The sequence below is a fragment of the Saimiri boliviensis genome, chromosome 11 (genome assembly GCF_048565385.1).
Source record: "Saimiri boliviensis isolate mSaiBol1 chromosome 11, mSaiBol1.pri, whole genome shotgun sequence".
In the NCBI taxonomy this organism is placed as follows: domain Eukaryota; kingdom Metazoa; phylum Chordata; class Mammalia; order Primates; family Cebidae; genus Saimiri; species Saimiri boliviensis.
The window spans coordinates 76389296-76461384 of record NC_133459.1 but is presented as its reverse complement, the minus strand read 5'-3'; the positions used below and the strand labels follow the sequence as shown (position 1 = coordinate 76461384).

The window sequence follows — 72089 nt, the reverse complement described above, 5'->3', positions numbered from 1 at the left end:
GACTAATAGAAAGATTCTTTTCTCTATGGTTTCCTTTACTTCAAAATCCTGCTCATGATGTCATGAGTTAGCTCCTGGATGGCTCTGAATTTTTTATAGTTTTTATATCACTAGCCAAGTAAGACTAGAGCAAGCTTTTAGTCTCTGCGTTTGTTTAGCTTTTGACTTTGAAAACTGTTAATCAGCAAATGCCTCAAGGAGTAAAAGTTGCAGAGAAAAAGGAGCTCAACTTGGTGTATTTTTAATTTTTTGTTTTTCTTTCTTTCTTTCTTTCTTTCTTTCTTTTTTATATGGAGTCTTGCTCTACCATCAGGCTGGAGTGCAGTGGTGTGCAATCTCAGCTCACTGCAAACTCCACCGCCTGGGTTCAAGGGATTCTCATGCCTCAGCCTCCTGTGTAGCTGGGATTATAGGCACGTGCCACAACACCTAGCTAATTTTTGTATTTTTAGTAGAGATGGGGTTTCACCATATTGGCCAAGATGGTCTCCATTTCCTGACCTCATGATCTGCATGCCTCCACCTCCCAAAGTGCAGGGATTACAGGCGTGAACCATGGCACCAGGCCAACTTGATATATTTTTTCTTATTTCTGGTTGCCTCGGTTCTTCTCTAGTGCTGTGAAAGAGCTGTTTCGTTTTATTTGTTCTTTTAAAAAATTATATACAGTTTTTATTGTTTAACCCAAGACAGGAAATTTGTTCAGATGTAAACCTACTCCCTTAAGTGGAAAATGTTTTCTCTCTTTCAAAATGTACATGGTCTCCAGTATTTTTTCTACTAGAATCACCAAATAATAACTCTACTTAATTCCAACAAAAAGCCACCTTAGCCTGGAAATCCTGGGAAAGGTCTCTATGGTATAAAGAATATTTTCACTGAATGTCAAAAGGATGCATTTTACAGTTCTGAAGATAATAAAATTGTGTGACACCGAAGAATCCAAAGTATGACCTACATAGAAACAGAATTGTGTTCCAAAGAGATCTTTAGAAGATGAAATGTCTTTGAGAGACTATGTGAATGTGCAATGACTACTTAGGTCTGAATTGCCATTGGATACCCCCGGTGTCCTTTCTATCATGGTTCCTTTGCAGATACAGTTTGGCTCCAGACAAAGTACTCAAAACCAAATAACCGCCATCTTTCACGTTTTATCGTTGTCCTCTGCTATCCATAGAATGCTCGTTTTCCCACATTGGAAAAGTGGCAAACCCCAGCGTGAGATTTGTTGATTTCTTAAAAGCAGGACTTGCTATAAGCGACACATAGGCAGTGCAGTATTCCGACTCATGAATAAAGCAAAAACTGTAAAAACTCTTTAATTATATATAGAGATTATTAACTTGAAATAGATTCTGCAACACATAATAGCTTCATAGATTGAATACAGCTGATAATATTCTAATAGAGCAATAGGCCTGTACATGATGAAGTTTTTTTTTTTTTTTTTCAAAGAAATCACAAGGCTGAACATTCATTAGACTGTAAAAAGAAGAAAATCAACCAACAAAGAATGGCTAATGAAACACAAAGGACAATTTGGCAAGATTTTGGTGTTTCAGGGAGAAAAACAATCCACAAACAAAATCTTGCAGAATGTAATTAACAAGATGGGTTTGTGGAACATTGGCAAGATTCAAAGCATAAGCAGAGAAAATTCCCCTGATGCTGAGAATCTAATCGCTATGGTTCTTCATTTACTTTTCAGGCTTTTGCTTTCAGTGTGTCCTTAAAACTCACTTATTTTACTTTCCTCTCTCTAGATGTTCTTTAATTTCAATCATTTAAATGAATTCAATAATCACTGTTAAGTATGATACTATGTTCCACAGTATCAAGTAAACTTATAGGCAGACATTATACCATGGATAAGATACCATAAAAATGAATGAAGTCTCTATTTTGAAGAGCTTCGGTGAAAATAAAGAGACAATGGACAGAGTAATTAGACTAAATTTAAATAAATATTGTGTAATGTTACATGCATTTATAATACACATAAATTAAAATACTGTTTAGTGAAAAAAGCCAAACACAGAAGAGTGCAAACATGTTTCTATCCATATAAAGTGTAAAAACTTTAATTAATCTATATAGAAATCATAATACTGGGGGGACAGGTTATGACTGGGAGGAGACACAACAGAGGTATCTCAGGGGTGATAATTATATGGGTTTGTCTGACTTTGAAAAAAATGACTGCTCTGTACAATTGTGATTTGTGAACAACTCTTTAAGTACACTATATTTAATTAGTATTCTATACTTGGAATAGTGAATTTTTAAGTTTTCTTAGTATCAATAGCAAATAATAGGAAAATGTCATACAAATGATTATCATTGTTCTGCAGGAAAAAAACAATCTCATCTGCTCTGGAAATGTAAATATCTATAGACCATGATCTTTTGACAATTTTAATTTATGCCTTATGTGAATGCCATCAAGGACCAGATCTTATTTACCTTGATGTCTCCATTTCCCAGCACAATATCAGGCTGAGCATTGGTCAGACATGGATGAGTCTCATGCTTTGCCTTTTTCTAGAGATGTCAAATTTTTTCAGCCTTCATTTTCCATTTCTTTCAAGGGGACGGGTAGAATGCATTGATCAGGTCCCAGACTTGTCATCCCAGCTGTCTGGTACAATTCTGATGCACACCATATGTGAGTCTCTAAAACGCCCTATTCCAAAGGCCGTGGACAAACTAATTAGGCCAAATGAGGTTCGCATAAATAAAGTGTCAGGGCTCTAGCCACCTGTGACACTGCTCATGTCCTGGGCCCGGCTCAGCAGAACTCAGAGTGATATGCATCATGTGGATTAGAGGAAGCAAAGCCACTGTGCTCAAGAGTCCAGAAGGTAAAGGTGGCTTACGGCCTTGCTCTGTCATATGGGAATGCTGACTGGAGGGAGCTGGTCTTATTATCTGGCAGTGATGCTTTTTCTAGTTTCTTGGCTTACCTTCATCTCACACTAGAAGATGGGCTAGCTTGAAAAGCAGTGGAATTGGGGATATGATTTGAGGAGTCCTTGGAAAATTTCAGCCAAAACTATTTCTTCCAAACTGAACTATTTTTGGAGGTATATTTATCTGGGTTCTTAAGGGCATTTCCTTAGTAAAAAATACTCTATTCAAAACAAGCCCTTGGTGAAAAAAAAAAAAAAAAAAAAAAAAAAACAACTCTTATAACCTTGATCCAGAGGGAAAGACACTCTTCCTGCTTTTAAGCCTTCATTTGAAAAGTGGGAACAATAATAGTTCCTATCTCAAGAGCTCTTGGGAAGGATAATTAAGATAATATTTTTTATAGCATTTATCACACAAAAAGTGCTACTGTTGGTATTATTCTTTTCAAAGATCTAAAAGGAAATGATATGGCCTAAGTGCTAGGTGCTAAAAGATGAAGTGACCATAACAAGGCAGGAGGAAGAGAGAGATGAAGAAATATAAAATGAAAACATTTCAAATAAAAAGCCCTACTTTATGCTTTTCCTTTGACTGGGCTCTTTCTGAATCATTTTCACAACTCCAGCTAGGAAACAGCACAACAAGACACCAGGTCACCCCTTTGATACTTGATAAAACTCCTTAATGATTCATTTTTTGGAAAGATTCCAGTGATGGAGGCTGTTTTGTGCATCTACGATTCTGCCTAATTCTCTACCTGTTTGACTTGTACGTCTAAGATTCTGCCTAATTCTCTACCTGTTTGCATATCCAAGTACTTTTTGACAGGCACTTGGAAAGAATAAGTAAACAATGAATTTCTTTAGGTATTTTAAATTTCATTTCAGTATCCATTGATGGCTTTCCTTGTCTTTGATTTCGGTGAGGGAATTTGACTACCCTGAAGCATCGTATAAATTAATAAGTAATAATTAAAAAGAGAACATGGGATACAATTAGCCCTTGTGAGTCTTTGTCTTATAATCCTGTATATTATTCTAAATTTCTGCAATGTATTCATAGTAACCGGCATTGAGGGAAAACAACAATAATAAACGTTGTGCAGGGAAAATAACATTGTTAATGTATTGTTGTTTTATGACTTATACTGGCTCTTAATGCAACTGATTCATTTTGTAACTAATAGCAAAAAAGAGAAAAGATAAAACTGGCAGCTGAACAGAGCCACCCAGCCATAATCCAGATCAACAACCACTGATGAGGCTTCCCACGCCTGCACTAAGATGCTACCCTACGATGATTCTTTCTCTGCAGTCATGTTACCAGCCTATCCAGCCCTTCTCTCACCTACAGCTCCCCCATCTTTCTTACTATCTGCTAGGTCTGTCGTTCTCCTTTCCTCCCAACTGCACAGGTCTCATTGCCAATGGCAAGCTTGTCTCTTCTTGGTCACGGAGACACAGCCTGGTGGAAGTAATGAAATGGTATTCTCACTTCTCTGGACATACAATCTTGTCATTTGAGCTCACAAATGATAAACTGGGACCCATTACAGATACTTGGTACATTTGGTCATTTTAAATTATGTATGAAAACAAAATAAATATGATTGATTTTATATCCTACTTTGACTCTACTTAGCTGCAAATTGCGATAAAACTTGTTTTGAGTAGAAAACCAGAGGAAGGTGAGATAAAAGTCACAGAAAGGGATCCGACTTTCAAGATGGCCGCCTAAGAACAGCTCAGGACTTCAGCTCCCAGTGAAAGTGCAGAGGGTGAGTGGACGCCGCATTTCCAGACGAACTCTTATTGCCCACAGACCAGGAGATACCCAGGCAGAGGGGTCGCCAGTGTCGCAGTCCCAGCCGGTGCGGCTGTTTTGGCCCCCGCGGGGCTGATTCCACCCGCGCGGCTGCTGTGACCACTCCCTGTTGCTGCCGTTCTCCGTAAAAAAGCCACTGGTCTGGGAGCCCTCTTAGCTGGCGAGCAGAGCCTTGAGACGGCAGAATAGCCCATTCATCTGAAATAGCGAGTCAGGCCAGGAGATTCCTAGGCAAAAAATCCGCCAGGAGCCGGCGCTGCGGTTCGAGCCGACTCCGTGAGTCACAGCACGGGAGATCCCGGCGCCTTTTCAACAAGCGACCAGAACGCGGGGTCGTTCAACTTAAAAGAAAAGACTCTGAGTCAGGGAGCCAGGTGATCAGGCTCGGTTGGTCCCACCCCTCCACCCCCAACAACAACGAAAACAAAAACAGTAATTGGAAACCCTCTGGGTTGAGCCCTTCAAACCAAGCACAGCTGAACCGGGACGGTCCGGCTCCGTGGAGGAGGGGCTTCCGCCATTACTGAGACTCTCCACCGCTAGGGAGGCAGGCTGCCGTTGCCGAGGCAACCCGCCGTTGCCGAGGCAACCTGCCACAACAGAGAGAGTCCGCCATAACAGAGGCGGGGCCACCATTGCCCAGACAGTTCTAACTACGCCCATATAAAAAGGACTACAGGGAAGAGCTCAGGGCAGCTGGGCGGAGCCCACAGCAGCTCAGCAAAGCCCCTGCGGGCAGGCAGAGGCTAGGCGTGCTGCTAGCTGGGCGGGTCCGACCTGAAAAAAAAAAAAATCAAAAAAGGCAGTAGTGCAACGGAAACTCATAAAGCTCCAACTCCCTGGGACAGAGACAGACAACAGGTGGATAAACCCACAAAACTGGGTAGAAACCAGCGTAAAAAGGATGAAAACTCCCGAAACCAGAACACCTCTCCTCCTAAAAGTGATCACAACTCCTCACCAGCAAGGGAACCAGACCGGATGGAGAAGGAGGGTGATGAAATGACAGAATCAGACTTCAGAAGATGGGTAGTAAGAAACTACAATGAGCTAAAAGAACATGTTCTAACCCATCGCAAAGAAAATAGGAACCTTGAAAAAAGATTGGACGAACTGCTGACGAGAATGGACAGCATAGAGAGGAGAATAAGTGAATTGATGGAGCTGAAAAACGCAACACGAGAACTTCGTGAAGCATGCACAAGCTTCAACAGCCGAATTGACCAAGCAGAAGAAAGGATATCAGAGGTCGAAGACCAACTCAATGAAATAAAAAGAGAAGGCAAGAACAGAGAAAAAAGCGCAAAAAGGAATGAACAAAATCTTCAAGAAATGTGGGACTATGTGAAAAGACCTAATCTACGTCTGATAGGTGTACCTGAATGTGATGAAGAGAATGAATCCAAGCTGGAAAATACTCTTCAGGATATTATCCAGGAAAACTTCCCCAACCTAGCAAGGCAGACCAATATTCAAATCCAGGAAATACAGAGAACACCACAGAGATATTCCTCAAGAAGAGCAACCCCAAGGCACATAATCGTCAGATTCACCAGGGTTGAAATGAAAGAGAAAATGCTAAGGGCAGCCAGAGAGAAAGGTCGGGTTACCCACAAAGGGAAGCCCATTAGACTCACAGCAGATCTCTCAGCAGAAACCCTACAAGCCAGAAGAGACTGGGGGCCAATATTCAACATCCTTAAAGAAAAGAACTTTCAACCCAGAATCTCCTATCCAGCCAAACTCAGCTTCATAAGTGAAGGAAAAATAAAATCCTTTGTGAACAAGCAAGCACTCAGAGATTTCATCACCACCAAACCTGCTCTACAAGAACTCCTGAAAGAGGCTCTACACATATAAAGGAACAACCAGTACCAGCCACTCCAAAAACACACCAAATGGTAAAAAAGCAGCAACACAATCAAGAATCTGCATCAACTAACCAACAAAACAGCCAGGTAGCATCAAAATGACAGCATCAAATTCACACATAACAATACTATCCCTAAATGTCAATGGACTAAATGCCCCAATCAAAAGACACAGACTGGCAAATTGGATAAAAAGCCAAAACCCATCAGTGTGCTGTATCCAGGAAACCCATCTTACATGCGAGGATACACAAAGGCTCAAAATAAAGGGATGGAGGAATATCTACCAAGCAAATGGAGAGCAAAAAAAGGCAGGAGTTGCAATTCTCATCTCTGATAAAATAGACTTTAAAGCAACAAAGATCAAAAGAGACAAAGAAGGACATTACATAATGGTAAAAGGATCACTGCAACAAGAAGAGCTAACGATCCTAAATATATATGCACCCAATACAGGAGCACCCAGATACATAAGGCAAGTTCTTAATGACTTACAAAGAGACTTAGACTCCCACACAATAATAGTGGGAGACTTTAACACCCGATTGTCAATATTAGACAGATCAACCAGACAGAAAATCAACAAGGATATCCAGGACCTGAACACAGACCTGGAACGAGCAAACCTAATAGACATTTACAGAACTCTCCACCCCAAATCCACAGAATATACATTCTTCTCAGCACCACATCACACCTACTCTAAAATTGACCACATAATTGGCAATAAATCACTCCTGAGCAAATGCAAAAGAACAGAAATCATAACAAACAGTCTCTCAGACCACAGTGCAATCGAGTTAGAACTCAGAATGCAGAAACTAACTCAGAACCGCACAGCTTCATGGAAACTGAACAACTTGCTCTTGAATGTTGACTGGATAAACAATGAAATGAAGGCAGAAATAAAGATGTTCTTCGAAACCAATGAGAACGAAGACACAACATACCAGAATCTCTGGGACACATTTAAAGCAGTCTCTAGAGGAAAATATATAGCAGTGAGTGCCCACATGAGAAGAAAGGAGAGATCTAAAATTGACACCCTATCATCAAAATTGAAAGAGCTAGAGGAGCAAGATCAAAAAAACTCAAAACCTAGCAGAAGACAGGAAATAACTAAGATCAGAGCAGAACTGAAGGAAATAGAGACACAAAAACTCTTCAAAAAATCAATAAATCCAGGAGCTGGTTTTTTGAAAAGATCAACAAAATAGACAGACCACTAGCCAGATTAATAAAAAAGAAAAGAGAGAATAACCAAATTGATGCAATAAAAAACGATAAAGGGGATATCACCACAGATTCCACAGAAATCCAAACCATCATCAGAGATTATTACAAACAACTCTATGCACATAAACTAGTAAACCTGGAAGAAAGGGACAAATTCCTGGACACCTGCAACCTCCCAAGCCTAAACCTGGAAGAAGCCGAAACCCTGAATAGACCAATAACATGGTCTGAAGTCGAGGCAGCAATAAAGAGCCTACCACCCAAAAAAAGCCCAGGTCCAGATGGGTTCACAGCTGAATTCTACCAGACATACAAGGAGGAGCTGATACCATTCCTTCTGAAACTATTCCAGACAATCCAAAAAGAGGGAATCCTTCCCAAATCATTTTACGAGACAAACATCATCCTGATACCAAAACCCGGCAGAGACTCAACAAGAAAAGAAAATTTCAGGCCAATATCCATGATGAACATAGATGCAAAAATCTTCAATAAAATACTGGCAAACCGATTGCAACAGCATATCAAAAAGCTCATCCACCATGATCAAGTAGGATTCATCCCGGGGATGCAAGGCTGGTTCAACATACGCAAGTCCATAAACGTAATTCACCACATAAACAGAACCAAAGACAAAAACCACATGATTATCTCGATTGATGCAGAGAAGGCTTTTGACAAAATTCAACAACCCTTTATGCTAAAAACCCTCAATAAACTAGGTATTGACGGAACGTATCTCAAAACAATAAAAGCTATTTACGACAAACCAACAGCCAATATCATACTGAATGGGCAAAAACTGGAAGCATTCCCTTTGAAATCTGGCACTAGACAAGGATGCCCTCTCTCACCACTCCTATTCAATATAGTACTGGAAGTTCTAGCCAGAGCAATCAGGCAAGAAAAAGAAATAAAGGGTATCCAAATTGGAAAGGAGGAAATCAAATTGTCTCTATTTGCAGATGACATGATTGTATATCTGGAAGACCCCATCATCTCAGCCCAAAATCTCCTGAAACTGATAAACAACTTCAGCAAAGTCTCAGGATACAAAATCAACGTGCAAAAATCACAAGCATTCCTATACACCAGTAATAGACTTCAAGAGAGCCAAATCAAGAACGAACTGCCATTCACAATTGCTACAAAGAGAATAAAGTACCTAGGAATACAACTAACAAGGAACGTAAAGGACCTCTTCAAGGAGAACTACAAGCCATTGCTCAACGAAATAAGAGAGGATACAAACAGATGGAGAAACATTCCATGTTCATGGTTAGGAAGAATCAACATCGTGAAAATGGCCATACTGCCCAAAGTAATTTACAGATTCAACGCTATTCCCATCAAGCTACCAATGACCTTCTTCACAGAACTGGAAAAAAACACCTTAAACTTCATATGGAACCAAAAGAGAGCCCGCATAGCCAAGTCAATTCTAAGCAAAAAGAACAAAGCGGGAGGCATCACACTACTGGACTTCAAACTATACTACAAGGCTACAGTAATCAAAACAGCATGGTACTGGTACCAAAACAGAGATATAGACCAATGGAACAGAACAGAGGCCTCACAGGAAATACAACATACCCACAACCATCTGATCTTCGACAAACCTGACAAAAACAAGCAATGGGGAAAGGACTCCCTGTTTAATAAATGGTGTTGGGAAAACTGGCTAGCCATGTGCAGAAAGCAGAAACAGGACCCCTTCCTGACACCTTACACCACAATTAACTCCAGATGGATTAAAGACTTAAACATCAGACCTAATGCCATAAAAACCTTAGAAGAAAATCTAGGCAAAACCATCCAGGACATAGGTGTAGGCAAGGACTTCATGACCAAAACGCCAAAAGCAATGGCAACAAAAGCCAAAATAGACAAATGGGACCTAATCAAACTCCACAGCTTCTGCACGGCAAAAGAAACAGTCAGTAGAGTGAATCGGCAACCAACAGAATGGGAAAAAATTTTTGCAGTCTACCCATCTGACAAGGGGCTGATATCCAGAATTTACAAAGAACTAAAGCAGATCTACAAGAAAAAAACAAACAAGCCCATTCAAAAATGGGCAAAGGATATGAACAGATACTTTACAAAAGAAGACATACAGGAGGCCAACAAACATATGAAAAAATGCTCATCATCACTGGTCATCAGAGAAATGCAAATCAAAACCACATTGAGATACCATCTCACACCAGTTAGAATGGTGATCATTAAAAAATCTGGAAACAACAGATGCTGGAGAGGATGTGGAGAAATAGGAACACTTTTACACTGTTGGTGGGAATGTAAATTAATTCAACCATTGTGGAAGACAGTGTGGCGATTCCTCAAGGACCTAAAAATAGAAATCCCATTTGACCCAGCAATCCCATTACTGGGTATATATCCAAAGGATTACAAATCATTCTACTACAAGGACACGTGCACACGAATGTTCATTGCAGCACTGTTTACAATAGCAAAGACCTGGAACCAACCCAAATGCCCAACGATGATAGACTGGATAGGGAAAATGTGGTACATATACACCATGGAATATTATGCAGCCATCAAAAACGATGAGTTCACGTCCTTTATAGGGACATGGATGAACCTGGAAACCATCATTCTCAGCAAACTGACACAAGAGCAGAAAATCAAACACCGTATATTCTCGCTCATAGGCGGGTGTTGAACAATGAGAACACATGGACACAGGGAGGGGAGCACTACACACTGGGGTCTGTTGGGGGGAAATGGGGGAGGGGCGGGGGGTGGGGAGGTGGGAAGAGATAGCATGGGGAGAAATAACAGATACAGGTGAGGGGACGGAAGGCAGCAAAGCACACTGCCATGTGTGTACCTATGCAACAATCTTGCATGTTCATCACATGTACCCCAAAACCTAAAATGCAATAAAAAAAAAAAAAGAAAAGAAAAAAAAAAAAAAGTCACAGAAAGATGATTTGCAACTTACAGGTTGCCAGTCTTTTTTCCAGTACTTTTTTCATCTCCAGCTCATCAATGATACTTTCCAAATCGAGTTATATTGCTTAGAACCTCGTGTGTTACAGGTTTATACTTTACAGAGTTTTAACTACTTATCCTATATTTGCAAATATTTACATCAGGATTTTTACAGCTGTAATATCATAGAATTTCAGACCTAGAAAGGAGCCTATAATTAATCCTGTGAAGTTCAACCCCTTTATTTCACAAATAAAAAGCCCAAATACTATAGAAGTAAGAAAATTAGCCTCAAATCACAGGGCTACTTACCAATAGAGAACAATGTTGAATCTAGACTTCCAAAGTCACATTTGAATGCTATCCTCTTCAGACACTAGAATCTGGAACAATGCCCTGTACAGTGGAGAATCTCATGAATCATAATCACAAAGATTGGAAGGAATCAATTTTCTTGACTATGAATAGTTGTTCATCCTTGTAACTTACCACTTACACAATTTTAGGGTAAGTGTATTTTCATTGCATATGGGGTAAATAGAAAATGTAGTTTAGATGAGAGCTAAATGTTTTAAAAACAAAATATGCCTGGAAATGTAGCAAAATAGGAACAGTAAACGAGTGAGCCTCCAAAACCCAGAGCCTGAGACTCTGAAAGAGTATCTCAAGTTTGTGGAGACTACAGAGTAATTGCAAGTTTCTAGATATTGTGATATTGGAATGACTGATAGAGATCTGAATGCTGAAGTACATGTCCTTGCATTCCTATGATGCTATCAGGTTATATCATTTTAATCCAAGCTGGGCACTCAATAGCTCTGACTGACATCTCTAAAGGTATAGCCTCACCATCCCGGTGATCATTATGATCAAACTTTGTACAGAACTGAACGTCCTAAGGCACAGGCCATGGAACATGGATTTTCAATAAAGAATGTTGTTGAATAGATGAATTATCTCTTCCAAGAGTAAGGAAAATTTTTGTTTGACATACTGGGAAATATGTACTTTGAAGCTACTTCTGCAGATACCAACCAACCCTAACATTTGTGCTAATGAATCAGCTTCCATTATTATTAAAGAAAACTGCACTAGCTACACTTTTCTGATCCTCTGTGTCCTTGTCTTGAAGATGAGATAAAATTGTCTCTGTATTTAGAAGAAAAGAATTTTCCAAAAAAATTTAATGCACTTACTTTTGTAAACAACTTTGAGTTGCAACAGTAATGATAGATTCTCCCAAAAGAGTGAAGACAAAATCTTGACATCTATTGCAGCTTTAACTTCTCCATGCCTAGGGGAGAAATTCTTTTTCACACCATCTATGATCTGAAGGAAGTTCTCTGTGGTGCCCAGGAAGATATAATACACGCCATGGTCTCTGGACTGGGAGTGGGGGCATACCACATCGGGTAATGTCTCATGGGAGTGGCTTATAGCCTTAGATCGAGGTGCGCACCTGCTCTCTGCGGTGACTCTTCAGGGTGCAGTGCTGTCAGGGGAGCAGAGTATCATCGGGGACGATAACTAAAGAGAGGCTTTCCTGAGAATGGGACTGTTTGAGGTATGGCACTTTGGGACTAAATTTGGCAACTGCCACCCTCAGCATTATCAGAATTTGTGAGACAGAAGGAGCCACTTACTGGGTACTGGAGTTAGGAAGCAGCTCTGTCTACATATGTGAAGAGGAACCCAATGGTCACCAGCTTCAGCAAGTCACATTCTGAGGCACCCAGAGAATCTATCTCGAACTCATACTCTTAAAGGAAAAGTTGACTCTGTTGTACATAAGTTCAGACAAAGATGAGCATGCGTATGTGTGTGCACATGTGTTTGCGTGTGTTTGTATTTGTGTGTGTGTGTGTGTGTGTGTGTGTGTGTGTGTGTGTGTGTGTTAGCATTGTTAATTCAACCTGTATTATTTGCTTCTTTATCCACTCAGGCTAGCAGGGCCTGGGGAAATACCTATAATACCTAGATTAATTGAAAATATCCAGTAATCTAATTATCCAGCCTTTTAATAATAGATGTTTGAATACTTAATTTCCACATAGGTAGTATGTGTTTTCTATAAGCAAAATATCTCTGGTGGGAAAAAACGGCTTTTATTTTTTTACTATACAGTTAGATCTACTTCTCCCACAATTTTTAAGCCCCCATTGTTTTTAACAGAATCTTAACAGACATCTCACATTTTATTTTCAAATTGAAAATTAAATAGCAAGATTTTTTTAAAATGCAGCCTGAATGATTTAAAACTCTTGGAAAGAAACTTTAGAGCCTTAAATTTATTGTAAGTAATAAACTACTGAAAGGAAGAAAATTATACTGTATACTTCAAATATTTTCAATACTTCAAAATGCAATAATTTGATGGGATGACTTTATATATGTATTTTAAAAACACATTGGTTCAAGAAGCATTGAGGAAAACCATTCTCTAACTCTTGTCTTTTTAGTGATCTTTATTTCTTTTCAGAACTCCACTTTTTGTTATAACAACACAAGAACTTACACATTTGACACTAATGAAAGTGTTGAATCTTTGGGGATTTTTAGTCAAAGCAATAGCTTAAAATGTTTTCTAATATTAGCAGAGAAAGACATATACATAAATCACCATATTGTAAAGCAAAAATTATTGCTACAAGAGTAGTATCATCAAAGTACTAAATACGAGGAGTGCCAATGGAATACTTTTAGTAGTATGAGAAAATGTTATTTCGTGAGGTGGCATTCAAATTGGGTTCTGAACAATTTGTTGAATTCTAATAGGAAAGAACAGAGATTGCATTTTAGAATACAGGAGTAGTATAGGGAATGGTTCAGAGGCATGGACTTTTTTTTAATAAATTCTTTTATTATTTATTATTTGGAGATTAGTGTCTCACTATGTTTCCGAGGTTGGTCTCAAACTCCTGAGCTCAAGCGGTTCACCCACCTCGGCCTCCCAAAGTGCTGGGATTACAGGCGTGATCCACTGTGCCCAGCCAGCATTAACAATAATTCTGTGCTTAGGAATGGAGCAAAGACTAGAGAGGTTGGAATGTAAGGTGTGGGGAAAACAAGGGGTAATGGAACAGTAGCATTTTTGCTTCTAGATCTGTTCCTCAGGCTTGAATCCAATTCTGGTCTATTTCACAGGAATGCCCATCGCTGCAGACTGCGTTTTCCAGACTCCCGCTTCACTGGTTTACGCCTTGGTCTGGCCAATGGGAAATACTAGCTAAAGATTGCAGGGCTACAGCGCAGACATCCAAGAGTATATCTGCTCCTCCTCCTCTCTTGCTCTCTTGGCCTTGACTTCCAGAAATAACTATGCCTCAGTGGCTACAGTTTCCATCTGGCAGCCCCCCCGGACAGTTTCATTTCTCACCAGGCTGTCCCACTGCGGTTTCCTCCAAACAGCTTCCACTTCTCGGTTCCTGTAACACCTCCTCGTCACACTGTGCCTCCTCCCTTTACAAGGGTAGAGGCTTCCAGTTTTGGCTAACCTGTGACTCGATTCTCTATGTTGATTTGCCTTCTCAGCTTTCTCAACACTTTTGTAGACAACTTTCTCCCTTAAATGGCCTTTGTTACAAGACCTGGATTTGCTTTCACTTTCTGCCTGAGGTCTGATGAACACAGATGTTCGTTAAGATTGGCTAACAAAAACGGTAATGGCTTCAGTTCCATCTCTCTTTGCCTTTTCCTGCTTTAGTCCTTTATATTTAAAAATAGTTGCTTTGTTGTTGTTCTCAATTGACTTTTAACAAATTAGGTTCACATCCTATAAGCCTTTATGCTTTCTAAATCACTTCATTTGCTCTTCCAAAGTAATGTTGAATATCTATGATGTGCATAAATTATGCTAATTGAACCCATGACCACAAAAAGCAGTGTCCAAGTACAGAGACATATTGTGAAATAATTAACACGTAGTGTCATAATGCTTAACTCCACGGAGCTAAGTAATTAACATATCATTTAATAATGCTTATAGTATGTTAAACTGGTATCTACAAAGAATCAGCAGAATACAGATGACAGAGAAATTAATTCCAGTTTAGAAAAGCCATCTGTGATGGTTAACTTTAGATTTCACTTTCACTGGATTACAAGACACGTACAGAGCAGGTATAGCATTTTTTCTAGGTGTGTTTCTGAGAGTGTTTCAGCAGGAGATTGGCATGTGAGTTGGTTGACTGAGTGAGGAAGATCCACCCTTAATGTGGGTGGGCCCCCTGCCACTGGCTGGAGCCCAGATAGAACAAAAAGGCAGAAAAAAGGCAAATTATCTTTCTCTCTTGGAGCTGGCTTGCCTTTTGTCTCCTGTCCTTGAACATCAGAACGCCAGGCTCTTGAGCCTTTGGATGCCAGGATTTGCACAAGCACCCACTGCTCCCACTTCTTACCCCAGCCCAAGTTTTCAGGTCTTTGGCCTTGGACTGAGAGTAACACCATCAGCTTCCCTGGTTCTGAGATCTTCAGACTTGAACTGAGGCACGTCACCAGATTCCTATAGTCTTCAGGTTGCAGTTGGCCTGTCGTGTGGCTTCTAAACCTTCATAATCACATGAGCCAGTTCCCCTAAAACATTTCCTCACATGGACATAGATATCCCATTGGTTACTTAACTCTGGAGTACCCTAACTAATACACCATTCTAAAAACTCTGGAGTTACTACCATGTAACTGAAAGAAATTGATTGTAAATCTCTGTAAATGAAGAATTGGCATATTGTCATGTTTTCATAGCAATTTGCTATAGTAACCAATTTGTAAACACTTGGTTCTTATAGACTAATCCTAAATCCACTGTAAATTAAAATTGAAGGAAAGTGGCACTTGAAGTATGTTTGTCCTGCTTGAAAATGTCTGTACAGATCACATGCATATATAAATCACTTCAAAACTTTATTATTCAAAGTTATGTAACGAGGGATCACAGTTACAAAAAGCAAAAGGCAAAAGTACCCATTTTACATATTTGTCGATCACTATAATCTCTGAGTGTTGTCCATTCAAATGTCTATTCTACAGGTTGAAAAACATGCTAAAATAAGATACATTAATGTCAGCCTAAAGTGCAAATATGCATGAATAATCAGTTTGATATAATTCCAGAAATATCAAAATGTAATACAGAACACAGCATCTCCAAACACTATTGCATATTAAACACCAGGATGAAAATGTTTTACATTTAAAGATTGCATATTTTAATCACATTACAAATTTAAACAATTTTTGTTGTGATAGTTATTTGTTAAGAATTAGCCTTAGTCGTTTTTACTCAAACCAGAATTCCTTTTTCCGCATCGCTCTAGTTTGTAGACCATTGACCACAAGGGGGCAGCCGTAACCAAGCCATTTGATAAGTTTCATACTTAAAATTTTGAATTTATTTTAGATATATCCTCTTGAAGCCAAAGGAAAACTGCATACTCAAACAAGAAAAGGGAAACCCTAATACCAATTTATAATTCAACTTTCAGTCTTTCATTTTCTCATGAGCTACCAAGTCTTATCTTTATTTTCAGTTACAATAAAACGAAATTTACTCAAGAGAGACATAGTAAGTTATCAGTTTGTTATTATATAGGATTTGCAATGTCCATTGACACCTGAGTTTGTTTTTCTAAGTGAAGGCACCAGTAATCTAGTTGATATGTTGTTAGGGTCACAGCAAGCCCAAAGACCCCCTCCCTCCCTGTTCATCCCTGCTAAGTGGAGCTCATAACAAAAACAGCCTCAAGTCTTGTTAACAGAGCACCTAGGTTCCACGATGTGGTCAAACCCAGCTCTCAAACACAGGACATTGACCCAATTAAACAGAATGTCAGGCCCAGCTAACCAAGATTCAGTTTTTCTTAGAATAGCACCGGCTACCTGCAAACCCCTACATAACCCCCTTCGTCTGTAAGCCAGGCTGCTGCCTTCACTGCCTGTGGTGAGGCAGCTAGCCTGGCTGGTTGAACTAAGCTTGCTAAATCTGACCCTGAGTCTGCCTCTCCATCCTTTCAGTCAACCTCACATATGTATTACCTAATTTCATTCTTACAATATGCCTGTGAATTCAGTACTGTTGTCATCTTCATCTGTAAGATGGGGAAACTTGAGACTTTTAGGTCACAAATTATCAGGCAGAGTAGGAATTCAGGCCTAGTTTTGCCTAATTTCAAATTTTGTGTAGAGATAACTTCTCATTTTTTTCTGTTTTAATTATAAAATACACAATACATACAGAAAAGTATAAATAGATAGAAGATAGATCAGATAGGTAGATCAGACAGACAGATAGATAGATAGATAGATAGATAGATAGATAGATAAGCTTGCAAAACATTTCCCTTAGGTATATGACTAAGAGTCAAAGAGCTAGCTTATCAGGTCTACATATCTTCAACTTTACTGGAAACAATGCAAATGTCAGCTAACAGCCAAACTGATAAATCATAGTAAATACATACAATGGAATAACACTCAGCAATAAGAAGGGAACTACTGATAGAAGCAACAACTAAAAGAGGAACAGAAGTCAGACAAAAAAGAGGACATTTGGTTTTGCTCTGTGTTTTTTTTCCTTCCAACATGGCAGATCTGAGGCATTGTTAGCACGCCTCTTCCACTTGGAAAGACAAAACAGTGTGTAGAGAGTCATACTGTGAGCTTTTTTCCAAAAAAGGAAAACAGAAACAGATCGCAGACCCTTTGAAAGAAGTAGCAGGCTGCAGTCTATACCATGAGCCAAGTGGAATTTTCAGAGTGTGAGAAGTCACAGAGTGTGAGAAGGAAAGAGACTGCCTTGGGAGGTAAAGTCCCACTGGGGAACCTGGCAATCAAGGCGATGGGGGAGGCCTTCACCCCACACAGCTCTGGAGCTGATTTAGTAAGCAGTGGGGAGTATATGAGAAGGAGCAGCATCAAGATGTGCTTTGCGTGCACACCCAGTCTCCAGAGGGGACAGAGAAAAGCTATTCCTGATTGTACCTCATAGGGGACTGGATGGAAGTCTGCTAGCTAACTCAGGTGGCAGTCACAGGTTGAAAGACACTCCCAACTGAGATTTGCAGTATAATTTTGAGTGGGGATGAATTTCCCTTGGCTAGAATCAAGGGGCAAGTGGGAAGTGTGCTGTAGCTGTAGATACAAGAGATGGCCGCCCCTGCTTCACGGGCTGACCGAAAAGGCATGGCCTGAAAGCCATGGTTTCCATCTCCCTGTGTTGTGGTAGATAGGTGGTCAGACATGAGCAGGTCAAGAGAGGGCTCCCTCGACTTACCAGGAATGTCAGGAGACCATGCGGTGTGGTCCAGCAGTTGTCACACTGCCTCTCTTAAATGATAATTGGTTGCAGCCAGCGCCATGGAGAGGCAGTTTTCCGGTAGATAAAAACACCTGAAATTGATAATCAGCAGCTTTCAGTAAGATCTTAGGAACTGGGCAAGTGGGCTCAGTTCCTCTAGCATGCTCATTAACAGGCAAAATGGTGGAGAATCCCTTTCCACGGCATTCCACCAAAAAGGGGAAGAAAGCCTCAGGTGAACACGCATACAACTCCACTAAACACACTGCACATGCTCAGCTCCCAAGCGCAAGCAGGGCACCGCTATGTGGGCATCTCGCTCTAAAGGAAGAATGAAGGGGAAGGGGCACATGACACTGACAGCAGGCCAGCATATAAAATCCTATGTTCAAGTTTAAACGGTGCTTGACCTCCAAGATGCCCACTTGGGTCTCGTCCAGGTGTACTTTCCTTTCTTTCCTGGTCTAAAGCTTTATTTATTTATTTATTTATTTATTTATTTATTTTGAGATGCAGTCTCGCTCTGTCACCTAGGCTGGAGTGCAGTGGCATGATCTCGGCTCACGCAACCTCCACCTCCCAAGTTTAAGCGATTCTCCTGCTTCAATCTCCTGAGTAACTGGAACTACAGGTGGCGCACGCCACCACGCCCAGCTAATTTTTGTATTTTTAGTAGAGATGAGGTTTCACCATGTTGCCAGGATGGTCTCGATCCCTTGACCCCATGATCTTCCCGCCTCAGCCTCCCAAAGTGCTGGGATTACAGGTGTAAGCCACTGCACCCAGGCCTCCTGCTCAAACGCTTTTTAATGAACTTCCACTCCTGCTCTGAAACTTGTCTTGGTCTCTTTTTCTGCCTTATGCTCCTCAGTTGAATTGTTCCTTCCAAGGAGGCAAGAATTGAGGATGCTGCAGGTCTATACAGATTCACTGCTGGTAACTCAGATAATTTCTGCCTCCAACATATTTTGGTGCCGTGACTTGGGTACTTCTGCCGCTAGCACCTGAGGCAGCTTTGAGTTCTGAGTGCAGACTGCCTGGAACCTAGACAGCTACTGCTCGTGGAACATGGCAGGTGCAAGACTTGCCACCAAGAGCTGCATTATTAAATTTAGAGTTGGAATCCCTTCAGCAAAATATGTTGACCAAGAACATAAAGCAAGTGTTTTGATATTTTTTAATAGATGGGCTATTTTAATTTTTTATTCACAATTACTTGCATATTTTATAGATGTTGACAGAGGCATCCAATTGCATGTATACTTTTCCAAAATTAAATTTACTTCTTTCTCTGGTCAATTAGCTTCCACAGGTAATTAATCAAATGGGGGATCACTGCACTGTGAAAGTTCACTGTCTATGAAAGTTTTATTTTCAATTACATCTATAAATGAGTCTGTATTTCTTTTATCGCACCAAACAATTATGGTAGGAAATTTAAATAATGCTGAGCACGCAACACATCAATGATACTACTGTGTCATTTTACTGCCCATCCCAGTAAATATTCCATTTTCTGCATGCTATATATTTTCCTGTAACTGGGGTAGTGCCCAGAGGCCACTGCCCAGTAAATTCTAAGTACCATCTGGTCTGAGAGAAAAGCATATGCCAGCCATTACAGAACAAGTTTTTACTGATAAAGGCTTTTAAGCAGCATCTGTTTCCCATAAAGAGGAAATGGTGTTGATCCTTAATCTGTCCAATCTCAACCAAGTTCACCACAAGGAACATGGCCGTCTTTTAAAGTTGGGTACTTGGGTTATGAGAAATTAGCGGTAAAAACTGCATTCTCAGTAGTAGCTAGCCATAGTAGGCTGGCGTTAGTGTTTCCACAGCCTAAGCCTCTAGTTTACCTAACCCAGTTTCTCTCTCCCTCCCTCCCTTCCTTCCTTCCTGCCTTCTTTAATTCCTTCCTTTCTCTTTTCCTTTCTTTCTTCTTTTCCTCCCTTATTTCTTCTTCCTTTTTTTTCTTTCTTTTTAAATTTCAAATAGTTTTACTGTCTTCCTAACCAGCCTACCTCACACAGGCAAGATTCCTGAGAAAGATCTCCTTCTAGTGTCCCTGAGTTAAAATTCCTTCTCATAATAATAAGCCTCCAGAAAAGCCATCTACACTTGATTACCACATCAAATTTAATTCCAAAGGCTCCCAAATCCCTCTTAGTATGCTGGAGCTGATTTTAGTTAATACCGTAAGTATAGTTGCTTCTAACTGTTTATGCCATGAGTGCTATTCAAGTGTATGATTGGCACCCAAAATACCGATCCTTCAGAAGATTTTCAGTTGAGCGTGATGACTCCTAGATGCAATTCAATTTAATATGCATAAAACTTCCCATAATCATTTTTTTCCAGGTAATGCCAATAATTCAATTTTATTGAGCCTTGATAACCACGTGCCCTGCATTGTGTCAAGCACTATGCATTCCTTGTCTCATTCTATTTTTTTATTGTACTTTAAGTTCTCAAAGGCAAATCCATAATGATATTTGATCATCGTGTCAGGCAATAGTTTACTCTCTTGGACCTCATTCCAATGTCCTAAGTGTCCTGTTTGCTTAATATTTCTTCCACATGCACATGTGATTTATTCAGAAGAGCAAAGGGAATTCCAACCTATTAGAAATGCAGTGTTGGCCTGTTTTTCTTCATAGCCATACCCAGCTGAGAGTCACAATACATCCAGCTCAGCTCAAGGGTAAGATTGCCCTCCAGGCTACAACAGAACCAATAAGATAAATGTAACCAACAAAATAAAATTCAAATGAACATTTCAACCAGTTAAGATTGAGGTAAGTCAAGGGTCATTGATGTCTTTTCAGGAAATAACCTAAACAGAGTTCTTGGCTTCAGCGCCATTCTCCTTTCCAGTGGGAGAAAAATTTTAGGATCTTCTTTCTGAGCCATTAATTGCTCAGCACTACAGGATAGAGAAACAGTTAAGAGTATTTTTCTCTTGTTCTGAGACATTCTCTTAAGAAAAAAGTGATGTGTCCATTCCCAGCATCATTACACATTTTATCTCCGCCCTTCTCATCTGCCACAATTATTTTGCTTTCCATTTGTACCTCTTTATTGCCAGATTTTATTCCTTGGGCATGTCTCTACTGCTTATCTACACGGAGCAAATAGCTGGAATAACCCTGCCAGGCCTTCCCCACAAAGAAGAAATATAAATATAAGTAGTGATGGGACCACACCACTTGCAGGCAGTGGAGCAGCACTTAGAGCCAGTACCAGTTTATGCATGAGATGGAGTCTCTATCAAGTCCATTGTTTCCTTACCAATATGCAAATCTAATTCACAGGGATTGAAACAGCATCCTGAGTAGTCACACCTCCCTATGCTGGGTTAGGCTATATGCAGCCCAAACCTGATACAACTAGATCTGGCAAGATAAAAGAAAATTTTTGTTGGAAAGATAAAGTTCTGTAAGTGCATCATCAGTCTTCTTTTTATCCCTACAACCAGGTACCAAAAATCCTTCCCAATGGTTTTTCTACTTTAAATTCACCCAATCCAACCACCTAGTCCTTCATGTCCTCATCATCACCAGTTTTTATTAACAGATATTTTAATTGCCCTTTCCAATTAGATTTTTGGAAGTGGGAAGAGCAAATATTTTTAAGTAGTTCGTTGGCTTTTTTTTTTGCACACAAATATGCTGGAAAATCACGTGATGCTGTCAGCATCCAACACAATCCTGGGCCACAAGTCTACACACTCCTTTGCAACTGGTCCTGTGGTGGCAGGACCTTCCATCTTGCCTTCATTGTTTTCTATGACCCCTGTAGTATCTTCAAAATAAAGAAACATACCATTCTTTCTTTGATATGACTTTTTTTGCTGAACTACTACTGCTGGATAGACCTCCTTTCTGAGCTCTGGTTGTTTGCCTTTCTTGACTGTGACCAACACCATGTCACCCACACCAGCAGTGGAAAGTCTGTTCAGCTGCCCTTTGATGCCCTTCACAGGGACGATATAGAGATTTTGGGCTCCGTTGTTGTCAGCACAGTTGATCGTGGCTCCTACCGGCAGACCCAGGGAATTTCAGTATTTCACACTGGAGGACCCACTACATCCTTGCTTAGCCATCTTCAACACTGGAAAAGGGCAGAATGACCCATTTTAATTCTTGATGAAACTTTTACAATATTGATGATGTAGAATCTGATAAGTCCATATAATGCTGAGTCTCTTAGCTCAGTTTTGTATATAGGCAGCATGATGTGTAGACTCTGATTTGATGAAATACAACTTAGGAAACTGAGTTTATTCACATTCTGTCGTTCCACATCTATAATAGTATCCTAAGCCAGGGATCCCCATCCCCCAAGCCACAGACCGGTATGAATTTGTGGCCTGCTAGGGACCAGGTCACACAGCAGGAGGTGAGTAGCAGGTGAGCGAGGGGAGCTTCGTCTGTATTTACAGCTGCTCCCCAATGCTCACATGACCGCCTAAGCTCTGCCTCCTGTCAGATCAGTGGTGCCATTAGATTCCCATAGGGGCATGAATCCTATTGAGAACTGAGCATGTAGGGGATCTAGATTGTGCTCTCCTTAGGAGAATCCAATGTCTAATGGTCTGTCACTGTCTCCCATCACCCCAAGATGGGATTTTCTAATTGCAACAAAACAAGCTCAGGACTCCCACTGATTCTACAGTATGGTGAGTTATAGAAGTATTTCATTATATATTATAATATAATAATAGCAATAAGGTGGACAATAAATGTAATGTGCTTGAATCATTGCCAAACCGTCTGACCCCCCACGGATCTGTGGAAAAATTGTCTTCCATGGAATCAGTCCCTGGTGCCCAAAATATTGGGGACCACTGACCTAAGACATTGCTACACCCCAAGGTTAAGCAAACTCAAAGCTCAACATTTTTGTATTCTAGTCAGAATCCAGTTGAAGCCACCTGGGGCTACTAGTAAGGTTTCTACATAGTCTACCCATGGTTCTTTGCTTTCAAAGAATCTTACCAAAAGTCGTCTCTTAGAAATTCTCTATTAACATTCTGAATACTGTGTTATTACATTAGTAGTTTCCATAAAGGAGTATGTCATGATTCTACCCAACGTTTATGGCTTGAACAACAATATCCCTGCTTATTTTATGTACCCAAATAGATACATCCAAAGAATGGAACAGTATACCAGCCTTTGTATTCTAATCTCTTATGAGCCAGCAACTAGGCTTTATCTGGTGGCCATTGGCATGATCCATTTGAATTCTTCCGCAGAATTACCACAGATTTCCACAATTTAATTCTCCTCACAGTGTATGCTTACTTGACTGATCATGTGGATCCCCTATGTACTAAATGCAAGGTCATTAACCACAGCATAAATCAAAATAGTATGCATTACCTCAGATGAGTCAAAATTGTCCTGAACTCTCAGATGTACTGCCTTCAATTTTGCCCATTTTGTGGACTTTTGCCTTCAGCTAAGGCTTATCATCAGCGGGGTGAAAGAGATTAAGCTTCCAACATGCACAGTGCCTCTCAGAATAGTGAATACCCTGGCTAATAACTAGACTGGGATATAAAGGAGACTTCAGAGATGCCTGCTGCTGAAGTTTTTTTTCTTATCTGAGTGCTAGTTTCTTGGTTTTGTTAAGTTTGTAAAAATGCATTGAGCCATATACATGAATCTTGCACCTTTCATGTTTAGACTATATTTTAATTAAAAGCTTTTTAAAAGTGATTGCTAATAATTTTAGACTTATTTATAAGACTTGAATTCAGATAGCTTAAGATTATCAAGGATGCTATCCTGAGAGAATGATAACAACACATAAAATAAGTAATGAAGCAGTGAGAGTGTGTGTGTGTGTGTGTGTGTGTGTGTGTGTGTCTGTGAGAGAGAGAGAGAGAGAGAGAAACAGACAGAAATAGAGAGACGCTAGAGAGAGAGAAATTGTCAACCGTTTTTGAATCCCCAGATTCAATTATTTCTGAAGCCAGTTCTATGCCCTTTCTATGGTTTGATTACTTGATCCAATACTACACTCCTCCTTTTTACTCATATAATTCAGGTTGAGTGTTGTCACTAGTAACTAAAATAGTAATAACTACAAAGTGATCAAGCTATAGTCTCTTTCAGTTTTAGTCTTATGGAATTCTTATTAATTACTGCATTTAGTAAGTTTCAAATGCTAAGTAAAAATGGCTTTAGGCTAAAGAATACAACATTAAGAAGGGACTCATACAGACTAAAAGCACATGCTTTAGAAATAAAATCAGAAGGCAAAATTAAGACGAAAGCAGTGAATATCAGAAAATCCTGACAAATCAACTTTTTTCCAAAGTCACACACACTCACACACATTATCAAATTAGACCCAAGTTTTATAAGAAATTAATTTTTTCACAGATACAGAATATAAATCCGAGAAAAATTACTATTTTTCACAATTATGACTTTAAATCAACCTATTTCTAGTGATTTACAAGTACTACGATGTTCTACGTGTTTCTTCATCCTATATGTAAATAAAATGTCTCTTCAGTCTTAGTTACTTCTCTTTGGTCTGTGCTTTCTCCTTTCTGAATTTTACTCTTCTGTGATGTGATAAAAGTTATTAATATGTGAATCTTTTACATATCTATTTTTTTCCTTTTGCATACTTGATAATTTCTTTCTTTTGATTCCCTGAGAAAAGAGAAACAAAATATTCTTAATGGATTATCTGGGGAAAGGCAACCAGAGGGAAAAGGAACATTGGGTCACTGGAGATCTAAACCAACACCAATACTAGGAGCACATGTACCATGAGGAAGAGAAGAGATGAGGAATCCAAGATGGCAGAGTTAGGGCAACAAAGTTAGTCATCTGAAAGTTTTCCAGCAATTTGAGCAAGAGAGAACTGGGGAGGATATGATATTCTAATATGATTTCCCAAGCACTAAAATAAGATTTGAGTTCAATAAACTGAAATCTCTGCTGAATCTTTAAATGAAACAGTGCAGCCTGTACTATGCACAGGTTATTAGAAGCAAGTTTATGTAATACTAAATTCTGAGGTCATTAACATAAAAGAACATACCTCTACCTAGCAATAAGCACACTGCATGAAGAGGGACTAAGATGAAGGAGAGGAATAAAAAGGCAACTCAAAGAAAGACAGAAGCATAAGGTCCTAAGGAAGGAGCAAATAGTCAAAGATAGCATCTGATCAGGAGCAATGCTGATCCAATCCAGTTCTAGGGAGAAATGCCAGATACGGGTGATGGGGAGGAAGGCAGCAAACCGCACTGACATGTGCACTGACCTATGCAACAATCTTACATGTTTTTCCCATGTACCCCAAAACCTAAAATGAAAAAAAAAGCAGCATAGTCTGAGAAAAGAGACAAGGGATACAGCTTGGGATGCTCAGAGAGTGGGAAGGACTAGATGGAGTATTTTAAAACTTTCATCTAAGACAAGAGGGGAAAAAAAATGTAGTGCAGATTCCCTAGGGTGAACTCCAGGAAGAGAGGGAAATGTGAGGAGAGAAAAACGCATCCAGGCAGTGGATTAAAGAACAGAACTGATCATAGGGCACCAGCCCAGAAAGAAACAGAGAGCTACAGGTACCTGATAGATCCAGGCATAAAGTGGCCAACTACCCAACCCCTTCCAGGCTTCCACAGCACCTGACACATCTACCTGTTTGCTCAAGAGGCAAATTCTCTAAGAAGTCATCAGCAGCCCACAGCATTCGTCTCAGAGCAGAAAGAATTAGAACATCCTTTATAGGATCCAACTCCTACTCAGAGGAATAATTGCTAACCACCAAGATGTCAGGAAGAGCAAATCCAAGTTTTCTTTGGAATTCCTCTATCTGCAATACAGAAATTAAAAAGACATTGCCAAACAGTGAAAATATTATTTTATGTCAATATAAATTATGAAAGCAATATCAAAATGTAGTAACTTGGCAATAATTTTCTACTGGGAAAAATGGAGATCGGGGCTCACAATGTACCTTGAAGAACTTCACGTCAAGTTCTAATGTCACTGGCAATTGTAATCTGGAATACGTGCAGTGGATTCTAAATGATTTAGAAACAAAATTTTAAAGACACCTACACTACAGTCCGTAACTCTCCTGTTTCTTTTACAAGACGTTCTCTGGATAAGTTCATTTTATTACAGTAGTTTGATGTTTAATTCTTGCTTAGACTATTTAATCTCTAGAACCAGATTGCCCAGGTTCAAAATATTTATCTGTCACTGTTCAGCACTGTCAATAAACATTGGTAAATATTTATTCTGTTTTCTTTGTTTCCTCACATGTAAAATGTAGTAATGACAGTACCCGTTTCATAGGCGTGTTATGAGGATTAAGAAAATCTATCACATACTTACTAATCAATAAACATTAGCTATCATTGCCTTCCCCCAATTGGTGTTTAAGAATTTTGAAATTATTCTTAATCCCAGTAGCTGTTTGTTTTTATTTTTTACACACTAATATGTGATTGAAGTAACATACCCCGGAAAATGTGTTTACAAAGGGAATCAGTCATTACCTTTGACTTCACAGGCACACATCTGTCTATTTCTATAAGGTCAGCTTTTGTAATCAGATCGATGTTATCCACGTGAGTGAGCAAAGCCACATGTACCATATCTATGACAAACAGAACTTTTTAAATCATTTTAGATAGCTACAGTATCTTCAATTTACTCAACTATCAACTATGGAGCAATTTCAAATTTGGAAAGTTCCCTCCACCTTCCGTCACCTTCACCCCGCAAAAGAACTCCCTGGAACTACTTATTAGTATCTGAAAATTCTCTGACATGGGAAATTTCCTTCGTTGTCTTCCATGGTAACAAATGAGGCTTCAAATGAAACCACCTCTTGGAAGAGGTAACTAAAATTTATACTACAACATTGCTTATTGATTTCATATTCTGTCCAGAAATTGGGGTCAGATAGAGACTAGAAAAAATACCAAAGGGCTCTAATGAACAAGATGGGGGAGAAGAGTCCTCAAGAAGGAGACAGAATGGGTCAAAGTATCACAAGTAAACTACACTTATTTCACAACACTAGCACTCATCTCTCTGCACGTCTCCCCTTTGCCTAGTTTTAAATTTCAGCAAGCAGGTAAGTTGATCACACTCTGCTTCTAAATTAAGAAAAGTGATAAACTGACTCTTTCCCACTCAAAATGACCAAGAAAAGCCAGAATGGGTCACCCTAAATCTCTGATCCTAGTTACTTCTCCCAACTCTTTACCTCTCCCTACCAAACTTCTTACCTTCCTATTTTTTTCCTTATTGAAGTGTTTCTTTAAACTTTCTAATTCTCAAGGCCCAAGGCCCTATCTTTGTCAATAAATGCATGGGAGGATACAGGGGTAGCATGTAGTTTGGATTGTACTACCCTTCATATATACATTAATTTTTTTTAATTCTTAAAAAAAAGACTTTAAGGTAGGTAATATCATTATACTAATTTGACTGATTAAAAATTGAGGCCCAGAGAGTTTACTTACTTGCATAAGTAATATAGCTAATGAATACTCAATTTGATTGAAGCATGCTGGTAGGCCAGGGAAGGCTGAGATATGCAATTTCTTAAGTTCTTTATCCTGTCCAAAAGCCATTCTAAAATACAATCTGGTCAATTACCCTTAGTAGCAAAGTGGAGTGAGACTCACCACACTTTATTAACACCCTTCGAATGCTTTTGATCTTTGCTATCATCTCAGGGGAGAAGTGTTCAATTGAGTTGGCATCAAATACAAATGCCACACAATGGATTCTGTCCTTCAGCGACGGGGAATCAATGTAGTTATCATGACTTGATGTGATTGGTTTCATGGGATTAAACTGTAAAGTAGACATAAAGCAACATTTTAATTCAACAAATATTTATGAGCACAAACTATATGCCAGGCACTGTGCAAGTGAACCAAATGGTAAACAAAACAGAAAAGTCTCTAATAGGATGAGGCTAACAATCTGGGTAGAGAGAAAAGGCATTATGCAAGTAGCTAGCAGTCCTTTCACCTAGTCAAGTAAGGCCTCTGTGAGGAAAGGACATGTAATCTGAGAGCTAAAATAGCAGGAGCTGGTCTGCTAAAGAGGATAAGGATATGGCTGAAAGTGTTCTAGATAAGAGAGGCAATCTGCCCACAGATAAAAGTAAGAGCACTCAGAAAAAAGGCTGGTAGCATCAAGCAGAGTGCAAGGAGGGGAGAGGTTCAAGATGAGATGCCTTTACTCTTCAGCTAGCACTTTCTCTGCTGGGAATCCGTCCCACTGATATACCATAAAAAATGCAAAATGACACATGCACAAGGTTATTAACTGCTGAAACATCTGCATCAGAAAAATGCCATGTCAATAAAACATAGTCTGATATGTCAATAAAACATAGTTTCGTACCACTTCTCCAAGAATGGAGTAGCCACAAATTTGTATGTACTTCGTTATACATTTAAAAGGGCAAATAAACTATACATTTTATATGGTTACTAATAGGAAGATGGGAGAAATTTATTTGAAGTGGCAGAGAAGGAAGATAGATTATTTGAATATACCTTATTTTGTATATTTGATCTTTGAACCAACGCTAAACATAAATAGAAAAACAAATTAACTTAAAAACCAATTCATAAATTTAACAAATTAGTGAACGGTTGTGGTTATAATACAGAAAGAAACTATTTCTGATTGACTTTAAAATACAGTAATTTGTATACCCCTACAAGGATAAATGATACAACCTCAATGCACTATAAAGATCTGCTAAAATGTTTTGTTTCCAGTTTTGATTGTGATTATATGAAATGATATTAAATGATTATGATGAAATTGTTCATGGTACTGATAGAGCCTTAATACTGAGACTACTGTAGATATCATATAAGATAAAGCAAATGAGTTGTGACATGATATTCTGTTATCTCCAGTGTTTTTGAGAATGGAAATTCTCATTTTGGGAGAAGCAGATATACAGGTAATAGAAAAGAGAGTAAGCAAAAAATTTTTAGTACTGAATTTGAATAAGAAATTTCTGTATAAGTTTATAATTTATTGTTTTCTCATGAAAATATATATTAAATAACTCTGATCACTAAAAAAGGCAAGAAATAATGACCAGCCAAGTAGCTATGAACATTTCGAATGCCCAAATCAGGACTACTTGAAGAAACAGCTGTTTCAAAACTGTGGCAAGAATCAAAGAATATAAAAAAGACTTTTAAGTTCATGTCAGAAGTACTCAGGATCCAAATTGTAGAGGCTCCCACTGATACAAGATGGTAAATTTGACATCAGTATGGAGAAAACCTACAATGGATTGAAACACACAACATATGTTCAATTCATATTGAGTTATTAATAACAATAAAATAATAGCTTGACCTTATTGGCAAATGCAAAGGGGATGTTATTATTTCAAAATCTTGTAAAAAGGAGAACAATTCAAGCATGTATCCTGTTGGTCTTTTTAAATTGTGCTGCTGGGTAATCAAAGAGTGAATGAGGGGAAGTTTATCTTTCATATGTAAAATGGTGAACAAATAATACAGAGTGTCACTATTTTTATACCTTAACAAGTAAATGGGATTAGGCATTAAACATTGACTAATATCAATATTAGAAAAGTGAGAAATCCCCAAATTGTGCACCTTTTCATAGAATACAACACAATCTATAAAGTAGCATCTGAACTGAAACATGCTTTGGATTCAACTCTCAATATTCAGGATACATAGAAAACAGAGGACCATGTAAAACTACCCTGAGGGATGCAAATAACAGAGTTTGGATTGCATAGAAGTCTACAAAAGAACTAGATTTCTTACTAAACAAATGGCAAGAAAAAAGCAAAAGATATAAAGGCAGAACATACCAAATCCAAGGGGCTGAATAGATCTATTTGACATTTTTTCAAACAATCTTAAAGATGCATATTTATAAAGCAATTAGAAATTTGAACATTGAGATGTATTTGATAATTTCTGGAACAATTGTTAATTTTAGGTGGGATAACGGTATTATGGCCATGTTTAAGGAGAAACATATATGCTCCTATTTATATATTTATATGTATATTCAATGTTTAATAAAATTTTATAATTTCTTGGTTTACTGTAAATTAATACAAGAGAAGAGAAAGTGGGTGGCTAGATGTGGATAAAACAAGATTGACTGTAGATCAAAAATTTTTGAAGCTGAGTCCATGGAAATCCATTAAAGTATTCTGTCTATTTTAAAATTCTCTATTAAAAAAAGGTATTATTTAAAAAAAAGAATATTTTTTAAAATCGCATTTACAAGATAACTCCATACTAAAGAATGAAAGAATCTTGCATGAATAAAAAAACAAAACTTGTTGTGTTTTTGAAAAGGCACACTAGATATGTAAAGATGTAAATCAATTTTCAGTGTAAAGTGCAATATAATTTCAATGTAAACAAGAAATCAAACACAAATGATCAAACAAAGCACAAAAAACCTCACTTGAAAAAGTACATGAATGAAAATGCTAACCAAAAGAAATATGAGTAATAAAAAAATGAATGTGAATATCCAGTAACTTATCAAGACATAATTGATTAATATGGTAATTAAAACAATTAGATAACATAGTAATTAAAAGGCTATCATGAAATAATAGATCAGTACATCAATAGAATAAACTAGAGAATACAAAGACTAATCCCAATATTTCACAATGGAAAGATACAAAAGGCATTCACTGAAAGATGTTGACATGATTGACTATCCATTTGGAACAAAGTAAACTTAATGATTAATTCAAGATCTGAATGTTCATTAAAAGACTAGAAGTTTAAAAAATACATAGACTGAGGGCCGGGCGCGGTGGCTCAAGCCTGTAATCCCAGCACTTTGGGAGGCCGAGGTGGGTGGATCACGAGATCGAGAGATCGAGACCAACCTGGTCAACATGGTGAAACCCCGTCTCTACTAAAAATACAAAAAATTAGCTGGGCATGGTGGCGCATGCCTGTAATCCCAGCTACTCAGGAGGCTGAGGCAGGAGAATTGCCTGAACCCAGGAGGCGGAGGTTGCGGTGAGCCGAGATCGCGCCATTGCACTCCAGCCTGGGTAAGGAGAGCGAAACTCCATCTCAAAAAAAAAAAAAAAAAAAATTACATAGACTGAGATGGTTCTTTGATCTCCCCTTCCTCTTGCCTGGAACAATGACAGTGCTCAGTGTCCTTTCACATAAAAATGAAAGCCACGTGTCACAGTCAGGTGGGGCTGCTATAGGACACATTGCATAGATTGGGTGACTTAAACAACAAACATGTATTTTTAAGAGTTTGATCAAGGTGCCAAAAGATTCACTTTCTGGTCAGGGTCTTCCTCCTGGTTTACAGAGAGTCACCTTTTTAAAATTTAATTTAATTTAATTTTTTAATTGCATTTTAGGTTTCGGGGGTACATGTGAAGAACATGCAAGATTGTTGCCTAGGTACATACATGGCAGTGTGATGTGCTGCCTTCTTCCTCATCACCTATATCTGGCATTTCTCCCCATGCTATCTCTCCCCAACTCCCCACTCCTCGCTGTCCCTCCCCTACTTCCCCCTGACAGACCCCAGTGTGCGACGCTCCCCTCCCTGTGTCCATGTGTTCTCACTGTTCAACACCCGCCGATGAGTGAGAACATGCAGTGTTTGATTTTCTGTTCTTGTGTCAGTCACCTTTAGGCTATATCTTCACATGACAAAGAGCTCACGTCTCTCTTGTATATAAGGGCACTAATACCATTCATGAAGTCTCTACCTTTATGACCTAATTACCTCCCAAAGTCCCTTCCTCCAAATAGCATCGCATTGAGGATTAGCACTTCAACATATAAATTTGTGGGAGACATATCATTATATCCCATGTTGAGGGTGTCAGAAAGTCAGAAGGATCTCTGAAATGAATAACTTCAGACAGCCGCCACAGTGGTCCCAAGCTGTCTGCCTTCAGACTTCCTGTTACACAGGAGAAAACTGACTATGTAGGTAAGTTCATGCAGTTGGACTTGTGTTTCACACAGCTGGAAGCAATGGAAGGTGAAACAGCATTCATAGCTGTTACGATAACCGTGATGGAAGAGCCCTTGAGACGGTTTTATTTTTTTGAAAAAAATTTCAAAAAGAGACAAAGAACATTGGGCAAGTATAGTTTAAGAAGATAAATTCGGATGCATTTGTACAAACATAAGCATTTTAAAACAATTATGATTTCTCATTAGTCAAATCTTACCTGGTATCTATCAGGAATGTGACCGTTTAAGATGCTGACTATATCATCAACATACAGGCCTTTTTCCTTCTCACCCAGCCCCAGTGAGTCACAGAGAATAAATGGCAGAGAATTGCCATCTTCCCCATTTCTAATAGAGTATGTCCTATACTGTAGAGGGGAGAAAAACAACTTTAAAGAATTGTTTTTTTGTTTTTTTTTCTGAGATGGAGACTCGCTGTGTCACCAAGGCTGAAGTGCAGTGGCATGATCTTGGCTCACTGCAACCTCCTCCTCCCAGCTTCAAGCGATTCTCCTGCCTCAGCCTCCTGAGTAGCTGGGATGCACCATCATGCCTGGCTAATTTTTTTTTATTTTTAGTAGAGATGGGGTTTCACCATATTGGTGAGGCTGGTCTTGAACTCCTGATCTCATGATCTGCCTGCCTCTGTCTCCCAACCTGCTGGGATTACAGGTATTAGCCACTGCGCCCAGCCAAGTATAATGTTTTATTGTTAATTGAGATGAAGTCCACATGTAATAAAGTTGATATGTAAAAGGCTTTTGAAATATAATTAATTTGAACAGAGAAGCAAAGGTTAGGTGGCCTCAAAAGTACTTACCTTCTCAGATATCCCAGTTGTATTAGTGCCCACCAAAGCCTGATGTGTAACATGACCTTGGAAAACAGACCTCACTGAGTTGAAAAAGCTGGATTCCCAGCTCCAATTGGACCCAGCAGCAGAATTCGTATTTGTTGAACCAGTGATCCATATGATTCATAAGTTCTCAAGGCAGACGATAAGCTCTTCCTGAGCCTGTTTAGACAGTTTTTAACAATTGACTAAGTTTAGGTCACAAAACCTTACGATGAATTTTACTAGAATTAATTTTTTCATGGATACTATTTTTGTTTAGCAACTTGCCTTCTTACATAAAAGACATGAGACTACCTTACCTCAAATCCTATTGCAAAAAGAACAAAAAGCAAAATAATGGGCAACTAAAAGCAGACGTAAAATGTTTCAGATTTAAGTTCCTAGACTATATAAATCTATGAACAAATAATAGCTATGTTAAACATAAAGATCAATATTTAAGACTAAACTTCAGAAGTCACAATACATGTGATTAGTATTTTAAATGTGTAATTAGTATATTTAGTCCTATAGGCATAATAGGACTATTATATTTTATGCCATGATGTTTGATCAGGAGAATGAAACCATAGTCACAAAAAGTTCCCCTACTAGAATAATGGTAGGGGTAAGGCAAGGTTGGTGTGATTTGTTAGAAGTAATAGAGGAAGCAGTGTTTGAAGGCCTTGGGTAAGCAATATGATTCGGCTATGGACTCACTTGTAGTTCATATTTGCTAGTCAGAATAGTAAGAATGAAGTCACGATACACATGACTTCCGAAGTTTATGAAAGTAATCCATTTCTGACATATTCTTGAAGTTCATGCTAGGTATTCCCCACCGACCAACCACTTCTTCCACAGCAACTCTCTAGAGCAAGTGAAACTTTAACTGCAAGAATTCTAAGCAAAAAGCAGACATACAAATAACTGTTTTTATTCAAGTACGTAACATTAAAACTTCCTCCCCTCTACTCAGTGTTGTTTTTGTTTTAACATTAATGTTATCAGATATTTTATGATTATGGTACAGTTTGTTCTTGATGATCCACAAGTTATGTGTGATAATATGTGTTGCCAATTTTATTGCTGAGACCTACGATAGAATAAGTCAAAGATAGTGAAGAGAGTAATAGCATCTTTAAGACATTGACTTACTCAGTGACCACTTTCATCTTTCTTTCATCCGGTAAATCTAGGGAAATAATAAAAGAATAATGTAGATTAGAAGTTGTTGAATGATTGGCTGACTGAATGAATGTCAATGAATTCACTAGGGACAAATACTAAAATAGCTTTTCCATGAAAACAGTCCTGCGTAGTGAAAAGGGATCAATTTTACAGAGAAAATTCTGTTAAATCTCATTAACATAATCTAATTTGAAGAGGCAAGGGCTTGAGGCAATAGACCCTGCAAGACTGTACTATCAGCAGATCTCTTCTCATTCCATTACTCAACAGTGATGTGTGACTCACTCCGACATGGGAATTGAGGGTGTGGGTGTTTTCCGAATAAAAGAAGCAAGGCCTACAGATGTGGGAATGCTCTAATAAGGCATTTTCTCCTCCATAATCCAATAGGTCTAAGATGGTTAATGTGCAGACAAACAAACAGAAAACACAGGCACTATATTTTCTCTACAACTTGATATTAACAATTGGAATTCCAGAAACTTCCAGCTCACTTAATTTTATTCCTGCCCCCAGAAGAGAAAATGAGACTCATGCCTACCCAATCAGAGCACAGTAAATTGTTCAGGGGTAAGCAAAGGACTTCATTCAGATCAATAAGGCTCAGGCTCAGAATTTTTTTTTCTTGGAAAGAGACATTTTTATGGTGAATTTAACCTATTTCTTAATCTACATGTTGTTACATGAGGGTGTTCTAATTGTAAATACACTTATCAATTGTGTACTTTACTGATTATGGTTACATCTCAATAAAACGTTTATTTAACTGATCTAGGATGGCAGATATCATGATTTATCCAAGTAAATTTACCAGGCTTTGAAAAATTTATTTTAAAAAATATTTAGGACAGCAAAGAAGAAAGATCAAATGTCTCAAATAGAAGTAAAAAAAATGATAAATAATCTGGCCTTAGGTTTTCCACAACAACATCAATGCTGTAGAAACATTAAAATATCCCCCAAAATAAATGTAATACAAGAATGATGTACTCTTATAGTCATCCAAGTATGAATATCACAGACAATTACTTTAGAACACGCAAATACTCAGGTAATGCCATTCACAGGAGCCCTTCTTTTCAATGATGAGGTATAAACAAGTCTTGTATAGAAGATGCAAATCACCAATGCACATAAAGGTGTTAGTGATCGAGGAAAAGTGGAAATAAAAAGGAGAAACTATCTTTTCACAATCAAATCAGCAAATATTCTAAAACTTGACGATATCCAAGACAGATCAGGATACAGGGAAATAGACATTTCTATAATCATTAGGGACGGTATAGACAGCTGAACCTCTTGAAAGGCATCCATCCAAATCCAAATGATCATAATCCTTAAGCAACAACTTCACTTCTAAGGAGTCATTGTAAAGAAGCATTTTTGTAGACAAAGTTATATGCATAAAGATACTACAAGAGCACTGTTTACAACAGCAACAATTGGAAATAAATATTCTTTAGTAAAAAAAAAATTATGTTCTTTTCGTACAGTGTCAAACTATATGAAAGCAACTGAAATGTCCATCAACAAATAAATGGACTTTTAAAATGTGGTATATACATATAATGGAGTGTTACTTTGCCTTATAAATGAAAAAAAAATCCTGTCATTTATGACAATATGAACGAAGTTGGAAGATATTATGCTAAGTGAAATAAGCCAGGCACAAAAGGACAAATATTACATAATCCCACTTACATGAGGAATCTAAGATAGTCAAATTTATAAAAGCAGAGTTAGAATGGTGGTTTGCCAGGGACTGTGGGAAGGAGGAAAGGGGGATACATTTGTAAAAGGGTACAAAGTTTTACCTGTGCAAGATAATTAAATCTTAGAGATCTACTGTGCCGTATAGTACCTACAGTAACAATACCGTAGGGCAGGGGTCCTCAACTCTTGGGGCCATGGAACCGTGGCTGTCTGTGGCCAGTTAGGATCCAGGCCACACTGCAGGAGGTGAGCTGCAGGTGAGCAAAGCTTCGTCTGTATTTGCAGCTGCTCCCTATTGCTCATATTACAGCTTAAGCTCTGCTTCCTGTCAGATCAGAGGTGGAATTAGATTCTCATAGGAGTGCAAATGCAATTATGAACTGTGCATGAGGGATCTAGGCTGCATGCTCCTTATGAGAATCTAATGCTTGATGATCAGTCACTGTCTCCCATCACCCCCCATTTGGGATTGTTTAGTTGCAGGAAAACAAGCTCAGGGCTCCCACTGATTCTACATTACAATGAGTCATATAATTATTTCATTATATATCACAGCATAATAAAAATAAAGTGCAAAATACAGTTAATGTGCTTGAAACCATCCCCCCACCACCAATCTGTGGAACAATTGTCTTCCATGAAACTAGTCCCTGGTGCCAAAAAGGTGGCAGCCAGTGCTGGTCTACAGTAAGTCTTTACTTAACATCATCATGGAGTCTTGGAAACTGTAATTTTTAGCAAAGCAACATACAGCATGTCCTTGAAAAATGTCTTTCTTCCATAATCATGAGGGAAATAAATTGATTTCCTTCTAAGTTGTTTCACTCACGTCACAGTTTCCAAGAACCTATAGTCCACATTGTGAGGATTTACTGTACTTAAAAATTTGCTAAGTATAAATCTTATATTAAGTGTTCCTATCATAAATATATATTTTATTAACCATGGTTGTGTCTTAGCAAACAATTTGTGTCCAGGTTTCAGTCTGAACCATCCAAATTATGGACAAATGAAAAGGTCACATTTCCTTAAAGAGATGAATTGGTTCAAACCAACCAAAGACGCAAGGGAGAACTCTATACAGGATTTCCTAATTAAACCTACCTTCACAGCGAAAAACTTCACATTCCTGAAAAGGCATAGCACAACTTCCACCAAGTTCAAGATTTTCCATTTTCTTTGAGCCCATCATCACTTTTTGAATTCTTACATTTATCTGGAAGCCAATGGAAAAAAGTGGTATACATTCATCATCAAACAGTATTTCTGGTGTATATTGTACTGTTTCACATTTTGAAATTTTAGTCCCTTGAAGTGTGAAAAGGAGGATGGCAGCATACTTTCCTTGCTGGTAACCCATTTGTGAATACGCTCCAATAATATGATCTCCACTATAAATCACTGTTAGAGTAGGCCCTCGATTATAACATCTATCAAGCAAATCTTGTTTAGAGAATCCATGGACACTAGCCTTATAGAGAAGGCTAAGCCGCTTTTCTCCAAAATAATTTTGCAGGATCTTTTCTTGCAACCATGTCAAACGTGTTGTCACTGCCATACTGCTTGACCTAATGGCAAATCAGACATATTTTCCATTAAATATTAAAAAACAGATAACATGTACTGTTATAAAACTTGCATTTATGCCTCTTATATACTCTATATAACAAAGGGTGAACAGACAGCCAAAAAATGAGAAAACAAAGGATAAACAGCAAAAAACAAATTAGCTAATTTTTTAATTAAAAAATAACAGAGATTGACAAGTGACACTGTCTTCTGAGAGAGAGAGAGACTAATGCTTGCTAGGAAAAATGAAAAACAGAAAGACATTTACCTGTTGCAGTGTCGATAGTATCAGCTAGAGCTGAGGGTAGCTGCTCTGTCTTGTTATCTAGGAAGGCACAAAATGGGAGAAAGAAATTATTCAGCAGCCTTGAAGCTTTGGAGACTCAGAAAAAGGAAACTGAAACTCAGGATGCCCAGCCCACTTGATAGCATGCCAACTTCTCTCGGCGAAGGAGCATAAACTGATCTAGCTACTTTAGACAGTACATTTATATAAAAAATAATATTGAGAGAATCAAGGAATTGAAGTCAGAGGGAAGGAAACATAACAGCTCACTGACTTTTTAAAAATATTTTTACTTAAGGATAATGTAATCAATTTCTGTATATAGACATATAAAAAGTAGTGCACATTCTCCCTCTAGAATATGTATCTCAAATTCGTTTACATCTCTTAATCCCTGCTATCAATTTATTCTATCTACACTAGCATACTTCCTTATGTAGAATGTTATTAAAGCCTCCAAATTTGTTCCTCTGCTTTTCTGCCTAACCCCTGTCTTCTAACCACAGGAAAATGAGGAGATGTCATTTATAGAGATAAGATATGAGATATATACAAGTTATAAACCAACTCGTGTCAATTTCATCATAAAGTCCCTTCTCTAACATCACATCACTAGGGGTCGTAAATTTGTGTTCCATAGGCAGAATTCAACCTTCATATTTGTTGTGTAGGGCCAATGTAATTTCTTTTTTTTTTTTTAATTTTTGAGTGTGAATGCTTTTATGTCATTGGGTATCCACTCTCCTGTCCTCCTTTGTCCACTCTTGCTTTATACTTGACTGGTTCTAACAAATTTAAATTAACTGCCTGCCCTAAAAAGGATTTCTTAATTTGTTGGCACTATTAAAAACAATAGCACCATCAAATAAAAATATTTTAAGCAGTTTATAGGTATTATTACTTCGCTTTAAAAATCGTATTATTATAGGCTTATTATTTGCCAGTCAATTTACAGGTATCTCACATATTTATTTTAATAACTTTATGATGAAGACAATATTATTGCCACTTTTCAAATAAATAAACAGAGTTTTGGAGTATAAGGGAGAAGAAGATTAGGAAGAGGAGTGAGAAGGAAAGCAATCTCTTACTTTAGAGAGCATAATCAGGAAAGGTCTATCTAACGAGACATCATTGAAGAAGCGTCCTGAATGGAGTGAGAGAGAGCACCATGGAAATAGCTAGGAAAAGAGCTTTATAAGCAGAGAGAAGGGAAAGTATAATCACCCCTGTGGCAGCTTGTTGCAGTAAGGAGGTCAGTATGGTTGGAGCAGACAGAGTTAAGTTTGGAGAAGAACAGCAGGGAATATTCTGGCCACTGTGTGGAGATAAGCTGGAAAGTGCTAGATGTGGAGATTGTAGCTCGGCAGTAACAAAGGGGCAAAACTGTAGAGGACCTGTCTCCACAAAGCTGAGTTACACACTGCAGCTTGTGGCTGACAAGCAGTCGCAGAGATGCCTCCTTCCCTGGCATGAATGAATCCTTAAGGGTGAGCCGTTCCAATTCCCTATTTTTATGCCCTTTAAAGTGGGCCTCTTGACCAAATTGTCTGATCTGCTGAGGGTGTTAATGTTTCTGTTTTTCTTATTATGGCCCATAGCTTTATAAGCTGCTGGTGGTAAGAAGGCTTTGAAGCTGAACCCAACAAAGAAACACGGGACAATTTCCACAAAGCTGTGGCAGGGATGGAGTAGTCTCAAGCAGAGAACACTGAGTAATATATATAGTGCTTTTGAAGATCAGCAGGTGTTGAACACAGTGTCACCACTACCTGCACACTTTCTATGTTCAGGTCCCACTGCTCCCTGACAGCCTTAAAGGAGCAGGAAATCCTCCTTTTTTCATTCTGAAGATTGTGTCAAGAACTCCAAGGAGTAGGAGTAGCTAACATGGGCCCGACGGGTACTTATCTGTTCATTCAATAAGAAGCCTGAAAATCTTAGGGTAATATTTGACAAATCCCCTATATCATCAATTGAACTGAAATAAACAAAATTTAGCTTCTTTATAAAGGAACAGGACACAGAGATAGGAAGAGAGATCATTTGGTAGCCTGTGCTTAATCTCCTACTCTTCAAGATATGTTGTTTCAAGAGTTGGCATTTATCAAGACACAAGCAAAACTGCCCTCTCTCAAATATTCCAGTATTTTAGGTAGCCCTTGCTCATGATGTGTAAAATATTCCCAAATAAAATTATGTCCTTTAAATGAACCATCACTTTCAAGAAACTAATGTTCCCAGCTCTTTTCCTTGAACCTCTGTAAGACATAAATGTTCCCTTCCATACGAGTTCAGAGGTGTATATATCCCACCAAATGACTCGTGTTGGGACTCCCCTTCCATACTTCCGTGGGCCCTTTCGATGTCAGTGACCTACCTTGTGTGCTGGGATTATTTTGAGCATCCTAGGTCCAAATAAAGGGGATATATTCCAACTGGTCAGACTGCCTCAGCTAAATTTCAGGACAGAAGTGGGTTCTTACATTGGAAATTCTATAGATGGCAGTCCATTATTAACAGAAGATCCATCGGCCACATCAACAAAACTGATAGCATTTCTCTACGAAGTGAAGTGTGGGGATTCCTCAATTAATGACAAAGTCTTCCATCATGTTTCCTGGCTTCCATGTATTATCCTGACTCTGACCCAGCACATAGTCCTCAGAAGTCTCCCTGTGCTGGCCACATTCTTTCTCTTGATCTCTCCAGTTCTGTTTCTCTCTCCTCCTTCCACCAGAGTTATGTCTAATTTTTCTTTCCTCTCTTTTTCCAGAATGGGTAAATGTCTTGCAGTATCTCCAGAAATGGGAAATGTAAATAACTCTGACTCTATTACTTTTTTAATACATAATCATTATGTAAATTTTATGTCCAGATTCTTTTACGCCCTGACCTACCAACAGCAGTCTACTATAGAAGTTTAAAAGCCTGAATATTGGCTGCAATAGCTAATGTCTGTAATTCCAACACTTTGGGAGGCTGAGGCAGGTGGATTGCATGAGCTCAGGAGTTCAAGACAAGCCTGGGCAACATGGTAAAGCCCCATCTCTACCAAAAAATATACCATCCCCCCAAAAAATTAGCCAGGCCTGGTGGTGCATGCCTGTGGTCACAGCTATTCAGGATGCTGAAGTGTGAGGATTGCTTGAGCCCAGGAGATTGAGGTTGCAGTGAGCTGAGATTGCACCACTGGACTCCAGCCTCCTGAGTGACAGAGTGAGACCCTATCTCAAAAAAAATTTTTTTTTTAAAGAGTCATTATTTCTGATTGTTCTTTTTTGTTTCTTCCACTCCCTCATTTAACCACTCCCTCATTTAATTTTCAAGAGAATAATGTAGTGACTGGGAAATGGGAAACCATGTATAAAAAAAAAATGCAGGAAAATATATTAAAATGCCACCTTAAGAAGCTGTCTAACTCCACATGGTATCTGATATGGTTTGGATGTGTCTTCACTCAAATCTCATCTGGAATTGTAGTTCCTATAATCCCCACATGTCATGAGAGGGACTAGGTGTACATAATTGAATCATGGGGGCAGTTTCCCCCATCATGTTCTCATTGTAGTGAGTTAGTTCTCACAAGTTCTGATGGTTTTATAAAGGGCTTCCCCTTTCTCTGGACACTCATTTCTCTCTCCTGCTGCCATGGGAAGAAGGACATGTCTGCTTCCCTTTCCACCATGATTGTAAGCTTTCTGAGGCCTCCCAAGCCCTACAGAACTGTGAGTCAATTAAACCTCTTTTCTTTTTAAATTACCCAGCCTCAGGCAGTTCTTTATAGCAGTGTGAGAACAGGTTAATACAGTAAATTGGTACAGAGGAAGTGGGGTGCTATTATGAGGATACCCAAAAACGTGGAAGCAACTTTGAAATTGGGTAGCAGGCAGAGGTTGGAACAGTTTAGAGGACTCAGAAGAAGAGAGAAAAATGTGGAAAAGTCTGGAACTTCCTAGAGACTTGAAGAGCTCAGAAGACAGTAAGGTGTGGTAAAGTTTGGAATTTCCTAGTCTCATTGAGTGGCTTTGAACTGATAGTGATATGGACAATGAAGTTTAGGCTGAGGAGGTCTCACATGGAGATGAGAAACTTGTTGGGAACTGGAGCAAAAGTAACTCTTGCTGTGCTTTAGCAAAGAGACTGGCAGCATTTTATCACTGCCCTAAAGATCTACGGAACTTTAAACCTGAGAGAGATAATTTGGTGTATCTGGCAGAAGAGATTTCTAAGCGGTAAAGCATTCAAGAAAAAGCAGAGCATAAAAGTTGAAAAATTTGCAGCCTGACAATAGGATAGAAAAGAAAAACCTATTTTTTAGGGAGAAATTCAAACTGGTTGCAGAAGTTTACATAAGTAACCAGAAATGGAATGTTAATCCCCAAGACAATGGGGAAAATATCTCCAGGGCATGTCAGAGATCTTATGGCAGTCCCTTCTATTACAGACCTAGAGACCTAGGAGGGAAAAATAGTTTCCTAGGCTGGGTCCAGGGACTCCACTGCTGTGTGCAGCCTCGGGACTGTTTCCCAGATGCTCCGGCCATGATTTAAAGGGGTCAAAGTAAAGCTCAGGATGTTGCTTCAGAGGGTGCAAACCCCCAGCCTTGGCAGCTTCCATGTGGTGTTGGTCCTATGAGTACACAGAGGACGAGAACTGAGATTTGGAAATATCTGCCTAGATTTCAGAGGATGTATGGAAACACCTATTCATCCAGGTAGAAGTCTGCTGCAGAGGCAGAGCCCTCAGAGAGAACCTCTGCTAGGGCAATGTGGAAGGGAAATGTGGGATAAAAGTCCCCACACAGAGTCCCCACTGGGGCACTGCCCAGTGGAGCTACGAGCAAAGGGCCGCTGTCCTTCAGACTCCGGAATGATAAATTCACTGACAGCTTGCACTGTGTGCCTGGAAAAGCCACACTCAATGCCAGCTGTGAAAGCAGCTCAGGTGGGGGTGCTGCACCCTGCAAAGCCTCAGGGACAGAGCTTCCCAAGGTCTTGGGAGCCCACTTCTTGCATCAGCAGGACCTGGATGTAATAAATGGATTCAAAGGCAATCATTGCAGAGCTTTAAGCTTTGACTGTCCCACTGGATTTCAAACTTGCGTGGGGCCTGTAGCCCCTTCATTTTGGCCAATTTCTCCCATTTGGAATAGGTGTATCTCCAGGTTAGGAAGTCACTAACTTGCTTTTGATTTTATAGGCTCATAGGCAGGAGGGACTTGCCTTGTCTCAGATGAAATTTTGGACTATACACTTTTAAGTTAATGCTGAAAATAGTATTTGGGGGGACTGTTGGGAAGGCATGATTGTGTTTGAGATGTGAAGACGTGAGATCTGGGAAAGGATCAGTGGCTGTGTCCCCACTCAAATCTCTTCTTGAATTTTGGTTCCCATCATCTCCATTTGTTGTAGGAGGGACCAGGTGAAAATAATTGAATCATGGGGGCGGTTTCCCCCATCCTGTTCTCATCATAGTGAGTTCATTCTCATGAGATCTGAGAATCAGACACAATTTTTCTTTGCTAGGCACTCATTTTTCTCTCCTGCCACCATGTGAAGAAGGACATATTTGCTTCCCTTTACACCATGATTGTGAGCTTCCTGAGGCCTCCCAGCCCCGTAGAACTGTGAGTCAAATTAAAACTCTTTCCTTTATAAATTACCCTATCTCGGGCAGTTCTTCATAGCAGCATGAAAACAGGCTAATGAGGTGTCCATCTGAAATGTCTAAAGTCCTATCATACAAATAAATCACTTTTTTTTCTCTCTCTCTCTCTGACCTTCTTGGCCATGGAAGTTTCATAATACCCTCTCTATAAATCTAACACTGATCATCTATCTGGTAGAAGAGGGTCTTACACACTCAAAACACCATAAATAAATTTATCTCAGTATGCTTATTTAAATTGTAGAAGTCCGTTCACATGTTAATTCCTTCTTTATCGCTTTATCAAAATGGAAGACAAATGAGTTCAGAGGTTTAGACATATGTGTTTTGTTTCGTTTTGCATTTATTTAAAAAATCTGACAGATATTGTCATGAAATATGCAAAGGAACTCAGTTTTTTAAAAATGAAAAAATGTATTTACACATAATTGTTTAGCACACCTTGTTACTCGACCTCCCCACCTCCACCCATGTACTCTCAGTTTTGGCAATTTTGCTTACATTGCCCTTCCTGTTCTGGAGGCTGAAACAGTTTGAGTCTATTCATTTGAATTGTGTTGAGGAAAAAAGTGGGATGGGGGAGGGTGCAGTTGAATATTGACTATACTTCTTTACGTTCTTACTGGCCCAAGTGACCTGCATTTTCTCCAACATCAGAGAAAGATTTTGCAAGGGTTTACAACTGGTATGCAAGTTTTTATCTTTCCTACCTTGATGGCAAAAATCAGATCTATTTAATCTACTGTCATCCACAAATTGGTCCACAGCTTCATCAGATTAGGGATGGGAATTGAGGGCTTCTAAATTCCCATGGCTTTTGGTTGCAGGACCCCATGAAGATTTTGATCAGTCTTGCCATCTTGTGGGTACCTGGGCATTAGATTGAGTTATGTTCCTAAAAGATGATTGTTTATTTGCTGATCATTATGCATATGGTGCCTACTTGGCTCCCCCTATCAAATTATGTCAAAATAAATTAATTGTGAACCGTTTTGTTTTATGAAAAAGCAATGTGATAATCTTTAAATGTATCTTTCTAAATAAGATACAAGCTTACACTTTACCCAGCACAGTAACTCCTCTTGGTATTCTTGACCTAAAAGGAAGAAGTGTAGGAAAAACTAATATAAGTAGAGAGTTTATTTGGGTCAAGCATGAGTTGCAACCCAACAGCGTAGATTCCAGTTGCCCTCAACAGTATGCAATCTTATTAGCAACAGTTACAAGTATGTCTTTAAAGAAAAGGAAGAGGCAGTTCCTAAGTTATTTACCAGGAATTTACAGTGAAATAACATAAGCTATTGATTGGCTTTAAATTGTTCTTTGTATCAAATTCCAGGAACTTGGAGATAATGGGCAAGGTGCTAGTCGGGAACAAAATAACTTTAAACAACTGTCCCCAGGCATGTGTGCGGAGGGGCAGTGTGGCAAGACTAAAGGCCCATACTTATGCCTTTCTGGGTCAGTGTACCTCACAGAACTCAAACTGTTCTATCTTTCTTTTCTCATTATTTTATTGAGGACAGTGGTGGGTGAGTTTGCACAAAGCTACACATTTCTATCAGAAACAGTCAGTTTCTAATGCAACAACCTGACCTGTCCATTCACACCACAAAGGCTCTAGCACTGACATTTCAACTGTCTCCACAACATCACTCTCACTTTAGGATGATATTCTATCTTCCACCACACTTAACAGTCCCTCTGCTATACTTCTTAGCACTATTTAGTGTCTTTGACTGAGCTGTACATCTTGCTTAAGTGCAAACTGTGTAAAGTTTTAAAAATCCTGGATGACCCCTAAAATGTAGCAAAATGATAATTCTCACTACCTCTCAGGGTGGTAGAGAAAAATCAGGGAAATCCACAAAATGAAAGACGTCTTCCCAGGCAAAAGATGTTTCCCACTTTTTGAGGCCTCCTCACAAATATTTCCTAACCTAAATTTCAAATATGTATTTAACTCCATTTGATGTTTAAGTGTTTCCAGGGCCAGAGGATGAGAAGTTATGATATCATTTTGCTAATACTGTCCATTTTAGCACAAAAAGGAGAACTTAGAGTCAACATTTAAGCTCCTAAAAGATGTTGGGTCAAATGAAATGTTCCTCATTCTTTCTTGATGTCTCTTTTACTCCTCTTCCTTGCAGGGTGTTCATCTCCTTGATGGGGCACTCTTGTTATCCCTTTAAACAAAATAAAGAAGTCTAACATTCTACCCAGATTTTTTTTCTGGCTCCACCAAAGGGATGGGTGAATTATGGCCCTAAAGTTAGTGAGAATGATGGTAAGCCTTCAGTCACCTTCAGCCTACCAGCCAACAATGGTCATGACTTGTTTTTCCCTGGATTACATGGAGAAAATCATGCCCTACTTTTTGGACCTGTTGCTTCCACATCTGCATGGTAACCATGAAACCATCCTAATGAACAGCACATATTAACCACTAAATAAAATGTAGACTTTGAATAAAAACACAGTTAAGTATTAAACAGCTTGCCCTTAAGCCAATTCCTTATAGCTACTTACAGCTTAACTTTTAGCTCCTTTCCTTATAATTTCTTACCACCTAAAAGTCACACAGACATGGTCACAAGGCACTAACTTCCCCTCATTGTTTCTATAAAATAATGTATTTAACAGAAAGAAACAAAAGCGGTTTTCATCTCTGTATGTTTCATTTCATCTCCTACGCCCCAACCCATCATCAGCTCCAGACCTTCAATCCCTTACCTGCCTTTCTCTCAAAAACCCCAGTCCTAGACCCAGCAGGGAGGTGGACCTGAGGTTCCCTCAATCTTCCTCATTTTGCTGCCATCCAGTTATTAAACTCTTTCTCTATTGCGACACCTACTGTTTTGATGTATTGGTATGTTACTATGCAACAGACACACAACCCTGGTGATCCTATAATAACTTTTTAGAGTTGCCTCTCTAATTTTGTTCCCAACATCTACTTCTAGGTCTACTCCTCAATTTCATTCACTTGAGCACAACTTCACTTGCAGCTTTGCTTTAGGAAATATTCCATAAATGGACCTAAGAAGATCTTGCTCTTTTAATACCCATGACTACACAAAATACAAGGATAATTCTGATTAAAACTAAATTAGACTGTCAGAATGTTGATAACTGTTGAACCAAAGAATATTCTTTTGAAAAAGACTGAGAAAATTGGAGAAGACAATTATTAAGAAGTGTTTAAGGAAAAAAAAAACCCTGAAAACTATCTTTTGGGAATTTTGTTTTTCTTTCTTGATAGTCCTAGCTTTCGCAGCTACTGAGAGAACTTCAGAATTATTTGGAGCATGAGTATAAGAACGCTCTTATTGATTTGCACCAGTAATCTAATTTGATAGACACATGTCTAGTGTGGTTTGGAATTCAATTAATGAAAATCAGGCATGGGGTTTTTAGAAGAGGAGCATTTATTTTTTTCATAGAAATAAAATCTAAGTTGTTTTAAAATGTTGGTTCATTTTAATTAATTCAATTATGTACTTAAGAGTCATTCATATTTTCATTCAGATATATATGAAACACTCTTCTTTATGTTTATTTCGGCTCCCCAGCTTTTCATTCTCTTTCAGTCTTCCTTTCTGTTTCGTTGCTGTTATTTGTTGTTTTATTTTGTTTTGTTTTGTTTTTTGAGTCAGGATTTCACTCTTTCTTCCAGGCTAGAGTGCAGTGGAACAATCGCAGCTCACTGTAGCCTCCACCTCCCAGGCTCAATCAATTCTCCCATTTCAGCTTCCTGTGTAACCCACCATTAACTGGGTATGGTGGCACACTACAGGCATGTGGAGAAAAATCTAAAGTGAATGTGATGTCAGAGAGGGTGGCGGGCGCAGTAATAGCAAGCATGCTTACTCATTACCAGGCACTGTGATAAGTTCTGTGAATACATAGATAAGTAAAATCCATGCTGTTTCTCACAGAACTCACAATCTATTTAAGAAAGTGGATGTCTATGCAAAAATTTTATAACTATTATTCAATGTGATTAGTACTACATAGAGGTATATGGAGTGTTATAGAAGAATAAATAAGAGAATATCTCATTTTTCCTGGAATGGTTTAAAAATATATCACAGAAACTGAATTGTAAATAGAAATATTTCCAGAAATATGGAAAGGTAGTTTGTGGTAGGACCTATCTTACTTAGCCCACTGCTTCTCACGTTTGGCCTTTAAACTTCAGCTATGACTGTTCCAAGGACAGAAGAAAAAATGAACGGAAGCAAAATATGAAGGCAGCTGTCAATAGAGACTGACTCTCATTGAGGCACGCCAATACAGGTTGGCCCAAATGTCAAAGTCAAGGATATCCAGAGTCAAGGATATCAAATTCTGGGTCATAACACTCTCACAATTGCACCTGCAAATGAAACACACAAGAGTGGAATTGAAGCACATATCTTAATGTGGTTTTCAGGACTAGGGCAGGGAGATGGGCCCCAGCCATCTAATAACTGATGTATAACTTAGGATTTTTTAAAAATAACGAGTGATTTATGAGAGGGGGAGAAAAGGGACAGATTACCAGTTTCCTCAAGAGGCAAATCTTCTAAGAAGTTATCTGCAGCCCGCAGCATCTGCCTTAGTGCAGAGCGGATCAGAATATCATTCACAGGGTTCAGTTCCAAATCTGAAGCATAATTTCCAGCCATCAAAATATTGGAAATAGGAATGCCTAGCATTTTATTGACATTTGTGACCTGTGGAAAGTATATTTAAGAAGCGTATGTCTTGTATTTAATATTTAAAATTTGACCAATTTTAAGTATAATTTAAGAAAGAAACCAAAGAAGCTAAGGCTCAATAAGTTATCTTCAGAACATACTAATAATTCAGATCATTGCAGTTTTAAAGTGTGATATAGATTTGAATAACTCAATCAATTGATCCCATTCTTCATTTCCCTGCAAATATGTTGTATGAGCACATAAATACACATAGACACACACACAAGTATGATTGTGATACTATTACAATAATATCTGATGACGATTAGCATTCTTTACCTGGCTTTGATAAGTCGTGGATCTACTCATGTTTAAAAAGTTGTCTTGAAGAACCTCACTGCAATTACTCACGTTAGTAAGCAAGGCTACATGTGCTATACCTATATCAAATAGAAAAATCAGTTACTTTATATCATAAATATCAATGTGTCAACAAGTTATTAAATATGTGTGAAAGCAACTCTAAAAGGTGATTTTGAGATTTGAAGAATAAAATAGTTCCAATAATTCTCAATATGGAGTCTGAAGCTTTTCTAGTGGAGAAACGATCTTTGATCTTTTTCTTCCAACATGAGAGATCAATTTTCAATGCAATTAAATTCCTGCTAAACTGCAGTTATCTACAATTCCATTCAAATTGTGTGTTTTTAATTGGTCAAGGGAAAAAAAAAGTGATTGCTGGACTTTGGGGACTAAAAAGAGCCACAAGAAAGAGAGGAAGTGAGGAGGGTTTTGTATGAACATTTATGAGAGCAAACTGTACTGATGAAACAGTTCTACTAAGGACCTACTGCTTTCTCCCTCAAACCACAGAGACTGGATTAATAAATCACAGTTGACTTCTAAGCAAATCCAAATTCTGCTATGCTAACAACTGCTTCTGAGGAAAATATAAGACTAATTTCAAATGCCAGTCAAGGAAGCCCCAAGACTCCTTCACCAGAGCTTTTAGTACCTTTGTCCTACCAAATTCTTGTGTTTCTTTTTTCCATTACTAAATTATTTCCTTTACTACCTTCTCTTCATTCAAGTTTCAAAGGAATAACTAGCAAAGTTGGCCAATAAACACTTAGTTCTGGTACAGAGAAGTTCTCAATTGACATCTACCTTTTTTTCAACCTGTTACAATGAAATTCTTCTCTTTCAAAATTAATGCAATGTCCTTTTAGAGGTCCTAAGTCAGCACAGTTAGTTGTATTAAACACTGTCATCCAGCATGCCAAGCACAATGTGTTGCCATACATCCTTGCAAATTCATTTTGAAGCTTAACACTTCTCTCTTACCTCAAGCCCTCCATAATTTTAGAACTGTTAAGTACTTATATATGCTTACATATATACATTGTGTATATCTAATATTCACTACTTAGGCATTTGTTAGACAGTTTATTAAGTTCAGATGCAAAACTTAATATTGCCATTTGATAAGAACAGGAGACTAAAGTTCAGCGAAATTAAATTACCTTTCTCAAAGTCAAAGTTTACTACTACTTAAAAACTAGGGTCACTTAACCGAGACAATGCTCTATACATTAAACTGCATAGCACTTTTTGGAATCTAAATATGTCACCTTTCTATTAATATAGTAAGCAGTGAGACTTTGGAATAAAAATACCCAAACAATTATTTATATTAAAATCTTTTGGAAGTTCAGTGAGAGTACTTCCAGTTGTGAATCAAATGGTGTAGACTTTCCCCTCTTCTTTACACTAAATATTGCTAGAATCTCTGGACATTATACATAAATCAAACACAAAGATTGGAAAGTGCAGAGAATGCAATTTGACTAAAGACCTTGAGACCCAAGAAACAAAAAAGAGATCAGTTCTCCAGGTTTTCTTTTTATTTCATATGTCCCAGATTGGCTTTTAGAGACATGCAACTGGAAAATGCCAATTAGAGCCATCAAAAAGAAAAAAAAAGGAAAGTAAAACCTGTTCCATCTAGTCAAAGCATGAGAAAAAGGGCTGTGTAGCAAGACAGAAAATTTTCAGAAAATAGCCACACTATCCCAGCCAAACACCACGGAATTCACCTTAGCCCTATCCATGGATATGTTCTCCCCTTTCCCAACCTTTAACCTTAGCCAAGGTAGTATCAGAGAAGAAAAAAATGTAGGGAGCCAGGACATTTATGCCTGCACCATACTAACAAGGTCCCTCATGATGGTGTCAATGGAGGCTACTTGGGGATCCTAGACTTTATTCCAATCAGCAGCAATGAGGTGCTCTTTTCCCTCTTTGACGGTGTCACAGGAGAACAAGTGAGAAGGTGGAACTTTAGCCTTCATTAACCTTATATGCAAGGAGGCTTCTAGCCCCTGTGATGTCAGGGGATCCTGTATGGGGCACCCTTTCTCAAAAGGTGTCAAACAAGGCCATGGTAACTGTATTTTCATACTACCAGTATCAGAATCTGTCTACTAAAACATATGGTGTAAGATCCAGAGTCACAAAATAAAACACCAAAAATATCAAAAACAGAATTAAAAATCATTTGTCACATCAAAACCCAAGAAATGTTCAACTTAAATGAGGAAAGCTAATTAGAAGATCCTGACCCTAACTAGATGACAAAGATGTTAGAATTCTTTGACAAGGATTCTAAAGCAACCATCATGAAATGCATAATAACCAAGTAGGAACATGCTTGAAACAAATGAAGGAAGTGGAATGTCTCAGCAAAGAAATAGAAGATATGAGAAAGAATCAAACTGAAATTTTAGAACTAAAAAATATAATAACCAAGATAAGAAAAATAATAGATATGCTCAAAAGCAGAATGGAAAGGACAAAGTAATGAACAAGTGAATTTAAAGATATAACAACAGAAATTACCCACTCTGAAAAATAAAGAGCAAATAGACACAAAAAATAAATAAATTGTGAGACTATTTAAAAAATCTAGAATTCATGCCGCAGAGTTCCAAAAGGAGAGATGAGAGATGGCAGGGCTGAAATGGTCATAATAATAAGACAGCTACAGGCTGAAAGAAACTATTTGTAAACCATGTGTCTGGCAATTAACTCACATTTAGGATTTACAGATCTTTTAAAATTCAACTTCTAAAAAACACAAATAATCCAATCAGAAAATAGTCAAAAGACATCAAAAGACATTTCACTGAACAAGCTATATGGAAGGCAAATAAGCACATGAGAAGATGTTCAATGTCATTAGTCATTAACCAATGCAAGTTAAGACCCTAATGAAACATCAGTATACATCTATTAGAAGAGTTAAGAATTTTTTAACAGCAACAATACCAGATACTAGCAAGAATGCAGAAAAATTAGGTATCTCATGTATTGCTGGTGGGACTCTAAAAGGGTACAATCCCTCTGGAGTGGTGATCTCTTTCAAAGCTAAATATACAGTTACTATATGACCTAGCATTACACTTCTGGAGACTTATCCCAAAGGAATAAAAACTTATATCCACACAAAGCCTCAACACTAATATTTCCAAGAATTGTATTTGCAGTAGCTAAAAACTGGAATTTTTTTTATATAACATGGTTAAACTGTGGTATATCTACACCATGGAATACTATACAATTTTTTAAATGAACAATAAATACATACAAAATCTTGGATGGATGTCTAAAGATATTAGGTTGAGTCAAAAAAAAGTCTCAAAAGGTGACATACTGTGTGATTCCATTTGTATAGTATTCACAAAATCACAAAATTATGGAAATAAAGAAAATATCAGTAGTTGCCAAGAGTTAAGGATGGTGGGGGAAGAGTGGGTGCCATGAGGGAAATCTATGAAGTGATGTAATAGTTGGTTGTAGCAATGGGTACATAAATTCACACATGTGATAAAATGACATAGATCTATAAACACACATTGTTAACAATAATCATTTTCCTTGATTCGATTTTCCTGGTCTAGCCACCTGGTGTGAAGATGTGATTTCCCTATGTAAAGACTCAGGAAAATCATACATCACAAAAAAAAAAATGGCTAGCCTATTCTTTAAAGACTGAAAATTAGGATTTGGAGTCTTTCTTCAGTCACACCTGTGAATAATCTCTACCTGCAATGGCCACCGCACCAGAGAAATCGGATGAAAGGTACATGGGAAATCTCTGTACTCTCTTTGCAACTTCCTGCAAATCTATAATTATTTCAGAATAAAATTTGTTTGATAAGTACAATGAGACTCACCACAGCTTAATACTTCTTTGTGAACTCTCTTGAATTTTGCCAGCATTTTAGAGGAGAGATTGTCAATAGAATTGATGTCTAAGACATAAGCCACACAGTGAATCCTGTCCTTCAGTGACGGAGAGGTGATAAAAGTAGAATGCTCAGGTGTAATTGGTTTATAGGGATTCAACTGTGATAAAAACATAAAGTAACATTCATAATTCAGAGAGCCTCTGTTTAATCTTTAAAGACACAGTTAATGCTTCAAATACTGTCACCACTTACCTCCCTCCTGCCCCTCAGCTACTCTTTCCCCAACTTTGTAGCACCCCCTCTTTACTTCCTTTCTACTGTGAGCATAATACCATTATATCTCTTTTGTTAAAAAAAAAAACAACAACACTTCATTGCTTTGGTAAAAATGATAATTATCCATTGTTAAGTATTGCAGGAAAGTATTAAGACTATCTTTTAAAAGCTGACTTCAAATATTTGTATCCAGAAACAAACAGCATTAACATTTGTTAAATACAATTTAAGACTTCTCCCTGAGCATTTTGCAAACTTAAGTGAACTAATGGATAGAAAAAATAAAAGAAAGAAAAAAATATTGAAACTGCTATTTAAACTAAAAGACAGTAATTTATCTTGATTTTACAGAAGAAAAACAAAGTCAAATAAAAGAAATACCAACTTTGAAGTTAATGTCTCCTTACACAAGACAGTAATCTTTCTAAGATTAAGGAAATAGTTTATGAAAAAATAGTTTGGAAATGTGTAGTTATTAAACTATATATTTCAACGTTGGACTGAATTGACTGACTCCCTGCTATGAAAAATTAGGGTGTTAGTATGCTTCTGATTTCTCCAATGTCTTCGCTCCATTCCCGGGCTCTTTATCTTTATGTCTCCTTTTCCCTGACTGGATTATGAACTAGAGGATACGGCTTGTGTTATTGAACTATGTGTTTTCAGTAACTGGCTTAGAGTTTGGCACAAATATGGTTTATAATAAATGGTTTCTGAGTAAAGAAATGAATACATAGGTAAGGTTTCCAACTCAGCACAATTGGGAGGCAAAAAGAGATTATCCTTTAGAAATTGAGGCTGATACCCAATACCTAAAGAAAGGTAACGATCATTATTAGCTTTTTTGACAACTTAGACTGCAATATCTCACTTAACCTTCTTAGCCACCCTATGAGATAGACACTATTAATACCAACATTTCACACCTAAAAAGAGACTAAGAGAAAAAGTGTGTATCTTACGTATGGGTACACATGTATTACTAGCAGAGCCAAATTTTGAATCTAAGTATTTAGTAATGAAATCTAAGCACTTACAGTATAAAATCACATTTCAACACAAAGTGGTACTTGTTCCAATATTTTGTCTATGTAATCCAAAAAGTGCAAGAGATTAACTACTTTATTATTAGTTTACATTAGTGCGGAGTGATAAAAACACAACATCCCCGTGATCTTTTCCTGGAATGTGGATGAGTCGAATCCTGCCTTTTGGCTTTATTTCTCAATGTTACAGAAAAGAACAATTGTCACTCTACGTTTTTACATGAATTCTTTTTCATTTAAAGTAGAATAGTATTGGGTAATGTTGAAACCACATTGTGGCAGTTAAAATTGCCTTTTGAGATAGAAAATTCAATTAAAAATACTAAAGAAAATGATTTGAAATTTTTTGGATATTGAAGAAACCTTACCTGATATCTGTCTGGCATACAACCTTTTAATATGTAGGGGATGTCACCAATGCATAGTCCTACTCCCTCTGTCTCATCTAGTCCCATGGTGTCACACAACATAAATAGCAGAGATTTTCCATTTTTTCCATCTTTGACAGAATATATCCTATACTGTTAAAAAATATATTACATGTAAAAGTTCATTCATCACCCAACATTCAAGGCATGACAATAAGAAAAGAGACTGATTAATATTTAAACACCATGGTCCTCAAGCAGTTTCGTCTTAAGACCCCTTTAGACTCTTAAAAGTTATTGAGAATCCCAAAGATCTGTTATTTAAGTGGGTAATATCTATGGATATTTAAAATATTGGAAATTAATACTAAAAAAAGTTAAATGTTTGTTTTTTAATTAAAAGGGAAAATTATATGTAATTTATCATGTAAAATACTTATATATACACACATATATATACACACATACATGTATATGTGTGTGTGTGTACATATATATATATATATATATATATATATATATATAGTGGCATGTTTTGACTCCTTGCTTTTTATATTTTGTGTATCTACTATCAGTATTTGTTTTGTGCTTAACCATGATGCTTATACAAAAAAAAACATATTTATAACCAGTTATTTTAAGTTAATAACAGCTCCACTTAGAAAAAAAAACATTTTACATTTTTACTCCACTCCTCCCCATGGTTTACATCTTTGATACCACAATTTACATCTTTCCATATTGCATGTCCCTTAACAAAGTATTACAGTTATTATTGTTGTAGTAGTTTTGGTTTTTAACCTTCATATTGAAGATATAACTGATTTACACATCATCATTACAATATTAGAGTATTCTGAATTTTATTGTATACTTAGTTTTACCAGTGAGTTTTATACTTCCAGATATTTTAAGTTACTTATTAGCATCCTTATTAAAACTCTGTGTTATTTGCTTTTTTATCTTCCTGTTTTAAGAATCCTCTCTTTGTCTTTGATATTTTGTAGTTTGATTTTAGTATGTCTTGGGTTAATATTGTTTGAATTAAATCTGATTGGAGATTTTCTCTCACCTTTACCTGGATATTTGCATCTTCCTCCAGGTTTGGGAAGTTTTTGCTACTATTTATTTATTTAAGCTTTCTATCACTCTTAATTTCTTGTCTCCTTTCACTCCTATAACTTGAATATTTGTTCTTTTGATGCTAAATCCCGTAAACTTTCTGCATTCTTTTTCATTCTGTTTTTTTCTCATCTATATTTTCAAATAACCTGCCTTTAAGTTTACAGACTCTTCTACTTGATCAATTCTGCTGCTGATTCTCTCTATGTCATTTCTCATTTCACCCATTGTGTTGTTTTAGCTCTGAGATTTTTGATTTTTTGTAATTATTACAACTTTCTATTAAATTTCTTATTCTGATCACTCATCATTTTTCTCATGTTGTTAAATTGTTTCTCTGTATTTTCTTGAAATTTGTGCTTCCTTAAAATAATTATTTTAAATTCTTCAGGTGGTTCATATATCTCTATTTTGGGTCACTGGCACATTATTTTCTCTCTTTAGTGACGTCATGTTACACTGATCATTCTTGACCCTTGTGACCATATGTCAATGTATAAACATCTCTGAAAGTATGTACTTATTCCTAAATTTGCAGATTGTCTTTGTCTGGAGAAGTCCTTCAACAATCAGCCCATCCAAAGAGTCTGGGCAGGCTGCCTTGCATGATCCCAAAGCCTGGGACCACGGTGACTCGTGAAGCACTGAGGCATGCCTAAAGCTCAGGACCACTGCAGCATCCCTGCCACTAAGAGCTGTTCAGAGGCTGGGCCACTGATAACCAATCCATGGTGTGATCCAGGGATTGAGTCCACCATGCAAGCTTGAAATCTAGGGCCACATGCTCTCACTTGGCACCAGCATGGGTCTAGAGGCTCAGCCCTCAGATATCAGCCTAAAGTCTGGGGCCATGGAGTTCTACCCAGTGCTGGGTTTTACTGTAGTAGGCCTGATATTGGAGTCCAGGCAAAGTCCTGTCCTCACTTCCCTCTTTTCCCCCAAGCAGATGATAGTTCTCTCTACACTATGGTACCTGGAGTTGAGGGGGTGATGCAGATCATGTAAAACTGTCTTTCCTACCCTCTTCAATGTATCTTTTCTTATGATTATGCTAGAACCAGGTACTGTGATCTTTCACCTGGTTTCCTGAGGTCTTGTGAAGATATTTTTGTGTGCTAATAGTTGTTCAAATTCAAATTGATGTTTCAATGGAGGAATAATTGGAGTGACCTGTGTGACCATCTTGCTCTGCCCCTCCTCTTCTTAAATGTTGTCTTAATCATTAAGAATACAATTACAAACCTGTCACATATTCATCAAATAACATTTTTATTTTGTATTTAAAAAGTTTTTTTTTAATTGTAGAAAACAGTGTCATTGGTTTATTATTAAAATTCTCTTCAATCTCGGGATTAAAGAAAAGAACTGTATATATGAGATACATGTGGCTCTGATTCAATTTGCTGATATGTTACTTTAATTGAAGTATGTGAAGAAAATATGGCCTCTCAGACATATGTATAATATGAGAGGAGGTAATATTTCATGGTATAACTTTCAGGTATGAATATTCCTCAACATCATATATTAAAGCTCAACAAGTAATAACTTCTTAAAGGTTAGTTGTAATGTGGAATCTGTAACACATTTTTGTATGCTGCCACATTAAATCCATTGATCTATCTTATACCTTGAATATATCTTTGACTCATGCATAATTTTAGCCTAATTTATTGTTCATTTTAAAACATTGGTTCACTGGATTATCCAGATTAGTAGGGTCACTTTGAGTATTTTTATTAAAATAGCTGCCAAATATCCAAGTATAAATAAGTCTGTTCTATCCAGTAAACGTGATGTTATATATTTTTAAAAGGTTCAGTTGACAACTCAGTTGCTCCAGTGCTTTTTCTAAAGACAATTGCCAATTTTCAATATGCATTAGAAGTACTTTATGAGTACTTCTCATTTTATCACACTGAATATTAAAATAATGTATACTCCAAAGTGGAGTTTAAATAAAGCCAATAACTGTAACTATTCATAAAGGACATTCTTGAGTAAAACTGGCATTTTAGTTTTTTCCTGTAAGTACAGTAATTGAGAGAAATATGATGACTGCTAGTCGTGTTTCATGCCACGTTTGATTCATACTAATGTGCCAACAGGTGAAACTATGTTACATAATAAATTCAAGTGTCAATACACTAGAAAAGACAAAAAAAAAAACCTTAGAATAATTCTAAAAAATTGCTTTGAACTCAGAGATACCCTTACAAGGTCTCAGGAAACCCGAGGGGTCTACATATCTCACTTTGAGGAGCACAACAGAAGATTATTTCCCAGATAAACACATTCCATCTTATTGTAAGGGTATTTTTTAGAATAATTCAGAAAATATTTTATTTGTTGGTCAGATAGACTTTCAACCTACCCACAAAAAAAGTATGGAAGATTTGGGAAGAATTACAAAGGAAAGGATTTCTCAGAGATACTTTAAGTATAATTTTTCCATCTGTGGTGCTGGCAAGGGTGTAATATTGCTCAAACCAGAAGGGAAAGACCCTCTGTGACCTATTGTAATCTGTAATAAAGTCAAAAGCTTTCACTGGGCCATGAGTGTGTAGGATTAATCCCACTGAAGATTTTTATCTAGGAGAATAAGACCTACTAGTGCCCCAACACAAAAGAAATTATACTAAGCACTAGCGCTGAAGTACATTGCAAAATTTCAGGAACACCAATATGCATCTTCATAGTTTCCTTACCATTAATTTGCTTCCTTTATAATTTCAGTTTTTCAAAGAAAAAGGTCTTTAAGCAATAAACTATTTTATTGCCCTCCTAAAATTTCCCCCATATGTCTTCAGTTTAAATAACATTTGCATTTCATTGGAGTTCAGTATCTAGATCTTCTCTTAAAACAAGACCTTTGAAATTTAAAACTTAAGAGGAAGAAACAGAAATTTTGTCTTGAATAGTACCTCCATTGTGGCATGTATCACAATAAATGATGCATATTTATTATCTGCATTGGTCTCTGAGATCTCTGGGCGATGGGACCAAGCATTATTTGTAACTAGGTCTCTAGTTCTGAATAAATATTTAACAAACAGAAACATTTCAATCAATGCTTAATTAATTGAAATTGTGTGGCAGTATCTTGCCGTGGCTTCTGAGACTACACTGATATATTAAAGCCACTCAAGAGCATAGTATCTGGCCAATATCAAGAAATAAGATGTGATTCTTGAAAGTACTAGAAAATTCTTTCAGTTGTTGAATGTGATACAGAAGCTCAAATGAACCATTACTGTCTTATTATGTAGTCTTATATTAGGCTAAATTTTACATCGATAATAACAGCATATTCCCTAACAAGTGATAATATTAATTTGTGGTTACCATAAAAAAGACTGATTCTAAAATTTTCTGTTCTTTTCCTTTATTATTTTTGTTTGATTGCATGATAACATTGATAAGCTTAAACCAGAAGGAATTTTCTAGACAAGTGTTGCATCATAATTTGTAGTTCTTTAGGGTAACAATTAAGAAATCTATATTACTATTTATTTCCTTAAGTATATCTTTTTGTAAAGAAGATAGTTTTTGTAAAAGCATAGATTTACACTTCAATTTCTCCTTCAAAATTGACCCACCAATGTGAGCTACTATTTTTGCATGACCATGTCTTGGAGAATGGACTTATGTAATAAAAAAATTATCTTACATAATTCTCATTATTGTATTATGAGAAAACCATTTAAACCAGGTAAAATCATGTGGTACATGTGTAAAAATGAATATCAAATATAATGCTCAAAGATTTCCACAGGGTTTTTCAATTTTTGTTTTCTACACAAACACTAAAAAGTATTCTTTATATAACTGCTTCTTACATCTATAAAATGTGAAAGCTTCTCTGTATAATACAGCTCAATGGAGGTGATTCTGATTAAAATTTTACTCCTATTTCCCATTTGATTTAGGATTTAATTGTAGATTTAGCATTTAATTGTATATTAGGATTGCCCTGAGAGAAAAAGACAAAAACATAAATAATGTAATAATCGTAATCTATAGAATAAAATCCTCAGAGAAATAACTTACCTGTTCAGTAATGCTGGTGACATCAGATCCCACCATGGCTTGGCAAGTCACATGGCCATGAAAAACAGACTTGACTGAATTGAAAAAAACTGGACTTTCCAGACCCAACTGGACCCACCAAAAGAATACGAATTTCTGAAACCAAATAGGGCTTGTAAGCTCTGATTTCTGCTAGAAGCCTATTTCTGTGCCTGTTAAAATGCAATGGTTAAATATAGTATAAGAACACCCAATAAAGAACACCACAAGTCACCTACAGCTTCTTTCCCTTCTCTAAGAAGGGAATTTTTTTATTATTTATTATTTTAATAATGGAATCTTCTATGATATGATTTGAAATATCTAAAATTATACATTTTGTACTTAAAGAAAATGCATTATATTATATCTGACTAAAGTTGAATATTAACCAGCAACCAAACCATTTTTCAACTCTCAGGCTTGGACCACGTAAGTGTAATAAGAATATTAGTAACATTGAAGATAAATTATTATTTTCAATAAAAATATATTAAGGAGAAATCAAAATAAAACATAGGCAATGTAGCTATCTATCTATAAATTGAAAAAGAGGGTTTGTTTTTAACGTTTACTGAGGATTCTCAAAAGCTGTATCTCAGGGAAAGATTCAGAGAAATTATCTAAAATGGTTATAACCTGAAAAATTTGGATCTAATGTCTAAAGTGGAAACGAAGTCCAATTGGTCAATGTCATCAGGTGGATTTTTAAAGTTTCATAGTTGGTAGTGGTTTTGCTATTTTATGTCAATAACATCATAACTCTTGTTTATCATTTCAAGTGGCATGATCTTTATCTTTACTACTTGTCAGCATTCTTTATACAATTGATCTAAATAAAATGATCAGTAGATAACCCACTAATTTAACTTACTCTCCAGCTTTCATTATCTTCTTTGCATAGTTTAGGTTATCCTTAAATCCTATAGGAATAAACATAGCATGGTAAGTTTTTTAAACTTCTCTGGTTAAATGTGGTCAAGTCTACTTTTAAAATAAGACATTGAGTTCATTTGCGTAACCCAGGGCTGAGCTGCTTACTTAGGAGTCAGGGTTGGCAGCACAGTGAGAGGAAGAGAAGAAAAAATTATCCTCTCTGCACATTAACTTGCTCTAGAAGCTCTCACTTGATTACGCCTAGAAGTTCTGAGGGTCATATGTTACAAGGGTCTGATCTTTGGGTCATACATCAAAACAAACTAGCTCTAATGACAAGATCTCTCTCTCTCTCCCTCTCTCTCTCTCTCTCTCTCTCTCTCTCTCTCTCTCTCTCTCTCTCTTCCTTTTTCATCTCCTTCTCCTTTTTCATCTCTATTTCTGTACATGTATTTCTAAACTTACTCTGCTCAAAGCAGCCTATATTTTCTAGATAAAAACCTCATAATTTTCATGTTCCCCATGTTACATTTCAGAATTTATCAAAGAGGATAAATTGGCATGAATCTGACTTTCCTCTCACTTTCCTTGCTCTTGTAGAGCAATTATTACCCTCCAAACAGAAACATCAGAACCGTAATGTGAGATGTAGGATTATTTAATTTCACGTACCTTCAACTCGAAAAACTTCACATTCCAAATATGTTTTGAAGCCATATAAGTCTAGTTTCAAGTTTTTTACTATCATGTCAGTTAGATAAATTGTGTTATTATATGGCTGTATAAGGAAAATATCCTTTTCCAATGAACGACCAACCAATTGTTTATCACTAATTTTTGGTGCTATATTTAAGAGTAAAGTTTCTATTTCAGTGGTGCCATTTTTCTTTTGAACTGCAAACCAAAGGGAATCATTTAGCTCTTCAGAATTTTCACATAAATTAGAATAATCTCCAAGCATAAAGGCTACAATGATATTGCGATTAAAGTAAATCATTGTTACAGTACATCCCTGATGGCTGCATCTTTGAACCATATCTTCAATTCTATCTCCATGAACACTAGACTTATAGAGAAGAGTCAAAGAAACATTTCCAAGCAGCTTTCTCAGTGAATTTCATCATTCCATGTCAATCTTGTTGTCACTTCCATTGTTCTATATCTAATGGAAAAACAATTATATTTTGAGAAGCTTGTATAATATAGTTGCTTATAGCTTAGATTTCCACTTCTACTTTCAGTCAGTTCTTTTTTTCACTGACTTAAAACATCATTTGGTTAAGGCAAAAAATATAGAATGACACAGTAGTAGGTAAATAAAAAATATATTATTTAGAAAGGAAAAAGTCATTAAAATTTTTAAATCAATTGACAAACTTCAGAATGTTAAAGAATAAATAAAAAATCAGAATAGAAGTCAGCAAATTTTTTCATAATGAACAAGATAGTAAGTAATTTTAGCCTTTGTAGACCATATGGTCTCTTCCACAATTACTCAACTTTGCCACTGTAATACAAAGTAAGTCACAGATAATATGTAAACAAGAAAGCATGACTGTATTCCGATAAAATTTTCTTTAAAAGAGTATATGGCTGGAACACAGGCCATCATCATCATATTACATTCATCATTTGCCAACCTATGAATTAGAAAATGGAACCCAGGAATTCATGTAGGAAAAAACACATAAAGAAACTGAAATATGAACGGAGATAACAGCTATAGAAGTCCTACAGCAGCATACTAGACTATTGGTCATCACGACAATTATTTCAATGAAAAAAAAAACTGGAAAAGCAGGATAAACTATGAAAATATATGTGTTACAATGCTCTAAAGAGCAAACAAGACAGTTAAGACATAGTTATTGGCAAAGACTTGGAGAAGTTAGTAAAGAGAGATAAGATAGGCATTTGGAAGCACATTTCAGATATGCATCTGTCAAATTCAGAAAAGGCACGTGAGATGCTGAAAAGTCAAACAAAGGTTTTACTAAACTCATAGTTAGGGAGACAAAAATCATACTTTGGAGTGCAATAAGGAGAGTAGCTTGGAAACCTTTCCCTTAGGCTACAGTTTGGGATTCTAAAGGGAAAACCAAAAACCTTATGTTCTCACTTATAAGTGGGAGCTAAGCTACAAGTACGCAAAGGCATACAGACTGATATACTGGACTTTAGAGAATCAGAAAGGAGAGGATGAAGAGGGGCTAGGGATTAAAAAAACAAAACAAAAAAAAACCTGCATATTAGATACAGTGTACACTACTTGGGTGATGAATGCCCTAAACCTCAGAATTCACCACTATATAATTCATCCAAGTGACAAAGAAACACACTCCAAACACGATTGAAATACAATTTTTTTTTTAATTTAAGAAAAGAGCTACATGGAAGAAGTAAGTATGGACTGGAAGCAGACAGAGTTAATTTCCTACTCTAGTAATCTCAATCCTTGATTGAATTAAAGTAAATGAGAATTGCTAGTGTCCACAGCTACATGGCAGAAACAAAATAAATCTTGTCTGGATGAAAAGAACATTCTTCTAGCTTCAAATTATCTCTATGATTTTTTTTAATGTTCAGTGACTCTCAGTCATCATGAACACATTTATGTTTCAAGGTAAATAAAACAACATGATAGAAAACCAAGAGAAACACCACACGATAGAAACAAACCCATACTTAGACTGGAGCTACCCATAGAGATTTTTTTAATTACTGTACTTGATATGTTCAGACAGCTAAAAGGCAAGATTGAATGATTGGCAATAAAATGAATACAATAAAAAGTTAAAAAGAAATTTTAGATTTAAAAATATATATCTGAAATTAATAATTAAGCTAATACATTTAAATGCAAGGCAAACATAGTTAAAGAATTACAGGCTAGGCATGGTGGTTCACGCCTGTAATCTCAGCACTTTGGGAGGCTGAGGCAGGTGGATCACAAGGTCTAGAGTTCGAGACCAGCCTGGCCAATATGGTGAAACCCCGTCTCTACTAAAAATACAGAAGTTAGCAGGGTGTGGTGGTGGGGCGCCTGTAGTCCCAGCTACTTGGGAGGCTAAGGCAAGAGAATTGCTTGAACCCAGGAGGCAGAGGTTGCAGTGAGCTGAGATTGTGTCACTACACTCCAGCCTGGGTGACAGAGAAAGACTGAGTCTCAAAAAAAAAAAAAAAAAAAAAAAAAAAAAAAAAAAAAAAGAATTAGTTGAAAATTTATCAACTGAAGTATTGAGAAAAAAAGAGAATGAAAAGAGGAGAGGCAAAAAGGGATTAATGGATACCACAAAATTGGTTAAGATATATGAAACTGGAATACAAAAATAAAAGAAAAAGTATAGAAAAGATATTCTACAACCTTAAAAAGCAAGCAAATCTCAAAACATTTCAAAGTACCATAGTATTGAACAACAGTACAAGCCAAAAATTTTTTTAAAAAGAAGATAACTAATAGATTCTCTCATACATTAGAAAATAAAATATATACTTTGAAATAATACATTATTCAAATAAGAAATCATAATGAAATTTAAATGATAAAATATTCTTGTTAAAACTTATGGAGTGAAGATAAAATGCTATAAAAATCATATATGCTTAAACATGTATTAGAAATGAAGCAAGGCAGAAAATTAATTATATAAATTTCATTTCAAAAAGTCAGAAAAAATACCAATTAAACCCAAAGAATGCAGAAAAAATTAAATAATAAAAATAAAAGCAAGAATTAATGAACAGAAGTATTAAGTATACAATCGAGAAGATTAACAAAACCAAAACCTACTTTTTGAAAGGAGTAACAAAACTTGTAAAACTCTGCTGACACTGATAAAGGGAAAAAAGGGAAGAAATGACCTAAAAAGAAAACATAAGAGAAAATGTCAGTACAGATGCAATAAACGATAAAATGATCCCAATATAAACAACTTTGTAAAAATAAATTTGAGAATAAGTGGACAAATTTCAAGAAAAATGCAACTTACCAAAGCTGACATAAAAATAAATATAACATTTGATTCTCTCATAGCTAAAATTCAGAATTTTAAAATTAAAACTAAATTCATAATTAATTTAAGACTTGCCCAAGAAAACTCAAGGATCAGAGTCTAACTGCTAAATTCTAACAAAATTTAAAGAATAAATAATACACAATCTTACACATGTTCTTTCAGAGAATAACTTAGATACCAAAATCTGTTAATGGTGTTATAAGAAAGAAAAATTACAGGTGAATCTCTTTCACAAATATAGATGAAACGATCCTCAGCAAAATATTAGCAAATCAAAGAAAGAAGGATAATACTGAGTCTAAGCATGTCATGATGAAATACAATAATATGCTGTGTCCAAGAACTCACTTAGACTTAAGGACACACATAGGATGAAAATCAAGTGATAATAGGGTACTTTTGCAAATGGCAACCGCAAGAGAGCAGGGATGTCTGTCCCTATCCCACACAAAATAGACATAAAATCAAAACCTGTCATAAGAGGCTATGAAGGACATCATGTAATAATAAAAGGGTCAGCTCACCAGAAAGATATAACAATTATAAATGTATATTCATCCAACGTTAGAGCACCTAAGTAAATGAAGCAAACACTGAAAGAATTGAAGGGAGAAATAAACAGCAACACAACAAGAGAAGGAAATTTCAATAACCCACTTGCAATATTTTATCCATTATAAAACATCCAAACAGAAGATCAATAGGAAACAGAGAACTTGAACAATATAGATCCAGTGGACCTAATGGGCATATACAGAGCATTATATCCAGCAACAGCAAAATACATGTTCTTCTCAAGTGTGTTATAGGAGCATTCTCCAGGACAAGTCTTTTTTTTTTTTTTGTATTTTTAGTAGAAACGGGGTTTCACCATGTTGGCCAGGATGGTCTCGATCTCTTGACCTCGTGATCCACCCGCCTCGGCCTCCCAAAGTGCTGGGATTACAGGCATGAGCCACCGCGCCCGGCCAAAAAACAAGTCTTAACAAATCTAAGAAGATTGAAACCATATCAAGTGTCTTTTCTCTCAACCTTCTAATAAAACTAGAAATCAGTAGCAGAAAATCTAGAAAATTAACAAGGATGTGAGAATTAAACAACACCCTCTGGAATAAGTAGTGGATCAAAAAGAAATAAAAAGGGAAATTAAAAAATATCTTGAGGCCAGGTGTGGTGGTTCACACCTGTAAACCCAGCACTTTGGCAGGCCGAGGCGGGTGGATCACTTGAGGTCACGAGTCCGAGACCAGCCTGGACAATATGGAGAAACCCCGTCTCTACTAAAAATAGAAAAATTAATCAGCCGGATGTAGTGATGTGTACCTGTAGTCCCAGCTTCTTACTGAGGTAGGAGAATCACTTGAACCTGGAAGGCAGAGATTGCACCACTGCACTCCAGCCTGGGTGACAGAGAGAGACTCCATCTCAAAAAACAAAAAAATAAAAATAATAAGAAGAGGAAATCTTGAGACAAATGAAGATACAAACACATTTTAGATTGGTATTTGAATCATCATCCAATCCATTGAGGGCCCAAATAGAACAAAAAGTCAGAAGAAGAAAAAATTATCTTCTTGAGCTGGAGTATCCATCTTCTCCTGCTCTCAGATATCTGAGCTCCTGGTTTCCAGACATTTGGATTCTGGGACTTTCACCAACAGCTCTCCCAGTTCCCAGGACTTTGGATTCAGACTGGGAGTTCCACCACTGGCTCTACCAGTTCTCAGGCCTTTGGATCACACCACCAGCTTTCCTGGCTTTACAACTGGCAGATGGCAGACAGTGAGACTTCTCGACCTCCAAAATCATGTGCGCCAACTCCCATAACAAATTTCCTTCGGTTTTTTGTTTTGTTTTGTTTTGTTTTGTTTTGTTTTGTTTAATGTTGCTTCAGTTTCTCTGAAGAACTCTGATTAATACAAATTGGTCCTCTCAATTGACACAGAAAAGGTATTTAACAAAATTCAATACCTTTTCATAATAAAAACACTTAAAAAAACAGTAGTAGAAGGAAATGACTTCAACATAGTAAATCCACGTATAAAAAGTCCATAGTTAACATCAAGTTCAGCAGTGAAAAACTGATAACATTTCCTTGAAGATCAGGAACAAGACAAGATTATCCACTTTTACCACTTCTATTCAACTTATTACTGAATGTCCTAACCAGAGCAAATAGGTCAAAATAAAAAAGAAAGTGAAAAGGTAAAAGCACCTGAATTACAAGGGAAGTAAAATCATCTCTGCTCACAGATATTATCTTATATGCAGAAAACCTTAAAGCGTCTACAGATAAAGTATTAATATTGACTAATTTAGTATGTTATTTAATCTATTGCTGCATAGCAATTTCCTGTAAATTTAGAGGCTTAAAACAACGCACATTTATAGTCTCACAGTTTCTCTGAGTCAGAAATACAGTCACTACTTAGGTTGGTTCTCTGCTTCAGAATTTTTCATGAGGCAGCTATCAAAATGTTAGCCACGCTGCAGACTCTTTTGAATGTTTAATGGGAGAAGAACATGATTCCAAGCTCCTGCGGTTGTTAGAGGAATTCAGTTCCTTGTGGTTGTAGATATGAGAACCCCATTTCTTGCTGATGATGATGAGAGGCTATCCTCAGTTCTCAGCTGGTTATTGGTCTGAAGCCACTCTTAATTCCTTACCAAATGGGCCTCCCCAACATGACCACTTACTTCATTGAAACCAGCAAGTGAGTGAATCTCCTAGCAGAGCAGACACTATAATCTTAACATATCACATTTGCCAGATTCTATCTGTTACAGTTAAGTCACAGGTTCCATCCACAGACAAGGGGGGGTTACACATGGACATGAGTACCAGAAAGCAGGGACAATTATGAGCTATTTTACAGTTTGTACACCACATTGTAAAAGATTGCCGAATATGGTCAATATGTTAAAATTCCTCCTAGTGTCTCTCAGGTTTATCACAGCAATCTTTTCTATTGTGAATTTCTATTAACAGTAGAAAAGATATGGAATCAACCTAACTGTCCACAAATGGATGAATGGATAAAGAAAATGTGGTATATTACACAATAGAATAGTATTTAGCCATAAAAACAGTAAAATCATGTCATTTACAGCAACATGGATAGAAATGGAGAATATTAAGTGAAATAACCTAGGCACAGGAAATATCACACCTTCACACTCATATGTGGAAGCTAAAAAGTTGATCTTACAAAGGTGGAGAGTATAATGATAGATGCTGAAGGCTAGGAAAAGTGGTGAAGAGATGTGAGTTAATGAGCACAAATATACAGTTAAATAAAAGGTATAAGTTCTATTAGTCAATAAAGTGGAGTGGCTATAGTAAAAAACAATGTTTGTATATTTCAGAGTAGCTAGAAGACTTAGATTGTTCCCAAAATATGGAAATAATAAATACTCAAAGTGATGGAAACCACAAATATCCTGACTTAATCATTACACATTCTAAGTGCATCACCATATATCACATGTACCCCATAAATATTTAATGTATTATGTAACAATAAAAATAAAATAAATACAAATATAAATTTTTTAAAAAATTATTGTGTAAAACCATCCTTGCTGGTATATAAAAACAGAAGTAATTTTTAAAAAGTAATAATAGAGATATTTAGATACATGCATATATATATATACATACACACACACACACACACACACACACACACACACATACAGAAAACCATAAAAACAATCATGACAAAAATTTATACCAAATTCTAGCTGATGTTTTCCTCTGGAAATAAAAAGAAAGGTAAAGAATATAGGAGAGGCTGGGTGCGGTGGCTCGCACCTGTAATCCCAGCACTTTGGGAAACCGAGGCTGGCAGATCACTTGAGGCCAGAAGTTCGAGACCAGTCTGGTCAACATGGTGAAACCCATCTCTATTAAAAATATAAAAATTAGCCAGGCATGGTGGCACATGCCTATAATCCCAGCTATTTGGGAGGCTGAAGCATGAGAATCCCTTGAACCCAGGAGGTGGAGATTGCAGTGATCCGACATGGAAACACTGCCGTCCAGCCTGGGCAATAGAGTAAGACCCTGTCTCAAACAAACAAACAAACAAGAATATAGGAGAGATTCATAGAGTTCTTCAACTTTATTTGTAATGCTTTTGTTTTTAAGAGAAAGAAATTATTCCAATTTACAAAGCAAATCATTTTTAAAATCTGATAAAACTGTATCAGATTACAATGGTTCATTTACACTCACTAGTTATCTGTGTGTAAAATTTTCACTAAAACTAAAGGAAAATGAAAGAGAAAAGTATGACCATTAGCAGCAATTCCACTCTGAAACTCCTTTCAGAAAAAGAAAGAAAGAAAGAAAGAAAGAAAGCTTTTTTCTTCACACAGAGCTAAGAAGCATTGGATGGCAAAAAGTCACTTACCTGTGATGTTCTCATTTATATGTGGAAGCTTTTTAAAAAAAAAAGTTGATTTCATGGAGGTAGAGAGTAGACTGGTGGTTGCCAGAAGTTGGGAAAGTCAGAGGAAGGGGTGATGAAAAGAGGATATTTAATGGGTACAAAAATACAGTTAGATAGAAGGAATAAGCTCTTGTGTTCATAGCACAATAGGATAACTATAGTTAACAATAATTTATTGTCTATTTTGAAAAGGCTAGAAGAGAAGATCTGGAATGTTCCCAACACAAAGAAATGATAAATGGTTGAGGCAATGGATTTCGCAATGATCCTGATTTGATCGTTGTACATCGTATGCTTGTATCAAAATATCACACATACCCCATAAATATGTACAACTATTATGTTTCAATTAAAAAGTCGCTTACCTGTTTCTAAGAGTTGGATCAGGCTTAAATTGAGGATTAACTGTTCTGTCTGATTTATCGAGCAGCCACAGTTTGGAGACAGAAGGTCGTTAAGAGACCCGTTTCTTCACTCAAGAAAAGAAAGAAAACTGAAACTCAGAGCAGCAAATGCTCAGCTGGCAGCATGGCAAGTGCCGCTAAGTTTCTTTTTCCTCACTAGGAAGAGAGGAAGAGAGAAAGCAAAACCGGCTGAGCACATAAAAACAATCATTGGTTCCCTTGCAGCCCATATGTAGGCATGCATGAAATGATAACTACCAAGAAGAAACTGCAGTAAAGTTAATAGGTAACATTTCTTGCGCATTTTTCTACTTCGCTCATTTTTCCTACATTTATTAATTGGAATTTAGAGTTGTATGTGGCACTGTGTAACTGCATACCTCTTCCTAATTTGTCCTCAGAACAACTGCATACAGTAAACACTATTACTATCCCTATTTTTCTTTCTTTCTTTCTTTCTTTCTTTCTTTCTTTCTTTTTTGAGACTGAGTCTTGCTCTTGTTGCGGAGGCTGGAGTGCAATGGCACAATCTCAGCTCACTGCAGCCTCCACCTCCCAGGTTCAAGCGATTCTCCTGCCTCAGCCTCCCAAGTAGTTGACATTACTGGCTCCTATGATCACGCCCAGCTAATATGTGTGTGTGTGTGTGTGTGTATGTGTGTGTGTGTGTGTGTGTGTGTGTGTGTGTGTGTGTGTTTTAGTAGAGATGGAGTTTCACCATGTTGGTCAGGCTTGTCTCAAACTCCTGACCTCAGGTGCTCTGCCCGCCTCAGCCTCCCAAAGTGCTGGGATTACAGGTGTGAGCCACCACACCTGACCCTTATTTCTTAAAGTACAAAAAAACTAAAAATTCAGCTGATAGATCATGGAACTGGCTGGTATTCAAAGCCAAGCCTGTCTGCACTGTAACAAACAAATGATGGTTCAGCTTTTCCTGAATTTATAAGGCATTATGCTGTTCGTTTTCTCATTTACTCATTCACACAGTCCACACTGGCATAGGCCCTGGGGAAGGATAATGGTGAGTAAGATTTAAAAAGTTAAAATCAAAATTAAAAACATCGCTCTCAAAGGAAGTGCTGTATACTCAGGAAGACAGACACAGACAATTGAGTTACTGCGCTAATTACTGAAAAAGATTCTCTCAGAGCCAGGAGAATAGTAGCCTCCCCAGGCTTGGGGCACCTGTAAAAGGCTTACTAGGAAATCAAAGTTTAAACTGAGTCATGAAGTGAACGCAAGGAAGGTAAGAAAACGTAGTGTCATCAGGGCCATCCAAGTATTTCAGTCTGTCTGGAATGGAGTGAGAGCACTGAATTCACAAGCAATGAGGCTAGGGGGAGTGGTGACCAGGACCCAGGAGGGCCTTAAAATTTTTAATTAAGTTGGATTTTTATCATTAAGGCAATGAAAAGTTATTAAGGCTCTAAAAGCAGAAGAATGGCAAATCAAAATTGAATGTCTTAGGAAAAAGGGGATATCAGTTTTATCTTGCTTTGTAACAAGTTATTACTATCCACAGGCTTTAAAACAATTCAAATATATTATTGCACAGTTTCCATGGATTAGGAGACTAGCATGGCTCACCTGGATTCTCTGCTCAGCGTCTGCCACTCAAGGTGTTGGCCAGCTATCCTGCCATATCAGTCTCCAATAAAAGGAATCATGGCTCCTTGGAGAAATGTTTGACAAAGGTCTGATATCACAAAACTGCAAGATGAAACTAGAAGATCTTCTCATGCCAGAAAGTAAGAAGATGCTCAGAAACAAACAGGGTCATGTTGGGAGGCAGAGAAATGACCAAAAGGGGAACAATTTGAGAGAAAAGAATAAGAGTCTTGGATTATAGCCCACAGAATATAATAAATATCTATACTGATATAAATAAGTAATTGAATAAGTAAATAAATGAATGAGAAAGTACAACTCTCAATTTCAATTAATAAATATAGGAAAAATGAAGGAAGTAGAAAATCAACATTAGATAAACCTGTAGTAATAAATTTTTACAGGCATGATCCAGCTATGCTAAAATTAATGAGTATAAATTTGAAGAGAAATTGAACATGTATACAGCCTCAGAGACTCTCTCCTGGTGTATTTATTAATTTAAAAAGGAAAAAATGGTAACTTTAAAGTGGATAAACCCTTCAGACACCACCTTAACTAAATGATCAAGGTTAATATTGCCAGGATGGGCATATGGATACCAAGTACCCCTAGTTATCATTCACAGAGACGGGTTCATCGCTCGTGTGGTATTTTTGCATAACTTTCCTCTGATCATGAGAAAACATCAGACAGACCCAAATTGAAGGATATATTATAAAATAACTTCCCAGAATTCCTCAAGTGTCAAGATCCTGAAAGACAAGGAACGACTAAGGAACTGTCACAGACTGGAGGAGACTAAAGAGACGACTAAATAAAACGGATCTTGAGACAGACAAACGATGCTAATAGAAAAACTAATGAAATTTGAATGAGGCCTGTGATTTAGTTACTAAGATTATACTAATGTTAATTTCTTAGTTTTGATCATTTTACCATGGTTATGGGAAATGTTAATTTCAAGGAAAGCTGAATCAAGAGCATATGAAAACTTTCTGTATCCTATTTCAACATTTCTGTAAGTGTAAAATTATTGGGAAAATAAAAAATTTAAAGGACAACTTTCTTACAAAGAAAATCCCCAACTCCCATGACTTTGCTAGTGAATTCTTTTACATATTAGACAATGAAGAGGTCCTGGCAAGCTGATAGCCAGGCCATGGGTGTGACTGTGGTTCACGAAATGGCAGAAAAGTGCTCATGGTGCTGTACGGGTAAAAACTGTTGGAAATTCACACTCTAGGGTATTGAGGAAAGCTGGTCGCAGGGAGAAGTCTCACCCAAGTCACACTGCTGTAAAACCAGCTCGGGGGATACTGAAGAAAGCTGAGAGCTTCTAGGTGCTGTGACCAACATGAACTCACTGCAGGAACCTGGCACAGGAATAGCTGTGCCCGCCTGCTGCAGAAGCTAGGCCCTGGGCAGTAATATGTGCTTCAAAATCTGCAGAACCAGAGTAAAACTTTCTCTTACAATGTCTCTTCAACGCCCTCTACTGACAAAGATTATGTTTATCCC

General features: G+C 37.3%; 2 protein-coding genes and 1 pseudogene across 2 annotated transcripts; all 3 read right to left on the bottom strand.

Moving 5' to 3' along the window:
* Positions 1-21640: 21640 nt before the first annotated feature.
* Positions 21641-22198, bottom strand: LOC141580281 (large ribosomal subunit protein uL14 pseudogene; annotated as a pseudogene).
* Positions 22199-24442: 2244 nt separating this feature from the next.
* IFI44 (interferon induced protein 44) lies at positions 24443-52357 on the bottom strand. Its single transcript, XM_074381057.1, is given in 10 exon segments — positions 24443-24767; positions 25767-25941; positions 26633-26733; positions 27773-27944; positions 32350-32499; positions 32952-33046; positions 33049-33146; positions 34125-34161; positions 36975-37438; positions 52316-52357. Coding segments are annotated over 9 exon segments (1329 nt in total). The 5' UTR covers positions 37429-37438; positions 52316-52357; the 3' UTR covers positions 24443-24720.
* IFI44L (interferon induced protein 44 like) lies at positions 46806-68898 on the bottom strand. Its single transcript, XM_010347207.3, is given in 12 exon segments — positions 46806-47773; positions 47939-48113; positions 48420-48520; positions 52316-52487; positions 54021-54173; positions 59193-59279; positions 59281-59383; positions 60085-60133; positions 60759-61196; positions 61199-61248; positions 63877-63947; positions 68518-68898. Coding segments are annotated over 12 exon segments (1437 nt in total). The 5' UTR covers positions 68533-68898; the 3' UTR covers positions 46806-47750.
* Between the last annotated feature and the right edge of the window lie 3191 nt (positions 68899-72089).